Source organism: Cornus florida, unplaced genomic scaffold, assembly GCF_030987335.1.
Source record: "Cornus florida cultivar Cherokee Brave unplaced genomic scaffold, ASM3098733v1 CherokeeBrave_3.0.0_Hap2_Chr09, whole genome shotgun sequence".
NCBI lineage: Eukaryota > Viridiplantae > Streptophyta > Magnoliopsida > Cornales > Cornaceae > Cornus > Cornus florida.
The window spans coordinates 49,215,709-49,287,797 of NW_026775579.1; the positions used below are offsets into that span (position 1 = coordinate 49,215,709).

The following is a 72,089-nucleotide window of genomic DNA, read 5'->3' on the forward strand; positions in this document are numbered from 1 at the left end:
AAATCTCAATGACAAGAAAGGTAGTCACCTGTCATCGAGATACTTGAAACTAAGGAATTTAAATTGAAGATGTCACAAACCAAAGAAAAAGAAGATATGTAAAAACTGCAAGAAGAGTTAACTCTTCCTCTCACCAAGATTCAAAAGTCTTCGCTTTCCAAGCCTCCGTAAAAGGGTTCGTGCGGTCTTTTTTTTTTTTTTTTTTTTTTACAAATTACATTTTCCTTATCCATGTTTGTAAGCATCAAAATTTTTAAGAAAATTTTATTTTTTAAACATCAATATTTTGGGCGGGTCGATCGGGTGTCAAGGGTCAATTTTTTTTTTTTTTTTCAAATATGCAAATTACATTTTCTTTTTCCATGTTTGTAAATATCAAAATTTTTTTTAAAAAATTATTTTTAAAACATTAATATTTCTGCTCTTTCATTCGCTTCACTCTCTCTAAAACGAGTCGATAAATATTGCTGAGTTTGAGATTGTTTTTTTATTTGTTATTAAATAAAATTTTAAAACATTTCGGGAAAAAAATAATTAAAAAATAATAATAATAATTAATGAGTCCACGGGTCATAACGAGTTGACCCTATACATTTTTAACCCGTTCTGAATGAGTCTTGACCCATGTTTGACCCATCCATTTTTAACCCAACCCAAACCCCGGCCAATCTGTGCCATTTGTCACTCCTAATTTTAACACAATAAACTATAAATACTTGAAAAAGGATTTTTCAAGTACAATCATTTTGCTTCCTAATCGTATGTTGCTGTCCTATAATTAAATACGTTAAACATTAGCTAGGATTTGTTGTTATTTTTTGTCTTACATCTTTTCCCGAAACAATAAGATGTCATTATTATTATTTTTTTTTTTTTGTACTTTCCTATTCACATGACAAAATAATTTTTTAAAATTTTATTTTCAAATCATGTATTAATTTCTTTAATGTCATCTTCTTTTATTAATTATAATAAACAAAATGAAGAGGAGTTAGTATTTTGGTTCCCAATCAATCACATAATTAAATATTGTTGGCTAAATGAAGGGAAAAAAATATATAATTTACTTGCTTGTTGTGCTTGATCATCTTCTTCATATCCTTTTTCTTTTCTCTATTTCTCTTTAAATCAACGGCATAAAATTAAACATATCTTAAAAACATACAACATAATTTCAAATTATTAAATAGATCACATCTCAACTTTTTTTTTTTTTTCATCCACAAATCACCACAAACATATGATAGAATCTTTCAATATCACTGCTTTACTTGATTGTATTTAGTGCTTGTTACACTTGATCGAAGTTAAAAGTATATTAGTGCAAAACAACATACAACATAATTTCATATCAAATCGATATTCTAAATTTTTTTCTTTATTTCTCATTAAATCTCTAACTAATAAATTAGACATATATCAACAACAACAAGGAACAACAACATAATTTCATATCAAATCAATCATATCTCAACGTGTTTTTTTCTTCGACAAATCACCACAAACATATGATAAAATCTTTCTTTTATTTGATTGATTTATGTTTGTTTTACCAAAATCATATTTAAAGCTGGTTACATTTGATTGCTAGTACTCCAATGGGGAATGAAATTGAGGTGGTTTTGGAGAAGAAACGGTATATTGATAAACAAGATGTTTCCAAAATAATAATAAAAACGGTTTTGTTGAAAAAATAAAGGATTTCTAAACATTTGTTATTCAATATATAAAATAAATCAATTCCATTAACAGGAGAAAGATAGGATAGAGAATCTATAGAATTATCTGAGGCATCTATATTTTTTTTTAATTATTATAATTTGTTTGATAAGCGAAGAAAAATTAATCCCCTCGTATAAAATTCCCTAATATATTAGTTTGCTCCAATATCTCACATCTTTACTTTTCAAATAAATAAAATTTTTGTAAGCTCTAAATATAATTTCTTACTAGTAGCATACTGATATTTATTTTCATAAGTGATTTAAAATTATTCTGTTTTTTAGAATCTGTAATCACGTGTAATGCATTGACAATGAGCATGCTAATATTGTGATTTTGATTTACAACTAAAACTTGTGTTAAAACTGTGGACTGAAACCGGTCTCAAACACATTCATAACATCTGATTGTCCAACAAAGCTGTAACGTGAGCAATAGAAATAAAATAAGACAACCACATATATAAACTAAAAGATGTTCTCTCGTGCCATATCATTCTAATAAAATAGTCACGAAAAAAATTAATTCAAATTCTTGGCTTGGGTGATATGTCCCCACCTCCCTAGATATGTCCCCACCTCTCCACATGTAGAGTATTAAACTTTCACTGAGACGTGTGTGAGTATTAAGCGGTCCATAAAACCTTTCAAACCATTAATTTAGTCCGTACCAATGGTTTGATTCAATTTGATTAATGGTTTGATTCAATTTGATTATGGCAATATCAATAGTTTCGCTTGAATTCAAAATTAGTTCAACTGTTAAGAATGGTTCAAGTTTAGCGATAAATAAAAAAAATCAATCGAACCGACCGTAATACTTATGTTACACATACATTAAAGGCTAAGCATGCAATGTGAATGAAATTGAATTGATTTTTTAGATTCAAATTAATAATTGGAGGGACAAATATTCATTTTGAAATTTAGCGTATTTTATTTTAAGTATTATATTAGGTAGGATAATTATATTAAATTCATTTTGTATCCAACAAGAAACCAATTTTATTTGTCTATTTTTATATAGTATATCAACACCGAAGTTTGCTACAAAAGTTGTATATATTCCCTGGAAATCAGTGTGTTTTTGGGAGTTTCTTTATACTCTGTTTGGATCTCAAAGATTGGAAAACAAGTCTTTATACTCTGTTTGGATCTCAGAGATTGGAAAACAAGGAGTCAATGAATATTTACGGTGTCCAAGTTACAATGGTATATCTATGAGGTATAATAATTACAAGACTGGGACTGATGTCCCAATTAGTTTTACAACAAGTAAAAAAGCCCAAACGTGCTTAACAAGCTTAAACACTTAAATCCCCCTTCCAAATTAGCCTTGTCAAAAGAGCACCAGGTGTAAGGGGTGGGCGCTTGCCCGTTAATCTAAGAGTTTAAATTATTAAATAGTGTTGCATACCCACTCATTTCACTTTCCATCTGAATTCAATGAGAGACAGATCTTCCCTTGTAACATTCTCTCCCACTCGAACTCGCAATACTCTCGTTGCGGTCGGGCCACCTTACTTACCTAGATGGCTCACCTGAACGCCTTCCAGGCTGGGCGCTTGGCATGGCACCTGATTAAGGATTAGGTCTAACTCTGATACCAACTGTAATGGGTGGACACTTACCCATTTACCGAAAAGTTTAAATTATTAGATAGTATTGCATATCAACCCATTTATATCCATTTCACTTCCCATCCGAATTCTATGTGGAACAAGTTTCCCCTTGTAACAATAGGTATATAGTATTTTGGGATTCCAGGGAAAATAGTACCCGGGGTACTCCACCAATGCTAATTTATCATTTCCTGTTATTTCATAACTGTTATATATGTAGGGTTTGAACACTTCAATTGGTATAAAGTATTTTGAGGTAAAATTTAAAAACAAAACCATTCGGCTCGGATCCAAAACGTACAATATCATACCATGTGATAGAGTGAGTCGTTACAAATGGTATTAGAGCTTAACTCAGCCATAAGTGTGGCCAACGGGGAAATTGGATCCCAAAGGGTGGTAATTGTGACAACCTTGTGGGTAGTATGAGGCACTGACAGGCTACCACACTGACCAATTACAGGTGCACATGTAACGACCCGAACCCGAGGATCCGAATCCCTAACCGGGTCCTTACACGAACCCGAGGTCTTCAAAAGACATTAAAGTTCTATCCAATGTCAATACAATTTATATATATGTCATCCCAGGGTTTATAGTGCACCATACTACTAATATCACAAAAGACTTACAAATGCAGGTGGATAAGGCTGCGTCGGCCACCACTTCTTTTCCGAGTCCTGAAAAATGATAACAATAATAATGTGGAGAGCCAACCGCTCAATAGGAAATGTCTAAGATACGTATCTTAATGACCTCGTGAATCCATACAAGGGATAGAATACAACTAAACGGGATCATGCCATAGGGGATATCACAGCAACAACAACTATAGTAAGTATGTATACAGGTCATCCAACCATAAATTACACAATGTATGCCAATGAAGTGCAACGTCATGCCAATATTGCTCCCCGTTTTCCGAAATAATTCCGTTTTACCCTTCCAAACCGTTAATGCAACCCGACCCATAGCACCTCTATGGCGCCACGAGGGAAGGATTGGCTAGCTATTCCCGACCACATGGCACCTCTATGGCGTCGTTCTGGGCCTAAGTAGCTCAACCACACTAGGGTCTTTCTCTAGTTCCTTCTAGATCACATTAACGCCACGGACAACTAAGCACCTCCTAGGCTTCTGGTTTTCGCAAACACTTTTCAAAACAATTTTTCCAAAATTTATTTCATTTGCTTTTAAAATAATATTTCCCTTTCATTCCCAATGAAATGCATGAATGCTTCATGCCATCCTTAACCATGACAATAAATACAATCTTTCCATAAATTGAAATCAACCACAATAATATATATAGCATGCGTTCAAGAAAGTTCACAAAGAATCATCTCATATATTGACAAAATAGAATCTCAGCATTTATGCACATACAAGGCAAACACAAATTTCAGCTTAACATGCTTCATCTTATTAATCCAATTAACATATATTTTTAACCAACTGATCACATAAAACACATTGATACACAAAACCCTCAATACCATAAGCAAAATAATTAATTTAAGCATACTTAGAAATAATTTAAAGGAAAAAAATTCACTAAAATCAAAGATAATGTGGATTAGAACACCCCTACCTCAATTAGAAGAAAAAGCTCCATTTTACACCCAAAATTCGAAATCCCAAATGGTGGCCAAATTGAACTTTGCTCCGATCAAAACCTAGGCCTTGACGCGCTCAACAACTTTGCCTTTAGTGGCAAAATCAAATTCCCAATAGTAAACCCTAAATCTAGACTTGCAATAGTGAAAAAAAAAAAAAAAAAAAAAAAAAAAAAAAAAAAAAAACAACAACAACAACAACAACAACAACCTTATAAGGATAGAGACATAAAGTGGCGTGAAAAGGAAAGGGAAGGAATGGTCAGAAGATGACCATTGGGTCAATAGGAATGATCATTGGTGGTGGTGGGTCCCATGCAACATAATAATATCTTCCTTTGATATTGAGAATACCATTGACATAGGTATACTTCCTTTTTTTCCCCTGTGAAGGAGCAAAGAAGATTTCGTCTTTTCTGTGTTGGAAATGAAAAAATCTTGTAGAATTAACAGAGTGATTTGATCCACAAAGAATAGGTACACCTTTTTCTGTGCGGAGACATTTTCCTTTCATTCCAACTTTTCACTTATGGATACCATTCCTTGTTGCAAATCATCGATAGATGTCTCTATTTGAGCATTCGATGTTTGGAGGCTACTTTGGAACTTGTTATTCCAATCATTAACCATATCAATTAAAAAGTTTATACTTGCACCGATCTGGTTTAGATTTAGCAATTCTGAAGTTTCAAAGTGTGGAATATGAGTACATAAATTTGGGTTTTTCCCAACTATATTACATATACAACTTACAGACTTTTGTTGTGCCATGAGAAACAATTAATGGTTCTTAAGACCTTTTGATTATGTTTAGGTGCCTAAAACAGGGTTTCTTTTTCAAAGCCTAAACGTCACACAAAGACAGTCGGCAAAATAAGGAAAATATGAGCTTAAAACAGGAATCAAACATATGAGATTTTTAACTTGCATTAGGTCTCTCTGATACCACTTCCAATCTCCTAGTTGCAAAAATAATAATAATTCTATTCGGATAGAATTAAAAATAAAAAAAATAAAGACTAACAATTCTATTCGGATAGAATAACAAAGCTAACAAAATCATCCATCTTTGAATTTTTTCAAAGAGATATTATTTCAATGAGGAATTATTTTGTGGAGGACTAAAGATGATGAGAAAATATATATATATTGAGGAGATGAAAAAATAAGAGATGAAAAGAAGGAAGTGGTGGGGTGAAAAGAAAGAAAAAATAAAGTGGAAGAAAAAATTGTGGAAAATAGATATGGAGGGAGAAAAATGAGAACTGAAAATAAAAGAGAGAAAAAGGAAGGTAAAAAAATGAGGAGGAAGGAAAACCCAGCATTAGGTTGTGAACGAAAGAATGGAAAACCCAAACGTTAGGTTATAAAAGGAAAAGATCAGGAGTCTTCAATTCTAAGAGTTGAGCCCTAGAAATGTTGAAAGGGTGGGCTAAGCCCATAATGGAGTTACCTAGAGAAGTAAGTCATCCTTTGTGATTAGAGAACCCATGAAGAAGGTTGAACGGGTAAAAACAATCCGCATTGCATGAATTCATATACAACACACTCTTTATTTAGGGGGTTTCTCACGAAGATTCTCTCCTACGTGTCCGTATGGCATAGTATTGTTTGATGTGACATTAGGAAAGGCATTGCCCTAAATGAATTCAAGGTAGAGATACTGTCGGGTATAGGTCACATATATCCTTGGAGGATTCACCTAAGCGTCATGGGGCCGCGACTTTGGAAATTAGGTTGTTCCCGAAAACTCTCATGAGAAGCAGGATACTAGTGCAGGCCATCAATAGCGCTAACCCGCATATCAACTCTAAAGTCAATACTATGTGTGTGACATGTTGAAATTTGGCTTAAGGGATCGAGTTCAAGACGTAGTACCTCAAATAAAGACTGTTTACACTAAGTGCAAGTTCAAGTTCAAAAGACTCTTGCACCCATTAGATAGTATTAAAAGTTGCCCAATTATATATGTATGTATATTTTATATGATTTGGTTTTTTTCAAATAGGTGTGGATTGTTACTACTATTTAATAAAAAATCATAAATATTATTAAAGTATTTTTATTATAAATACTAGGCCTGTTGGTTATCATCATTATTATTATATTTATTATCATTATTATTTTATTTATAACAATGTATTGATGGTACAAAAGAGTTACAGGTTGTAAGCCTAAAAAAAGAGCTTTCTACCATACTTAGTGTAGGACACTTTTGGGAGGTATACTTGAGTGTATAATGGTGTATGGCTGTGAGTTTATCGTTTTCTCTTGATACTTAGAGATTTTATAGAGTATTTTATATTGTGTTCTGGGCAATTTTAAAGATAAGACTAGTACAACTTTGTCTCTCTTCTGACATGCTTGGAGAAGACACCGACAAATATGGGTTGTATCTTGGAGCCATATTGGACCGCTATCACCTGCACGTACGAGGCTATATGACTTTAGGACAGTGCTCACGTGTCTCTCATTATCCAGGTCAATTCTTTCTAACTTACTTTATTACTATCAATTTTTTTTTTTTAATTTATATAATTGAATTAATAATATATTGTTGAGTTATTTGTGTTCTTTAAATTCCATGAATTATTGTTATATTCATATCTTATTCAAATTGATGTATTATTTGTTCATATTGTATGACCTGTGTATGAATAAAATGCATTGCAGATCTTCCTTTTTATGTGTTTCTAAAATAATTTGTTCTTTTATCTACGTTTTTCACTAAACTCCCATTTTCTTTTTTCTTTTTTGTCAAAAAAAAACCCCTTAACTATTAGAGGGGGGTGATTTAACTAACTTCCGTTAACTAACTATTAGAAGGGAGTGATTTAATTTTCAAATATATATATATATATAGCAAATAAATTTCAAGAAAAAAAAACCTAGGTTTATTTTGGAAAAAAAAAAAAAATTAGGCATTATTTTGGTAGTGTCCTTTAATAAATCTATATAAAATGAAAATCAATAAAAACCAAATAAATGAATGCACAATATAATTCCCAAATATATATATATATAGCAAATAAATTTCAAGAAAAAAACCCTAGATTTATATTGGAAAAAAAACCATTGCAACAACATGTACTCTTCTTCTTGTTGAACTTCTTTTATTTACCCATCATTATAATATTACATATAATTTGTATCATAATATAATGGTATATATAATATGTATCATTAAATATTATTTAAATATATTTTCATTTCCATCTAGCCTTCTGACCAATATAAGTTTAGGATTTTTTTTTTTTTTTTTAGGAAAAAAATTTAGGTTTTTTTTTCTTGAAATTTATTTGCTATATATATATATATATATATATATATATATATTTGAGAATTATATTGTGCATTCATTTATTTGGTTTTTATTGATTTTCATTTTATATAGATTTATTAAAGGGACACTACCAGAAATAATACCTAATTTTTTTTTCCAATATAAATCTAGGTTTTTCTTTTCTTGAAATTTATTTGCTATATATATATATATATATATATATATATGAGAATTAAATCACCTCCCTCTAATAGTTAGTTAACGGAAATTAGTTAAATCACCCCCTCTAATAGTTGAGAGTAGGGATGGCAACGGGGGCGGGTTTGGGCGGGTATACCTTCCCCCACCCCCGCAACCGTTTAAAAATCATGCCCCCGTCCCCACCCAAAACTACAAAAATCGGGGAACTTTCCACCCCATCCCTGTAACCGTTTAACATTTTTACCCCTGCGGGTACCCGTCCCGCCCCGTTTAAAACCACGACTTATTTATTGTTGAAATAAATTTGCTCGTTTTTTTTCCCCTCATCTTCAATTCTTCACCATTGCAAGTTCCCTTTAATGAAATTCTTTTGTTACTTTAATATTGTTATATAGGGTACTTAAAATATAGTGGGATATATATATATATATATATTGATGAAATAAAAGTACTTAAGTAATTTGCTATCTAAACGGGGTTGGGCGGTGCGGGGCGACCTCCCCTCGCCCCCGCACCAAACCCGGGCAGATTTTTATTACATCAAATCATTTCCGCCCAAATAAGCAAAACGGTCCCCCAAAACTGCCAAAAACGGGGCGGGGTGGGGCGGGTAACCGCGGGAGCGGGTCAAATTGCCATCCCTAGTTGAGAAGAGGTTTTTTGACAAAAAAAAATAGAAAATGAGGGTTTAGTGAAAATTGCAGATAGAAAAGGAAGGTTTAATTTAGTTCACCCTATGATAAATAATGAATGTGTTAATGACAGAGAATTTATCAGATCATTATATTCCCCAATAATCTTGTATATGCTTTTACAAGATTTGTTTGAGTAACTTCTCCGTAAATATGAGCAGTATTTTTTCTTTTATTGTGTTTTATTTGATGAGAGACTTACATATTCACCTTCCATAAACTAAATGTGTAAATTTGAAAAAAAATTCAATTTTACTTAAAGTTTTTGTTTATTTAAATTGAGTGGTTTGTTTATTCTTCTGAACATAATGGGTAGGCTTTAAAAATTCAAATTTAGTTATATTTGGAATATATGTGGTATAGTGCATTGACTTAATTAATTACCATTTTGAATAGCAACGAGCATATATATTCTTGCAACTATAGTAATTCGTTCAATAGTTAGGAAAAATAGTAAAGGAAATTAATTTGTGTAATTAATGGCTTGATTATAGAAATTAATGTTTATATTTATATTATGAATTAAAATATCAATGAGTTATATAAAGTATTAAACAGAAATAAAGATTTTTTTTTTTTTTTGTTGCGACGAAAAGGCAATGAATTTCATTGATAAATCAGGTAAGAGAACAAGAATATTAACCGTAGACGAATACAACTTTAAGTACACAAGGGAATCTCCAAAGTATAAAACTACTTAATTCATACTCTTTGATTATTAAAATGACCCCGCAAGAATATATTAATATATTATAAATAAATCTCAACAACAATCAGATCTCAACAACAATCAGGATTGAAGTGGTTCACAACGTATTAAATATTCCAAGACCATCTAATAATTTCTGCAAAGCACAAGTCTAACCAAAATTATAGCCTTCCAATGAATCATAAAAAATTGATATCAGCGTCTTTTAACTTTTGCAGTTTTTTTTTTTGGGCAACACCAACCCACAAGCAAACAAAAATTACACAAGATCAACTACAGCATCCAACTCCAAAAGCCTAAAGATAGACAAAGGTAAGAGCGAAGCACCTTGGCAAGAGCATTTGCCACTTTGTTTCCTTGCCTTCTAACATGCGAAATAGAACACCCCGAAAGAGATTACATATACCGTCTGGTCTTATTAACCAAAGACGCAAGGGAAGCATCCGCATGAGCAATACCCTCAATAGACTCCACCACGCTCTTACAATCCAATTCAAACCAGACCACCTGAAAATGAAATTGCTGGGCACAAAAAACCGCACGTCTAAAACACAACAATTCTGAATGAAACACAAGGGAAGACTCAGAAGGTTTAAAAATCACCGCTTGAAGAACCACACCGGAAGAGTCTCTGAACCCCGCACCACCACCGCCTCATTGAGCAAGATTCAAAAGCGATGCATCAACATTACATCTAACAACACCAGGCACTGGGTGAATCCAACGTGAGGGGGCTGCTAATCCGTGCGAAGGATGAAATATCAGTTGACATTTCTATTGCACAGAAACAAATTCCCAATAGCAAGTGGAAGCCCAATTTGCCACCAAAACCGGACTCCAATCAAGTTGATCAAAAATTAATTTATTTCTAGCCTTCCAGATTAACCATAAACAAAAAGACGCCATTCCGAGCGTAAAAGATTTATCCACCTTAGACAAAATTGATCCACCCTGAAAATCAATCCACCATTCAAGAAAAGACAAAATAGGACGGGCTAGAAAATCCCAACGGAGGGGGGACAATTTCCACACCTAAAGAGAAAAAGAACAACGGAAGAAAATATGAAGCACATCCTCCACTTCCAACCCGCATCGAGGATAAATCGGATTTACCAAACAACCACGACGAGCAAGAGCATCACCTGTAAGGAGAATCCTATAGCAACATTTCCAAATTAAGAAAATGTTTAATTTTAGAAGGCAATTGAAGGGACCACAAGTTACTCCACCGTGCGCTAGCTAGCAGCTGATTGTCAACCCGGTGTAAGGCATGAGGAGTGGAATTTGTAGAGAGCGTCACAACTAGTCTGTAGGCTGATTTCACACTAAACTTTCCTGAGGGGTCCACCTCCCATATGTGAGTTTCCGGACAAGGTCCTAGTCGTAATCCGCTCCGAAGCAGCGCATGTGAGGACCAAATACTATGCCACGCCCAAGATGGATTTGATCCCAACAGCACCTCAAGAAAAGAGCAGGATGGAAAATATTTAGCTTTAAATAATTGAAACACCACCCCAGTTTGAGAGACCTGGAAATGCCATGCATGCTTCGCTAGCAAGGCAAAATTAAACGCTTCAAGATCACGGAATCCTACACCACCCTCCGGCTTACTCTGACAAAGTAAATTCCAGGAAGCCCAGTCTGTACTCGTGCTAATAGTTTTAATACATTCTTTGTGGTTGCTATGGGTGTTGACACACAAGTGAGTTTTCTCATTCTTGTCGATTCGAGGTCCGGAGGGTTCAAATTCATGTAAGGACAAACGAATGGTGAGTTTCTTGTCAATCAAAATAAATAAAATAATATTTTAATAGGCTGTGGACATTTTTTCTCTCCAAATTATGTCAATTCAAACTTGTTCCTTTTTATGCCTGGTTTTGAAGTAGCAGGATTTTTAGATGACGTAGGATAACTATATATATTTGCTTCTATTTAATGTTATTATTTTTTTTATATATATCATGTTTAATGACCCTCTTTCACACCTATAACAAAAAAAATTATGTTCGAACTCTTATTAACATATCACATTATAAATATTATCAGTAGATTTTAGAAATAAAAAATGCATTGTCAATAATGTAAAGGTTTGTTTATGCCATCATAATTATTAGGGTAAATTGCACTCACACGCCCCAAGTTTGGGTTAAAGACAGGTTGTTACAATTTAAGTAGTTTTTTTTTTGGACAATGATACTTCCACAAATTTGGTAGATTGAACAATTACACCCCCAAATCAAGGTAAAAGTATTTATTACCCTTGACTTATTAATTGATTTATTTAAATTATAAATTTATCATGTTAACATTTTCAAAGCAATTTAATGGACATAATTAACCTATTCATCTCCAAGCCACAAAATCTGAAATCCAAACTCTATTGTCACCACCTCCCACAACCAACAACCCCAATTTTTTATATAGTTGGAGGTCCCAAATTTTGTTCGGTTTTGAACAGTTTTTTATATTGGAGGCATCATAGCGAAGAGTGTCCCTTCTCTTCAACAATATTTGCAAGAATTTCAAAAGATTTCTTAGTAAAACTGTGACACTGATTATTTTAACAGCCCATGGACAATCATATCAATAATCGCTCTTTGCGCTCTACACCTTGCTTTATTATTATTAATTAATTTTGTGTGTGTGTATACATATATACATCTAGTTCTGTTAAAATGTCCAATAATGTGTGGATTACTAAGCCTGTGTTCCTTCCTACCAATCTGCATGTATCTTTAGTCTGGATCAGCATAAAGTATAAAAATCCAGAATGCTGTTTTTAATTAACAGCATCAGGAGTTGTAATAAATTGTATCAATATCCATGATACTCTTTCTAAATAAAAAAGTTGTGAGGTGTTCGAGATTTTAGTTTTGCTCCAATAAATATTTAGACATGATAGACCAATTTGTTCAAAGAAAGAACCTAAATAAAATATTATCAAAGAAAATATCAATGAATGTTGCACTTTTGGAGGAGAATAATGATTTTGTCAGCCAACATTTATTTGAACTCCCTATAACGAAAAGGGGACAATTTATTAGGGCTGCAACTCGGACGGGTCGGGCGGGCTGGAGACTTAATTCGGGCTCAGCCCATGTACGAAAATTTGTGCAACTACAAGGACTCGAACAACATTCCTCCAAGAAAAATCCCAAACACATCACCAACTAAGCTATTATACCATTGTGAAATAACATAGTTTTAAAATAAATATACCCTTTTCGGGCTCGGGCTCGGGCTCGAGCTCGGGCTAGGCTTCGGGCTCAGAATATCTAGCCTAAGCCCAGACCGAATTTAATTCGGACTCAAAATATTTAGCCCAAGCCCAGACCTAGAACAGAAAAACACTGCCCAAGCCCTGAAAATTTCGGGTTGGGCTCGAGTAAATTCGGACTGGCCAGCCCGAGTTGCAGCCCTACTATTTATCAATCAAATTAAAGACAGCGGTGTCCAATCCACGTCAATTTAATCAGCTGCCATTAAATTTTTTCCTACTACTTGTAGCAAACCAGCTACTTACCACCACAAAAAAAATAAAAAAACAAAAAAAAACCACCAGCCAAGTCTTCAACATCAGACGGCTTGGATCTCCACTTGGTTTCATCCTAGACAATCCTGATCATGGATACATCATATAGATACGGAACAATGAGCAGTAACTATTGCCTATAAATACTCACTTCCGTGACAGTTCGACTGTCAAAATTAATGTTTTCTTGTCACAATACCAAAATTATATTTAGTTTGATTTTAGTTCTGCAAAATGCCAGCAAAGCATCAAAATATGAATCGTGCACCAAAGCAAAAAAGGCAACAATATATCTTTAAAGTAAAACATTAGAAAGAATTTTATCTCGTAAAAGTTGTTACAGTATAATATACAAAAAGATTTCAAGTACTACGCTACAAATTACATGTGAGCCTATGAACCTCAAAAGAATAAAAATTTCAAAATTTCTAATCTTTAATACACATAAAAGAATGGATTATATAAACGTTGATCACCTGGGATATCTTGTATCCTAGGGTTTCAAGTAAGTTTGGTCTGTGTTTTGTTCTCATTACTAATTTCTGTTTGTTTACACATACAATCTGGCATGGGATAAGTGTACAGTGAGCCACTGGACTTTTTCAGTTCATTACCCTTTACATCGTTATGATGAAGCATATCTTGTAACTGGCGCTTAAAGTTTTCCCATCTGCAAAACATATGCATGAATTGAGTATGCATCCTTGCATATTATGATGCCACAACTGATACGAAACAACATTATGAAATGGAGGCAAAAGAAGCCTTACGGGAACAGATTTGACACTATGTAGTCAATATAAATTGTTTTTTAACAGATTTACACGATACGGTTAGAAGATTCAATATAAAGACTTGAAAAGGAAGATGCTTGTGTGATTGAGTGAAAAACAAATATTTGAAGTATATTCAAAGAAAAAATCTCAACGAAAATCTATTTTGAACCACAGCAGTGAACTTTTAACGTTATAGTGGTATATGATTAAGCAAGTAGTTGGTTTAGACATATCATGTTAACATTTTTATAAGAATTGTGCTACCACTCTTCGGGTATAGACAGGTCTGTGAGGGCAGAAGTTGAAGTCCCTAAGAATCCTATTGTAAAAGTTGAGAGATAGATGTTAATTGTTTGATGATCCAAGAAGAAATTAGAGGAAACCTTATACATGTAACTAAATTGCCAAATTGTTATATACACACACGTTATAAGTGTGTGGGGTCCACACCCAGTGTGGGGTCCACACCCAAACATTTCCAACCTAACTGACATAAGGAGACCACGTATGTCAAAACATATTTGTGTGGTGGCCAAGGCAAACCTTTGCCTATATATATGAGCATTGGGGCAGCAAATGTGGTGAGCATCGACCTCTTTCGCTGAATATAGTAATAGAAAGCAAACTATCTCCCCTCTATCAGCTTGCTCTTTCTCTCTCTACTTAGTGAGTCTACCATACATATATATTTCTATATATAGAAACTAGTAGCTCTATCAAGTGTGTTTGAAAGAGGCTCTCACTCCCTTTATCTAACTCAGCTCTTCTATATATCTATATTGTGATATTAGTTGTGATAGATTGTTAGGTTTGCTTGCCTTGTTGCAATAATCAATTATTATTCAACACGTTGTCAGCGAGTGCTCTAACCAAGTAAAAAGAAGATCTTATATATCTTTCTTTCTCACATCAAAGGGTAAGAAAATTCAAATTTATTTATATATCCATTTAAATAATTCTAAAATATGTTATTGTCCTATATAGACAATGTCAAACCTTACAAAGCTGGATTTTGTTGTCCTTGGCATTTCGGGCAAGAATTATTTATCGTGGATTCTCGATGCTAAGATTCACCTGAATGCAATGAATCTTGGAGGTACAATTAGAGAAGGAAAAGTAATATGTCTGCAAGATAGGGCAAAGGCAATGATTTTCCTTTGCCGACGTATCAATGAGGAATTGAAAACTGAAAACCTCCCGATTAAAGGCCCACTTGATTTATAGAAAATTTTAAAAGACAGACATGATCACCAATAGACCGTAATCCTCCCAAAAGCTCAATCTAATTGGATCCAACTGCGGTTGCACGATTATAAAACAATAAGCGAATATAATACGCCCGTGTTCAAAATCAACTCTACTTTAAAGTTGCGTGTAGAGAATAATTCTGACGAGGGCATGTTAGAAAAAACATACTCCACTTTCCGCAGGTCAAATGTTCTTTTACAGCAGCAATATCGAGAGCGCAGATTTACAAAATATTCAGAACTAATATCATGCATGCTTGTGGCAGAGCAAAATAATGAACTTTTGTTGAAAAATCACCTATCGCATCCGATCGGATCGGCACCGATCCTTGAAGTGAATGCTGCCTCATTTCGCGGTCGTGGGCGAGGACGTGGTCGTGGGCATGGCCGTGGTAAAAATAGCTACCACCACCGCAGAGGTCATAATAATAATTTCACACCATATCTCCAGAGGTGGGACAAAAATGAGATGAAACAAGTAAAGGGGAAGGATTTGCCTCAGCCTCTCAAGGGACATGAAAATGCTTGTTATCAGTGTGGAACAAAAGAGCATTGGCAAAGTGTTTGTCGTGCGCATTGGCATTTAGCTACTCTTTACCGAGCCTCGTTAAATGAAAAGGGGAAGAAGACATAAATGAATTTGACTGGCACCACTAGTCTTGATGCCTCAGATTTCTTTGAGAATTATGATGACCAACTCGGTCACTTGATTGGTGATGGGGATGTCCACACCAATTAGTTTTACTTTCTTTTTATCATATGACTTCATATATGTTATTTCGAGCATATTTTTATTTTCTCTATGTAAAAGTTTCTTTTAAGGTTATAACATCTAAATATGATTTTTGCATATATGAATAGGCATGAACCTGACCAATGCATTGACTAGTGGTGAGGATATATGCGTTACAGACAGTGGAACGACACACACAATCCTTCGAGATCGAAAATACTTTCCCACTTAACATTGACTGAGGCTAGTGTTAGTACAATACCAGGTCCCACAGATCTTATTGAAGGCTCTGAAAGAGGCAACATTATGTTACCATATGAGACAGAAATGCACATTTAGGAACCTATTGAGCACATACGTCATAATGGGTATCACATTGAGACTACAAGTGAAGGTAATGTAGAATACATTTGCTTTACTTCTATTACCTCATGCAAGAAGCATGTATTGGAGAAACTTCCAATTTTCTCTCCGCGTTGTATTATACGCCCACAAGAACAATTGAATCATATTCTGTGATACACCAAAAACTGTTATTGACTTGTCACCCAAGGTCTACAATGATGCGTTGAATTATTGAAAACACACATGGACACTCACTAAATGATCAAAAGGTTCTTTTACCAAGTGATTATCCATGTACCACTTGCTCACAAAGAAAATTGATTCAAAGGTTATTGTTGAATCCCTAACCTCTTTACAAAGAATTCATGGGGACATATATGGACCAATTGACCCACTATGTGGATTATTTCGTTATTTCATGGTCTTAATTGATGAATCAATACGATAGTCACATGTTTTTTTGTTTTCGACTCGCAATGTTGCATTTGCTAGACTACTTGCCCAAATAATTAAATTACGGGTACAATTTCCTGACTACCCAATTGACCGCCTTAATAATGCCGCTAAATTGTCTTCACAAGCATTATTGCAATAAGTCAAGCAAACCAAACAATCTATCACAGCTAATATCACAATATAAATATATAGAGCTGAGGTAGAGAGAGGGAGTGAAAGCCTTTTTCAAAACCACTTGATAGTGTTACTAGTATGTGTGTGCGTGTGTGTGTATTTATAGCAGACCCACTAAGTAGAGAAAGAGCAAGCAAATAGAGGGAGAGAATTTATTTTCTATTACTATATTCGGTCAAAGAGTCGATGTTCACCACGTGTTACCCATTACAATGTTCATATATATAGGAATTTACCTTGGTCACCACACAAATTTGTTGATATATGTGGCCTTCTTAAGTCCAAGTGTAAGGTGAGAAATGTTTGGGGGTGTACTTATCAAAAATAAATGTTTGGGTGTGGACCCCACACACTTGTATCATGTGTATATAACACTCCCCATTGGGGTCCCCTATACTACACTAAGAATATGCCTTGTTAAAACCTTACTAGGAAAAAACTAGTGGAAAAATCCATAACGAAAGAAAAAGAGTACAATATCCTTGATTGTCTGGAAATGATATTGCGTAAGTTAAAACCGGCTTATTAAAACCTTGTCAGAAAATCCAGTGGGAAAAACCCTAAGGGAAGGAAAAATAGTACAATATATGTCAATACTTTTCCAATCAATTGCTCCCCCTTATAAGCATAGTTGTCATAGTAGATCGTCATGAAAGATCGTCGAGCTGTCACATCCCAATGTTATGTACCAACCTTTTGAATGTCGTAGTTGGCAGTGCTTTAGTGAATAAGTCTACCAAATTCCCACATGAACGTATCTGTTGAACATCAATATCACCATTCTTCTAGACTTTATATGCATAAAAAAACTTTGGTGAGATGTGTTTAATCTTGTCACCTTTGATATAACCCCATTTTGATCTGTGCAATGCATGCAACATTATCTTTCTATAATACGGTTGGGCTATCTTTTATTGAGGAGAGACCACATGTTTCTCAAATATGTTAAATCCTGGATCTTAACCAAATGCACTCCCTACTTGCCTCATTAATTGCCAGTATCTCAAGGTGATTTGAGGAGGTTGCAGTCATTGTATGTTTCATAGATTGCCATGATATAACATTGTTTCCATAAGTGAACACATACCTTGTTTGTGATCGAGAGAGATAGCCAACATCCGCATATCCAATTATATTGGATTTTGATTCCTTTGGATAGAATAATCCTATATCAATTGTTCCACGAAGATAACGTAATATGTGTTTGGTACTATTCCAATGTCTACGGGTTGGTGCAGACTGTATTGCTCTTTTCTATGATGGACAATCATGTTTCCATCGACATTCTGAGGTTCTGGAACCTCATTATTTATATTAAGAGCAACTTAATATGGGAATGCTATGAAGCACGGACACGGACACAGGACACAGGTACGATACGACACGGATACGGCGACACGGCAAATTTCAAAAAAATATGATACGGACAAGACATGGATACGGCAATAAAATAATAATATAATTTTTATTATATATAAAAAATATTTACTTTTACTTAATTTCTTATATATATTAATAAATACAACTCATTTAAATTAGGCCACTCATCTTTTTAAAAAAAAAACATAAAGCCAATAGTAAATATTTAAATATATATATATATATATATATAGAGAGAGAGAGAGAGAGCACTATTTATAAAATAAAATATATGTATATATATGTATATATATATATATATATATATATAAACAACACAATAACACAGCTTACCTACCGCCCTCTTTCTCTCCCCAATCACGTCTCTGCTCCTACCTCTAGCTATCTTCACAATTTGAGATCTCAGATCTGAGATCTATAAACACAAAGGCAATCAATTTTACGCCTTTGTCCTTCCCCTCTTTCTCTCCCCCAATCACTCTTCTCTACTCCTACCTCTAGCTATCTTCACAATTTGAGATCTCAGATCTCAGATCTATAAGCACAAAAGGCAATTAATTTTACGCCTTCGTCCTACCACCATTGTTTCCGATCATTCTCTTATGTCTCTCTATCTTCACAATTTTTACATCTATATAGATAAATCAAACCAATTTCGATTTCAATTTTATATATATATATATATTTGATACCATGTTCTGGCTCCCTTCTCAACTTCTTCCTCTCTGGCTCTCTTCATCCTCTTCCTTACTTCAGGCAAAAGAAGCACGGTGAAATAGCTCAGTCCCGAGATGAGAAGGTCGTGTCCGTTCAGATCAATGCGTGTCCGATCGGTGTCCGGCCATGTCCGATCGGTGTCCAGCTGCATCAAATATATTAAAAAATGCAGGACGCCGTATTGGACACGTGTCGAAGCCTGGGATACGCGTGTCCGTGTCAGACACGTGTCCGACACCGGTACTTCTACCCTTAGAGCCGTGTCGGTGCTTCATAGTGGGAATGTGTTGTCCATGACAACTTCAAAAAAAAAATTTCCATCTCTTTTCATAATTCATTGACATCTCATTATTTTCAGGTACATTTACCTCATCAAGGGCATGTGCCTTAGTAGGGCTACATTATCACTATTCACTGCTAACTGAGCCTCTGTAGAAGCGCCCATTTCATCAAGTGCCCCGATAGGGGCTTCATTATCTTGTTAGCTAACTGGGCCACTGTAGGAGCAACCATTTCATAATGTGCCTCAGTAGGGGCTACATTGTCATTTTTAGGTAATTGGGCCTCTGTAGGAGCGCCTGGGGCCTCGTTAGGTCTCATTGCCACATCAAGGGCATGTGCCTCAGTATGGGCTACATTATCATCTTAATGTAATATAGTGGACCACAAGGGAGAGTGTTATATACACATGGTAAATTTGTGCGGTCCACACCCAACCATTCCACAAGACATGAGGAGGCCACGTATGTCATCTTATTTGTGTGGTGACCAAAGGCATACCTTTGCCTATCTATATGAGTATTGTAATGGGCAGCACATGTGAGCATTGACTCTTTGGCTGAATTTAGTAATAGAAAGCAAACACTATCTCCCTCTATCAGCTTGCTCTTGCAAACACTCTCTACTTAGTGGGTCTGCCATACATATATATATATACACACACACTAGTAGCTGTATCGAGTAGGTTTGAAAAATGCTCTCACTCCCTCTCTCTACCTTATTAGTTGTGATAGATTGTTGGGTTTGCTTGCTTTGTTGCAATAATCAATTATTATACAACACAAATTTTGTGTTTGGGGCTGTTAGTCAATCTATGCATAGCCCAGTGTAACATCATTTTAAAGTTGTTATGTATATTAAGGTACCTCGAGGGTTACCCAGGAAAAAATAAAAAATAAAAAAAGCTACCTCGAGGGACCTCAAGAAAAGGTCTATAGACATCATCTAGTTCTCTTGGTGTTGTGGATAATTTTAATAAAGATTACATCAGAGATCACTAGGAGTTCAGTTTTTGGATATTACACATTTGTTGATGGAAACTTGGTTATGTTGAAGAGTAAGATTCAGAATATGGTGGTAACAAAAGTTGAATAAAGTGTGTGGATATTGGAGATGGGATTGTTGCAACTCACCCATGACACTACTTTTAAACAATCAAGTTTCTATGAATAATGCTTCTAAACCAATATTCTACGGGAGAACCAAACATATTGCAGTTCACTGCCACTTGTGCAAACTATCTCGGTGGCAAACAAGAATGTTCCAACTTATTTAGATCCAAAAATTGGTTAGGTTATATGTTTACTAAAGCTTTAGGGAAACACACTTCTTTTAGAGCTATTTGTCAAGTCCAGGCATGAAAGATATCTGCACCCCAGTTGAAAGGGCAGTATTATAGTAGAGATTTTTAGCACTTTCAGTTTTTTTGTTATATAATAGAGGATCCAACCTCCCAAGGGATAAGCCACCTGATTCTCTCTCTGCTACACATGCAACACAAAACAATTGGATTGTAGAATGACAATAAACATTTATCGTTACGTCCTAGAAGTCCGTAGTTCCATATAGATTGAAAGATGCCACCATACAAGCAGAGGAAAAAAAAGGGGAGAGAGAGAGATTTACAGTGCACATCACCTGATCTTGGGGCTATCAAATAGTAGTGCCAATTTTCTCTTATCTGGTTTAATTGTCTTGGCATGTCCACCATAAAAGTAGCGCCTGTGACCCATTAAGAAGTGGGGAAAATTCCCACCTTGAGTTGTGACAAATACTTCACTGTGAAGGCAAACAGTATAATCAAGAGCAGCCAATCTAGACGAGTGCCCCTACAGCAGAAATTTAGGTATTACAAAGACTTGCTTCCAAGTAAGTGTAGAACGCATATACCAGACAAGCATTATACCATGAACAGAGCAAGTTCTTCTGGAGAAGCTAGCGTATCCTTGGTTTCTAAACGTGGAAAAATCTGTTTAAGTGGGGCAATATATTTCTCTGCTTTATATATTTTTCCAGCCGCAACATAGACTGAGGTGTTGTTATCAAAACCCATGCCCCTAAGCATCATTCCCACCTACAGAAGCAAATTACATTAGTTGAGAATTTCTAAATGGTGGAACCCATGAAATTAATGCAAGTTCACATGCATACAGCCATCTTCAGTTTTAATAAACCAAAACAAGAAACTCAAGAAGTAAAAGAGTTCCATAGTTGAACCAGGAAATAAAAAGGAAATAACAAAAAATGTAAATAGAAAAGAATGATTTATGTACAGGTGTAAAAGAATGGAATGAATATCCTTTTTCTTTTCTTTTCTTTTCTTTTTTTTGATAAATGAAAGCAATGAATATCCAATCGGAAAAATTATCAGCAAACGATCAAGTCTCTTAATTATTTTAAACTATCGTATCAAAAGTTTCTAGTATAAATTTTAGTATAGCAATAATTTAGAGATGATAAGTCTCGGTAAGAAGAATTACCCGTTCATGAAGTCAGTTCTCAATCTCCAAAGAATTTAGACAAGCATTCATGTTTCAAGGCGAATCCGGGATAAAACACAGAAGAAATTTCAAATTTCTGCAATTTTATTTCAGTAATTAAAATTCTGCAATTTCCATTCAATTCTGCTTAAGGAATAAGTTCATGAATTGTAAATTTTATATTTCTAATATTTGGAAGACGATAAATTAATATATCTGTTGAAATATATAAATATTTCTATATAATTGTGGAGCAAAATCCTGCACAATCATGGTGATCCGGTCAATTTCCTTCCAACTATAAATATTTTTATATAACGGTGGAGCAAAATCATCCACCAATCACGGTGCCTCCTTTGACTATAGTACACCTTCCATATTTTCTTATATTTACCGTGTCTAGATATAAGCTCTTTGTATTCAAGCAAAACATATCTAATATCAAAAAGGGAATGATGGTGCGAGGGAAAAAGGTGATTGTTTCAAATGCATACAAGTAATAAAAATGTTGATGACCAATAGTATTATTTTGGCAGTTTTCTGTAATAAAATTTCAAGAAAATAATCCTTTTATTACGATTAAAAGAAATAGTTAAATATTTTCAGAAAATATTAAATCAATACATATGCACACAAAATTAAAAGACATTGCTACATAATATTTGTGAGCAATATTTAGTAATGATTGATGAATTCACAATTCTTTGACATAAATACATTCTATATTCTTTTGAATAAAAAAATTACCTTCTACCTATAAAGCACCACTACTTTTATAAGAAGAAGTAACTCAATTGTATCCTTATTGGATACCAATACTCCTCGGATAATTGCAGATATGTGTTCAGGACTTTCAGAACAGATCCATACTTTAAAGTGATTTTTTTTTTTTTTTTTAAATTTCGAACACATATCTAACACTTGTCATATAATCCGAACCACGTGTCTGAAATGTCCTAAACATTAAAATACACCATTTCTAGTATAATATTCATAGACTAATTTTTAGAAAACGCGTAAGAAGAATTTTGAAAGCCTAAAATATCATGCCCAATTACTTATGTTGCGTTAGGGAGCACCAAATCGGCGGCTTGGATTTGGAATTGGAGAAAATTTAGTTGAAACTTTGAACTAAATTTTCTCCAATTCCAAAACCAAGGCGTCGATTCGGTGCTCACAAACATAGCATTAGTCCAAATCTATTTACATGCAACATCACTCCTACAATTAAAATGTGGCATTTGACATCATACTTATTTGTGAATTTTTTTTTTAAAAGAGAAAATGTTAGTCACGATACAATTATTATTTTAAATTTATACATACATATATATATATATATATATATATATATAATTATACAGATGTACTTATTTTATGCATAGGTACATATAAATTTTAATTTTTATAGCTATGTATGTATGCTTACATATATACATACATATATTGATATACAAATATTGATGTATCCTTGTATTAGTATTTGCTTTTTTCAAGAATTTTACACATAATCGTATACGAAATCTTCTGTATTTGTATCCGTGCTTCATAATTAACTTTTCACAAATGTCAAGTCTAAATTCTTCAATTGAATATTGAAGGCTTTTGTCTCATCACATGTACACATGTAACATGTACACATAATCACATACACAGTAAAAAGTTTGCTACATTAATTTGCAAGTATTACTTGAAAATGTGTGTTCTGTTCTCTATAGTCTATATGGTACATGTTTCCTTCATCGGCAAATGTGACTATTAGATTAAGATTTCAGATGAAAACGTATTATATATTAAATTTCCCTAAGGCAACCATATTCAAGGAACAAAATCTCGTCATCCGAACAAGATATTTGCGGACAGGTCGTGCATGAATGGAAGCTTGACATAGAATTATACATCTCACTAGGTGGGCCTTGTGGAGGGAGAGAAAAAGGAGATCCTTAGATGGGGTGGAGTCTCCTTGTAAATTCTCTGTACTTAGTTCTTTATTTTGGAGATTCTTTTTAGTCTTCTTGAGGATAGCTTGGCAATAGGTTTTTGTCTGTGTAGTTGTTCTGGGCCACGTCCACCTTTTGGGTGCTCTTTAATGAATACTTGATGAAAAGAAAAAGAATTATCCATCTCACTATGAGGTATCATTTCAGAAATTTATCTGGTGATTTATCAAGAAACCTCAATATCTCAACAATATAGCATATCTTAAGGAATTCACACTCCATATTTGCTCACAAGATTGTTGGCAGTATACGTATCGCAATATCATTGCAAAATACGGTAAATACCATACATTTTTGGAGTTCAATTAAAGCATGAAAGCACACACCACTGATACTAAGAATCTTTCATGTTCAACCAAAGACTGGCGTTCCTACTTATATAAATCACAAAATTTATTTACATCCTACACAACAATATACAGAGACATACTATAATATTTTATATTGTATTTTATTAAATTGCATAAGTTAATATGAAATAGCATACAAAAATATATACACTACCATATATATACAAAAACACACTAACGTTACATAATATATATCTATAATAATGATACAGAGACAGAAGGAAAGGTGGCACTAGATAAAAAAAAATTCAAGAGGCACATACCTCCAATGGAGTTAATGGGCATTTGCCATCCATCCGAATTGCGCCTGGCCTTATTATTCGACCTCTTTTGCGGAATTTCCCTCTCCAACTTCTTTCCCGAGCAATATCCATTTCATGTTTTTCTTCCTCACCACCATCATATACACAGCATGAAAATGCAACCATGTCCTTTAATAAGAGAATAATGATGTAAGATTTACTTGCAAACAGAATTCAGGAATTCCAAATTCTTAAAAGTAAAGAAACAAAGAATATAACCTCTTCAAACCGAAGATGCACTGAGATATACTTTCCCCCACTCTTGGAGCTATTCGTAACCATCCGGTCAACCATGTTCTCAGCAAGCACGCGTATCGGTTCTGAAAATCTAAGCGCCTCATAATTGGCCAAGCATCTAAGCCCTTGAATATTTGAAGGAACAGCTTGAGCCAATCTGTTAGAGAAAGGTGCAATGCGTACAGCTCTGCACCGTGAATTTTAACAAATGAAATTATTACACTGTGTTACAAGTCCAAGATTATAAGACAGAAGCAACACAAAGACTGACTATTCTAAAGCATTACAGGAGGTAACATATATAATGTAAGCTTATATAGCAGAACCTTTGGCACAACTCCAAAAGCAGCAAAAGATATGCGTACTGGTATTAGAATAAGACACAACCTTACCCGCAGTGATACCATTTTCTGTAAACTCTCACATGCAATGAGGTATGTCCACTATTATACATCATAAGAAAAGATGACAATGAAATACTGAAAGAAAAACTCTACGCAACTATCAATAGAAGGCTAAAGGTCATTTGTTAACCACACATAAATGTAACTGAAGTTCAAGATGGCAACTAACAAGTAATGCGACTTCCAATCCAGCTTAATGAAACCTCTTTAGTTGTTCTTCTAGATTTCAGCAATTCCCTATTCATATCTTCCTATATTTCCACACTTTAAGATGTCAAGTAGCGATGCAAACGAAACGAGACACACGGAGCTTGAGATTGTCCGGGATTCACCCAGACCATGATGAGCTTGCAAAACTCCGCTCAAGCTCGACTTGCTTCACTTGTTTATGGACTGAATAGGCATTGTTTATTTGCTGGTTTATGGGCTGAATGAGGATGTTTGTTTTCCGGTTCATGGGTTGAATTGAGCTGTTTGGTTGCTTGAATAAGGGACAAATAGGGGGCTGCTTGTTCTTGGCTTATGCACTGAATAGGGGCTATTTGGTTGCTGGCTCATAGGATAAATAGGGGGCTGGCAGTTTGGTTGGCTGGCTTATTTGCTGAATAGACTTTCAAGGGATGTGGAAATGACACATATCAAGAAGTTAGGGTTTAGTAGGCCATATAAATCAGAGTGAGAGCAAATGATGGACCCATGGGATATATAGACAGCTATTCACAAGCCGAACTACAGACTGCTCTCGTGTATACTAAACGAGTTTTTATTTATCTATTTATTTATTTTTTATTTTATTTTATTTTTATAAGTAGAAAACAAGCTTTTAAAAAATGAGCTTGAGGTCATTCTTCCTCTTAATGAGTGAATCTCAATCAGCTTGCAACCAAACTGATCCCCAGCTTCATACGTAATTGGCTAATTTACAGCCTTAATGTTAAGTGTTGGAAGCTAATAGTGGAGATACAAACCTTTGAATAGTAGAGTTAAGCCTCGCATCTTAATTTCAATATGAATGAGTTTGAACTTTATCCTATGAAAAAGTCATGCACATAGAGACTAGATTGTGGCTAGAAAGAGAAAAAAAAAAAAAAAAAAAAAAGAATGCTACGACAAAGCAGCAAACCCAAGAAACACAACAGAAAATAAAAATGCCACATACAAAGAACACAAAGATTTAGCGTGGTTCAGTAAAGCCTACGTCCACAATGAAGATCCAATGGAAGAATTCACTATGCGAAAATCTGGACATTACAAGTTTCAGCTCCCAAACCCTAGCTCTCGCTCGTTCTCTCTTTTTTGCAATTTTCAGTGTCTATCCATATCCCACTCCAAACCCTAAACGCCATAATATATCGGGCTACAATAGAATACTATATAGGCCCATACAAAGCTTAATCAATGTGTCATTGGGTTGGTTGCGACACGCCACCAAAGTTAGGCCACATCACCAAAAAAAAATTAATAATAAAATAAAATAAAAAATAAATAGACAAAAGGAGAAATAAAAATTGTTTATACTCCGTCTATCCGAAAAAAAAATGTCCCTTTTTGGGAATCTAACTTTTTAAGAGAATGACTTTTAGTGTTTTTTTATTGTATTGATAGTGAATGAATTACCAATTTTATCCATAGTGGGTCCCTAGTTATGTGATGGTTTACTTTTTATAAATTCAATGCAATAAGGTTAAAATGGTAATGCTATAAAAAATACTACATTGACTTTTTAAATGGTACACTTATTTTGGGACAGCTAAAAATGGAAAAGTGTACACTTTTTTTTGGGATGGAGGGAGTACCATTTAAATATATTCATACACGTCTTCTAAAGAATTGGGGCTAGGACTATAAATAAAGCAAGCGTTCGACAAACAGATCGAGCTCGACTCGCTAAGAGCTCGGTTCGTATTCGTTTGTTTAATAAATGAACCAAACTCAAACAAAATTCTTAGGCTCGTTTATTAAACAAGCCAATCTCAAGCCTACTTGAAGTCCAAGATATTTGTGGGGAGTGTAATAGCACGACATGAAATCTCAAAGTCTCCCAAAATGGCAATAGGACTGGGCTAGCACCAAAATTGTTTTTCATTTTCAACACTATTATAGCTCGATTCAACAATCTACTCAAAATAAACACTTAGGGTCAGGCCCAAGGGCCGGCTCATAATATAGAAAATGCGTACTTTATCCCAAAATGTTCGCCCAAACGGTGTATACCCCTCTACTCGGCTCGTTTGTTTGTCAACATGCCCACAAACAAGCTCGTTTAAATACTCGTTTTGAGCTTGTAATATTTTATATATATATATATATAATATTTTGTTTTGAGTCCATGTCATATTAGAACAACCCACATAAAAAAAAGGCCCGGACCCACTTATACCATTCAGATACTTATATATAAATCCAACCCCAACACTGTTAGTTTCATCACCTTACAAAAATAAAACCCAGCCCATTATCATTTTAAAGGATCAAGTCCATATGCCCTTAAGGTATACAGAGTAACCCTACTCTTTTTTCATTCTCATTCTCTTCGCGATGCAAAGAACCCTTGCTGTCACAAGCAGTAGCCATAGGTACCAGAGGCGGAGCTCTCCATGCCAATAAGGTTATCTCGATCGGCAAAATCATGATGCAGATCATGCAGTAACTCAACTGCCCAAAGGTCAAGAAGGATAGATCTACCATCTGAATCCAATCTTAGCTTCTCTCAAGATAACAACAGTGATATTTGCATTTTTCTTTTTTAATTTTAGGCATGAAAAAAGTTGAAGATGGTGTTTACCAATTAGATACTTGTGCTGTATATGTATATGCATGTATGTATATATACGCAAATCGCGAGGTAATAGTAAATGAGCTTACTGAACCGAGCTCGAGTTTGCCCAAATAATATCGAGCCGAGTTCAGTCTTGCCTAAGCTAGGCTCGATCAAGTTCGAGCCGAGTTCGAACACTTGTGTGTATATATATATATATATAAACACCTCCAACCTCGGCTTGGCTCATTTACAGCTCTAACTGGGGCATATAGTCATAATTTCAGTAAAAAGTGAGCATATGATTTTGCACGGAATAAGAAACCTTATCACCTAGGATTCCTATTATCCAACATACATGTATATGGAGGGACAGCTTATATATAGAGATTGAACCACAAAGTGATAGAATAGCTAGAGCAAAAGAAGAAGAAAAAATCAAAATCAGAAAAGAGAGAGAAAAGAGGAGGAAATAAGCTTAAGAACATCAAAGGTAGGATTTCACTCTACTAATTTTATACATAAATTATATTTTATTTGGTGTTTTAATGGCATATATGCAATATGTCAAGTAAGCAAATGAATATATTATAAATCTTGGGTCTGAAAGCATGCTCGTATTGAAATTTCAAATTTTACAAAATGTATATGAGTCGAAATTTGAACTTTTGATAAGCACGAACTTTATATCAATCATTATGATTCGAGAGAAGCTACTTTGGTATTCTTTACAAGAGTTCTCTTGGAGAATATTATTATAGAAACCCTTAATTTACTCCTTGACAGTATTGCTGTGAGAATATCATAGGAGTGATTTTAGCCTATGATAGAATATGGGATTGATTGGAGTAATATATGGGATTGATTTTAAGAATCCTCCATCAATGTATTTTCCATATTTATCACTTGTATCCTTTCACCGATAAATAGAGGTGATCATTGTATACAAAGATCAAGAGAAAATATAATAAAAGTGATGTAACCTTTTGGGCTTTGTGTGTCTATCCTTTTGTTCTTCATGTTTAATTTCTCTCTTCAACTTTTATATCTTTCAACAAGTTCCAATTTGGCCTGAAAGGATTTGAATTTCATGCATGGTTATGAATTTATGAAATTGGAATAGGTACACGTAGATGGATTTGAGTAAAATTAAAACTTCTGCATCTGTATGGGATAAGGTCTATGATGGTGGACGTTTAAACTATAGCATAATGATAAAGCTCAATGGCCGAGCACATGTTGTGCAAAATGCACAACCACCACGTAGAATTATTAGGAGGGACGCCTTAGGCAAGGTAAATGGGAGATCGAAGTCACCCATTTCTTAACATTATTAAATGGGAGATCTCCCATTACATTATTAAATTTATGGTTCTTTTTTTAATGGAGAGGTTTAGTGAACTCATTTTTCAATACTAGCTGTTTTGACTTACCAAAGTGTGAAACATATGTGGACTCAATAATATCTTGGTTGACTAGCACTGGACTGAACACAAACACTGAATATAGAATTTCACACTCTTTATGGAGAGCTAGATATCCCTTTGAGTCAATCTCATAAGGTAAATTACTAAAGGCCACGCCGGATTGGCTTTAGTAAAGTGTTTTCTAAAATGAGTTTATATTAGTATGTACAAAATTAATTATTTTGTTAAATTCTATTTACAAAATAAATTTAATTAGTGATCTTAATGTTTAAATTCGAGTTCTCAACGAATATAAAATAATATATAAGTATTTCATGGGAGAGCAAAACTAAATTTTCCAAGGTTTCGCTGGTGGAGGGGGAAAAATTAATATAATCAATGCAATTAAGAAAGCAAAACATATTCCTTTCCTTGATAAAGGAAAAGGTGCAAGAGAGACTCTCTTAAGAAATATTGAATGAGCAGCTAATTGAGGGTCATCATTTTTTCCTAAAATTATACATACTGCAATTTGGTCAGGAAACTGAATTTGGAAAATTATTTTGTCCACTTTCCTCTTTGTTGCCGTGGGCGTGGGGGAAGGTAAAACGGAGATGTTCTAATTAATAAAATAAACAACAACCCAAAAAGGAAAAAGGAAGAAGAAATCATGTAATTAGCAAGACATGCTCTATGCGATTCAAAATTACTAGGAAAGATGTACATATTATATTTTTTAATTACAAAATTAGTGAATCTCCTGTATAACCAAATTGAATTGCAAACTTTGCAGGAAAAATAAATAAATGTAACGCATTTGTAAATCTATTAACCATTGATGAAGGACCGCCACAAACATATAAAGCCAACATGAAAGAATCATATCTCAATCAGGACATTGAACAAATATTAGTGGAAGGGACAACCCTTTTAGGAATAAATCACAAATCTCATTCTTGAATACCATTTAGAATTGCATTTCTCCACATAGTACGATTAAATTTCAAACATCTAAATCTTCCATCCATTGATACAAGAATTACATTTATTTTTTAGCAAGGGAAATTTGAATAAAGTTTCAACAATTTTTATTTTTTTTGGTAAGTAAAAGTTTCAACAAAATATCATGATATGTTGCACAACCTTCGTGGGAACCAAGTTCAAAAATAATTAATTGAGATCATCTTTCAATTGAAGTAGTTGCATCACAAAATTTAGAAGCCAAACCCAAGTAATAAAAGGTGAAAATCACATACCCCATTTCAACAAGCTTCGGAAGGACCTTTTGAAGATAGTAGGTCGGACTTGACCAAGCTTTTACTCTCAAATTCACAATGTTGCTTATATTATTGTCAAATCGCTGGAGTATATCTTCTGGAAGTTCTTTGACTACATTCACATGATTTTTGAGAGCATGTATGAAGAACTCTTCATCAAATATGTCTCCAAACTTGCTGCAACATTTTGAAAAGAAAAGAAATTTTCAGGTAAAATTTTCCCGTACCTTGAAGCTTGGATAATATGTATAAAAACAATACGTTTACAAATTGAAGTGAGCGTTTGGAGTTAAATCCATTAGAAGAACAAAGAAAATAAGCTTAAAAATTCATGGCTAATATGCTCTCCATTGATATAAAGACCACTTGAAAAATAAGGAGACTACATCATTAAACATACAGTAAGACAAACAAAATACTGTTTCAAGTGTCTACTTGCTGTAGGGATCATTTTCTCAAAATTTTCGTGCTAAACTCAACTATTATTGATTATCATTTGTTGAGCTGGTTTGTATAGTGGTCAATTTAAGCAAAACTAGGATGATGCTGAAATTATAGTAGACAATCACAATTGTTCTGAAGTTGAACCTTTTAGCAAGCAAAAGATTATAGTAATATTTGGGTGGGACATGGCCACAAGTTTTGTGACCAGATGTTAACTCGATACATGAGTTATATGCATACTCTGTCTAAGCTGTAGACTTGGGTAACAGAATACAGCTTTGGAATGCATTAATAAGAACGGGTAGGGTAAAGCTACTCACTGTCACCATCCCATATTTCACCTGCTCTTTGCTTCTCCTCCAATTTCTCCTCCTTTTCCCTATCCCAACTCAGAAACAAAAAAACTAACCCCTTCTTCAGTCTTAAGTTTTTCCTTCAAAAAATCCAAAATGAACTAAGACGATCCAAAAAAGGACATTTTTTAAATAATGATAATAATCATTTTTTGAGATTTCCAATAATGAAAACTAGATAAAATATAAATAAATAAATAACGTTTTTAAAAACGATACCAAACTGGCCTGTCTTTTCTGTTTCCGAAAACAAGATACTACTTTCCATAATTTCCAAAAAAAAAAAAGTAGCCCTTCTTTTAAATTTGCAGTTTCTAAGAGGGAGGATGAAGGAGACCTATGAATGTATTGTCTGGTTTTATTTTTTTTTTTTATAAGTAAAAACGTATTTAAAAAGTTCAAAAGGGGAACCCATCCCAAGGAACTACACGAGGCTAAAAAGCCACTAAACCATCAAAGAGTCCAAAAAATCAACAATCTCCCCCATGGATTTACAATTTCTCCCCAAAACCCAACAAAAAAGAGAACAAAGAATAGAGAGCTTAAGCGCTCCAATAGGAGTCACCATGCAATAACAATGTTCCCATAAGGTAGAGAACCAAAAACAAATAATGAATACCATCAATATCTACTAGAGTGGCAACAATAAATACAGAAGTTATGTCAACAAGGAAGGGATCATCAAAACACCAAACCATCTCACTACAGTCTCTCTGTGCTTCTTATCCGATAGCAGAAGCAAGCCCATAGGATTTTTGCTTTCATGTCTCTCTAAAATTGTAGTCAAGGTAAAACTTCGTTTATTTAATCATAAGAGACCACAACACCATATAGATGTGCCAATGGAGAAAGTCTTAAAAAGCAGGACATGGACACAAGGACTGCAAATACACACACAAACAAACACTCTTGCATATATATATATATATATATATATATATATATATATATATATATATATGCAAGAGTGTAAAAAAGAGTTGTTTGTGTGTGTATTTGCAAGTCAAAACATTATATTGTTTGTGCGTATATATACACTCTCAGTTATAGGCATGATAACTCCAAAATTTGTAATGAATTTTATACATTTAATTTGATGCCCCAGTATTAAAAGGAATTTGTATAGAAGTCGCGTGTATGTGTTTGGTAGGTTTCTTTTTTTCTTTTTCTTTTTCTTTTTTTGATAAGTATTATGTGTTTGGTAAATACCGAGAAATCGAAGCTTTCTGAGTATGGCAGAGTTTTACTGAATGTATTGTGTGTAGGCCAACAAACATTGGCTACAGAACTCTGAAACAAAATAAATGAATAATCTGAAATTGTCAGTCTGGCTTTAGCTCCCATACCCAATTGACTTGCAGAGACTTTATCATTCTTGCAGATTGAAAATTGATCTTTATATTGAAGGTCGTACTTCTTTTTATGTTTCTACTAAATTAGTCTAAACACGCTTAACGTCCAGGGATTTATGTATTTGTATAATTCAAGTACAAGTTCAAAAGTTACATTGGGAAGTGAAAGTATTAATTGTGAGGAACACGTACTTGGACAGATACATGTGTAGTTAATTGTTTCCTAACCTATAAATACCCATGTGCTCTAATTATTTGTTTTAAAGAGGAATTAAAGGTTCCCAAAATGTCTATCTCCCTCTCCACATCTTTCCCTAGGCTTCATTTGGTTAGATAGAATCAACTGGAAAAGAAAGGAAATAGAAAATTTTAAAACTTTTTTATAGTTTGGTTAGATAGAAAAAGAAAAGTTCTAGAAAATTAGGATTCTTGTAACCCTTTATTTTCTCCAAAATGTTTCCTTCACAAAACACGGGGAAATTTTATTTTCCCGTGAAAGCATGTCTTTTTATTTAGCATTCCTATTTTACCCAACAACTTCATTGACATTATTTTACCCAACAACTTCATTTTATATTTGGAAACAACAATTTTTTCCTAGGTTTCAAAGAATTGAAGTCCACAAACAACTTTATCATTGATAAATTTTTAATTAACTTGATTTCCATTCCTAGTTATTTTTCATCATATATGAATAATAGTAATTCAAAAGGTCTAAATTAATTGAAAATTTTATCATTTTTTTAATATATTTTATTACTAATTTTTTTATTATTTTATTATTTTATAAAATAAGGGTAATTTAGGTATCCAAACTATAATATGATATTTTCCTACAATTTTCTTGAAGAAATTTTCATCCTAACCAAATACATACTAGAAAATCAATTTTCTTTTCATTCACTTCACTTTTCTTTTCATTTTCCATTTCTTTTCCTTTCTTGCTATTTCCATCTAACCAAACGGAGCCCTAGAGAATATTGTGTAAATCAAGCCCTCTATTTTAAACAAAGTGGTATCACATCCTGGATGATCCACAAGGCCACAACATACTAGAATCACACTGATCCTAGAATGTTCGGCCTGTCAGAAGAGGAAATATCCAATTATTGAAATTTGATTTTTTAAATTACAAAAGATTGAGGCTTGTCATTACATTCTACCTTAGAGCATGCAATTTGTGGGATGTTGTTGGAGAAAATTAAAAGAATGGGATGTCCAAAAGAGTTTGTGAAAAGAAAGAATGCATTTGTAATTTTACAACAGGCAAGACATGAAGAAATTCGGAAGGATGTTGGAGAGTCCAAATCTTCGAGTCATGTTTAAAAGATGCTTGAGGTTGTCACGTCTAATAGTAAAGGTGAGTCATTACCTACAGATTATCAACCACAAAGCTTTGAGGAAGATGACTTTACTAAGGAAGATTATAAAGTCTTGAAGATAACTTTGAGAATGAAAATGAGTACCATGCAAAATGAAAATGAAGAACTTGAAGACTCAAAATTGAAGGACAACTTGAAAAGCTGAATGAAAAGGAAGCGGAAAATAATGTGTTGAAGAGACTAAAAAGTTGAAGAGAATGAAATGAAAAAAGGACTTGTTGAGAAGGTTGAAAATTGAAGAAAAAGAAGTCGAAGAATTGTTAGAAGTGTTCTCTCTCCCGGAAAGTGAAAAGATGGTAATTAACTCGTTGATTCTGAAAGAAGAGAATGACAATTATAACATAGTTAACCAAATAAGTCATAAAGGAAGTTCCAGCGAAATTTAAGAGTGAAGATCATGATAGCAAAGACTTTATAAGTCAAACGAGAAGATCAATAATTTAAATTAATCAGAGTTTCACTAGTCCTCACACTTCCATGAACTCCTGAAAGATGATAAGTTGTAGTAGATTGAGATTGACATGTCCTCACGCTCACAAAAACTAGGCCAAACCAGGTCATCCTTCATTTAGATTTAACCTTATTTTTTTCCCTGGATGGGGCAATTTTATAAAAGAAACTAAAGAGATGAAGTACAAAAGAGCAAGCAGGGGCATACCCCTGCAATTTCATCAAGACTGGAGTGAAAAGAACCACTTACATTAAAGATAAGAAACAAAGAGAATACATAAATTGCAGAAAACAATCATAACAAACTCAATTCTCCAACTGAAATCCCTAACAAGGGTAGCAGATTCCAAGGCAGAATCAACCTCAAGAAGATCAGCACATCTGACAGGACCCCCATGAACTCTAGCATTCCTCTACTTCCAAATATTCCAAAGGATAGTAACAAAAGAGCTTTTGATAAACTTGGATCTAACTGAAGTTCCAGTAACTGAACCAAGAATCCATCCCACCATATCAGACATAGAAGTGAAAGTAGGAAGATTAATACCCACAACTAAGACCACCATGTCCAAACAGCCCTAGCAAACTGACATTGAACAAACAAGTGCTCTATAGTATCTCCAGCATTCCAACATTATGACACACGGGAGAGAGATACCTCTGTATTTCAGGACTAAGTAAGATGGAAGAGCCTTATGAAGAACAAGACATTCAACAATGGCCACTCTAGGCCTACAAACACTCCAAAGTAGCTTATAGACATGAGGTTTGCATGTGCATCAACCACTCTGAAGCATTTCAGGAACAAAACCTTCGATTCTTTAAGTTCAAGCACTAAATCTTGACAAGAAAGAAGAGAATGTTAGCCCTTTTCGCTTGGTTGCTTAATGGACTCACAAGGCCCTCTAGGAATCAATATTTTGGCATCCTTTCTGTTTTCTTTTTCCACCTCCTTTCTATTACTTCCAATGCCTACTATGTGTGTGTGCACGCACGTTTGAGCTGACCTTGAACAGCTATGATTATGTTGAAATCAAGCTTGAGCCAAGATCAAACATGACCTAAATTTGACGAACCGACCTAAGCACTCCAAACTCAAGTGACCATAACTTCTTTCTAGCCAAATGAGAATTACTAAGCCAAAACTCGGCTGATATATGACCATCAATCAGTTAAATTTCATCATTTCATGACTACCTTGTTAATTGAAAAAATAATTTTATTACTCATTAAAAAGAAAAGCAGACCAGTCATAGCAAGAATTTATTGTCTTGGTTAAGTCTACCTCGGAAAAGCAGCAATTAGAACTTGGATGGTCAATGAACATAGGGATAACAAGTAGAATCATACAAAGTTAAGACAGGTTTACAACCCATGATGCTTAGACTAAAATATAAAATGATGCAAAAATTATGTAAGGAAAACTGAAACTCATATAGAGATCACCTTGAATCTCTCCAAACGCTATTTAAATGAAATATTGGAATAACAAGAGTAGCATTCAGTAGTCCTGCCACAGCCACCGCATCACATATCTGTTTCAGGAACAAGAGATCTCTAAGTATCAGAAAAACACACAGAAGTCTTCTTACAACAGTAAGGAAGACTACGGTTACTCCAATCACCGTTGAAGCCTAGGTTTCTGAAGGGAAATCTGGGAAAAGCCTCAAGAGAAGTTGATACTCTGAAAATAACTAAAAACAAGATTGATAAGACTTGGTTACAGCAAATATAGAGGTCTGTCCTTTTTATAATACTACTATTAGTGACACTTGACATTTTCTAGAAAGAATTTTAGAATTCCCACACAGCATTAATAGCATTTTACTACTTTCCTACGTGAACACTTGGTAGTTCCAAAGCTGCTTAATTAATAAGTACCCAAAAACAAGAATGACTCTTTGACTTCTTCCCCCAAGTTACTTCCAAAGCACCATTAATGATTTGCATCAGTATTTTTCCACAATCTATCACATACTTTGGATCATATTTTACAGAATAAACTTGTCAAAAACAAATTCACCCTGCCAGGCCTAGTTATGGATGATCACAAAGAACGCAAAAATTTGCATGGTTCGGCATAAAACTTACGTCCACGGTGAAAATTTGGCCAAAGATTTCACTTACAAAAGTCAGGGGATTACAAGTTTCAGCCCCCAAGCCCTAGCTCTCTCTCTCTCTCTCTCTCTCCCCTTCAGTTTCTAGTGTTCTCCCACATCCCACTCCAAACCCTAAACGCCCTTATATACTGGCCTACAAGAGAGGCCTAAACAGGGTCCAAGACCCGCAAGAGAAAACGGGTCACAACGCAACCCGAGCCAAAACAAAATTCGGGCCACAACATCACAAGACCAACACCATCAATGACTTTACTTTTCTTAAGGAACTGATTCTGAAGGTTTGGAGAGGAAAAGGAAGGTTTGTAGAGGAAAGTGCACGAACTGAAATGCAGGAAGACCTTTAATGACTAATGAGTTGGGAATCCTGACAAGAGGAAGAGGAAGGTTTGTAGAGAAAGGTGCAGTAACTGTAATGCCTTGGGAATTTTGGCGAGGTTCTCAAAAGTATGATTCGATGAAGTCACACTTCTATCTGAATCAAGGTAATGGTAGCAATCGCAAATCGAAGTTTTTATGGAAGTTTATCACATTTAAATGGCTTTGGTCAGTGCTGATGGTAGTTACTGATAAATTTGCAGTAGTGGACAACTTGATCTCCACAAATAGAGTGTCAATGCAACTCTCATCTAAAAAGTAAGCCATATGCTGTTACACCACCAATTCTCTTCAAATATACAAATGAGAGTCTTTATTAGATTTATCATTCTATGAAAAATGCCAAATTCTTTCTTCACTCTTGTGGGTGACAAGACTCATAAGGATGGATCAAAATAAGCAACTACAACTTCTTGTTACTTTATGATTTCTATGGACAAAAGGTACAGAGAATTTTTAGGGTGTTGAAGATAATCGATACCAAAGAGTACAGTTCCCTCGTATTCTTTGGTTAGTCTTTGTTATAGTCCAAAATGAAATCAATCATTATTATGACCATTTCAAAGAAAAATTGAAGTTAAATGTGCCATTGAGTGTAATATTACACAAAGCTGATGATTCAGTATAGACATTGATATAATCATATAATAATTTTTTATCATCCTTCAGAAAGAACAAGGTTAAAGTATACAGCATTATAAACCAGAAAGGAAAAAGTCTGTCAATAGTGTGGACTGAGATTATATTAAACATCTATAAAAATTTAATAATTGGGATGGGATTTTCTATACATCTATAAACATTTAATAGACATTGGGATGGGATTTTCTAAACATTTAATAATACTCTTCACTTAAGAAAATCAAGTAAGCCTGGGCCTGCATTTAAATAGCTTTCGAGGAAGGGCCCTTCTAGTCATTTCTGCAGCTGTACCCCAACAAGAGGTCGCATTTGGGTTGTCATGGGATCCTAACATGTGGAGGGTGCAGTCCATGTTCAGCAGTGACCAGGTTCTTTCTCTTTTTATAAGAGATCCTAAGGTAAAACATGAACATAAATATCTAACTCGGAAATAAATGTAATGTCCAAATATGTAACAAAAAATTAGTAGCTAGTTTAAGTTGGAAAACCAAACTTTGAAGCCCTGTAGCAGGTAAGAGTAACTGACATTTTGGAAAAGATATGTAATTGACATATTACTAAGCTTTGGACAATATATTAGCATGCAACAAAAAATTGCACATAAACTAGTGAGAAGCACAATATTCCTGAAGATTGAATGCCAGAGGACTACAAAGAGGAAAAAACATACTGATAGCCGTTGCTGGTTCAACCCACCATTCGCTTCAATTATAAGGAAGCCATTTGACTTTGGCAGCTCTGAGAACCAACAAAGCACAAATAAATAAGTAAATAAATTGATAAAATAACTGCAATAAAAATCTAAAAATGACTTAGCAGGCAGCGGAGAATAATAATAAACCCGCACATAATTATCAATCTTATTAGATTAAAGGAGAGTAAAAAACAATAAAACCAGCCAGAGTAATACTTCTAGGGGAAAGGCTATTTCCACAACGCAAATGGCTGCATCCATAAGCCTCCCTCTCACATATGTGGGACTCAGGTACGTGATAGGAAGGGCCATGGATACAGATTCAGGCTATGGAAGTAACAACTTGCTACTTATCAATCTTTCTTTTACTGCAGCAAGTTAAACTAACCAAATTTAGAAGTTGATTTCCAAACAAATTGGAATTGAAAATCCCTAAACACAGCCAAGATATCGTAACATGATATTTACATAAAGAGGTGTTTTTAGACCTTAAATTTCCAACAATGAGACTTTTCTGATGAGACACCCTCGCTATAATACGCAACAAGACTTATCTAAGGAAAATGTGTTCTAATCAATGGCCTTATTTGTATGCAATATTCCATTCTCAAAATGCATCTCACGAATCATGTTTTCTAATTATAGTTAAACTTGAACCAAATAATTTGGTTTGCTATGTTTGCAGTAATGTGGTGAGAATTTCATCCTGTTACAAAAATTATACTATGTTGGTATATATAATATTGGAACTACATTTTTGTATACGCATTTGATTTGATTTTTTTTTTTTTTCTATATGAAAATGACAATTATTCTTATGGAAAAAAAATGACAATTATTTTTTGAAAGTGTAAGAATATATTTTAGAATAATTGAACCCCGTCATGGGTTTAGGCTAACCCGTCCCATCGCCATCCCAACTTGAAAGTGAATGCGGAAAAGAGTGTTAGAGGTCCCTGAGATTTCATCCATTGCTGACATTATTTGGTGCGGTGTTGGTTCCTTTCCCATTGCCTTTGGGGGCGCCTTTGTGAAGAGTGGGTGGTTCCTGCGGTGGAAAGGTTTGAGAGGAGGCTGGCAGGGTGGAAGAAGCAATATTTGTCGAAAGGTAGGAGAGTCACTTGATAAAGAGCACGTTGTTGAGTCTTCCTACCTATTTCCTGTCTCTTTCAGATTCCCTCTTCTGTGGCAAGATGGATTGAGCAGCTTCAGCAGAGCTTCCTTTGGGGTGGTATGGGGGAGGAGCTGAAGTACCATTTGGTTTGCTAGAAGCAGGTTTGTAGTCCTACCCAGTTGGAAGGCTTAGGTATCAGGAGACTAGAGTCTTTCAACAAGGCCCTTTTGGGGAAGTGGTTATGGAGGTTTGGTGTGGGGAGAGAGAAACTTTCAAGGAGGGTGATTGCTTGCAAATATGGAGAGGAGAGGGGTGGGCGGTGCTCTAGAGGTGAGGATCCAAGGTGGTGGTGGTGTTTGAAAATTTATCCAGAAGGGGTGGGATGAATTTTCTAAACACGTCAAATTCAGTGTCAGGAAGGTAGAGGAATCCGGTTCTGGGAGGACATCTAGTGTAGGGACTTTTCAGGATTGTTATGGATAGAGACGCCTTGGTGGCTAACTGTTATCAGTTCAATAACGGGAGGATAACCTGGGATGTTCGATTTTCAAGGCATTTTTAAAGTTGGAAGTTGGAGTACGTCTTTGGTTTCTCGGAGGAGTTGTACCGCCAAGAGGTAGAAGAAGTTGCTATTGATTCCCATGCATGGGATCCTTCTACGCAGGGGTGCGTTGTTGTGCTCACTCTCTACAGCTGCCTCACGGATGCTCCTGGGCCTTTGTTTCCACGGAAGGCAGTTTGCTGCTCCAAGGCTCCCCTCAAGGTGGCTTTTTTGGCATGGTCGGCTGCTCTGGGAAAGATTCTAACTCTCGACAACGGGAGAAGGAGAAGACATATAGTTGTTAATTGGTGTTGCATGTGCAAAAGAGATGAGGAGACGATTGATCATCTTCTTTTGCACTACCCTGTGGCCCGGGACAGTTGGGGCTTATTGTTGGGTTTGTTTGGGGTCCAGCGGATAAGGCTTGAAGAGGTTGTACAGCGAGTGCCCAAGGTCATGACTTTTGGAGGATAACGCCTCTGGGGGTTTGGTGGTGTCTATGGAAAGAAAGGAATAGGAGATCCTTTGATGGCGAGGAGACTCCTATTGGGGCGCTGAAGTTCTCTATTCTTTGTTCTCTTTTTTGATGGGTTTTTGGGAGAAATTGTAAATCCATAAGGGAAAAAGTTGAGTTTTTGGACTCCTTGAGAGTTTAGTGGCCTTTTTGACCTTGTGTAGCTTCTTTGGGATGTGTTCCCCTTTTAAACACTTTTTAATACAATTCTATTAATAAAAAATAAAATAAAATAAAAACCTTCATATTAGATCTCTAGCTACCTCTATCATAGGCTTTTCCTAAATCAATAAAACCCATATAAAGATTTTTTTTCCTTCTCTACAGTGACATTTTTTTCTCTAATATTGGAAATTTCTGTCATATATGGTTAAATCAATACTACACGACTGAATATTGTTGAAGCAAAAGATAAATATATTAAATGCATATTACGTCTTTAAAACTGTAGTTCTGGGAGATAACAGCCAGTATCTTAGGTACATAAGTTCAAATCCTCTATCTGCAATCAATTAAAACAAATCAACTTTTGTTTAATTCTAGGTAGAATATTCGAAACTCAAACCTGCTCCAGGAAGACTCTGGTTGACACAAGGCATCCAATTTTGATAAAATTTTGGATTCCACACATTCATTAACTGCACAATTCCCATTTAAGCATTCTGTTAGTAGATTCATATTGATGAATATGTTGACAAAAGATGTAAGCATGCACATTAAAATATAATTCTAGTGTGTGAAAAGATATAAATAAATTCAACTTATGAAAATGAAACATGACAAAAGAAAGCTACTTCAATTACTGATTAGACAGTCTTACTAAAAGAACTAAAGAAATAATACACCACAGATATATACATATATATTATTGGTTTGACGTATTAAATATGATTGTCCCCCAGAAGCAATCCTATTTACACAATTAGAATCATATTCATAAAGCTGCACATTGATTATACAAACTAGTACAGGGCTTTCTATGGAAATATAAACAAGCAAAGAGAAGCCGCTAATGGAAATCACCAATGGCTTTGGGGACAAAAAATGTAGAATCTGTTAGTGATTTCAATCAAGAAACCAGTCAACTGGAAATGGATGAGAAAAAATACCCGAAGCTAAGAAGTATACATGACAGCTAAGAAAGACCACTGATGCCTACAGGTTTCAGTACTTGGATTTTGAGGGGGAATGTCTTCACCTGGAGTAACAACCGAAAGGGAACAGTGTCAGACAAAGACCGGATAGAGTTCCAAATAAAATTGTTCAATGTTTCCAGCAGCAGGGATGAAGCATTCGGCATCCTCTGTTTCACATCATGTACCGATCCTACTGGATACACATGAGAAGAAGATTTAAATCCAAAATGAGAAATTTTTTGGTTCGAGTCTAAGGAAAGCAGAACGAAAATAATGAAGAGGTGATAGTTCAAAAATGGAGAGAAGCTATAAGCCAACAATCTACAAGAGAAGATCGATGCCTGCAGGGTCCACTTATGCAATGGAATCCTGTTTGCTTTTAGAATGTGTATAGACAGCTTAAGGAACAATATTGGCTTTGAAGAACATGTAACCTATGAGACAGGTGGGGAGATAAACAAGGAACTCAGTGGCATATTAATGAGGAGTTGGAGTCTTGGAGAGGAGAGATTTTATGGCATCAAGGATCAATGGCTGCTTGACTTTGCAAAGGTGACAGAAACACTGCTTTTTTCCCATGCTAAGGCAACCAGAGGCCGAAAAGTTAACAGAATGAGGGGATAAAGAATGAGGAGGGAAATGGCAGAATGAGAAAAGGAAACTAGAAGAAGGGGCAATAGATTTTTCCAGTAATATTTTTAGCACCATTGCTGATTTATAAATGGGGATTGGGGAGACCTCTTGAGGTCATTAATAGAAGAGTATCCAATAGTTTGAATGATCAGCTCTTACACGAGCACAAAAAGATGAGGAAGCTATCCGATCTCTGAAATAGATGCCACTAACTAAGTCGCCTGGTCCACATGGTGCGCCATCTGATGTATAAGAGGCGTTGGCACATCATAAGTTCAGGTGTTCTGCAATTAGTGCTTGCTTTTTCTAAATGGAGGCTTCTTTTAGATAATATTGATCATAGTTTCATTAGCTCAATACCAAAGGTTCATAACTCAATTTCGTCCATACAACTCAGTTTAGACCAATAAGCCTTTGCACTGTCTTATCTAAGATAGTTGCAAAAGTATTAACTTAAAGATCGAAGGCTATCCTTATTCCTTGCCATTTATCTCAGAAAATCAGATTGCCTTTGTTCCTTGAAGGTTGATAACTGACCATATCTTGGTGGGGGCTCATGAGCTAATGCATACCTTAAAACATAAGAGGAAAGAAAAGAAGGGATTTACAGCTATGAAACTCGACACAGGTAAAGCTTATGACGAAGTTGAGTGGTCATTCCTAAATGCAATAATAATGAGAATGGAATTTAAAGAAGAATGGATTATTTTTATTATAAGATGTGTCTCCACTGAAGCATAGTGTTCTTCTCAATTGCAAGCCGATGGTCAAATAGTTATTCAAGGGTTCTCAGACAATGAGTTTCATTATCATCATACTTGTTTTACAATGTGACGAAGCTTTTTGAAGTCTGATGAGTGTTGTGGAAACTAAAAGGGAGACCCACAGAATCTCACCAAGCAGAAATGGCCCAAAGGTTACATAATTTTTTGAAGATGAAAAGTCCACTTTTTTAGGGCTATAGTGGAGGCGGCATAGCATACAGATAATGTTGGATACTAAAAATCATATTATTCAAAGGCATAGGCGCAGCAAATAAATTTAAGAATACTACATTATCTTTGAGTAAACATGATCCACAATGACAGTATAAGTGTCAAGAAAATAACCTTCTTTAAGATGTGGCTGACACCGACATTAAAAGACCAAAGTTAGGAGAGCTAATATAAGGAAAGGTTGGGAACTTGAAGAAAAAGTGTCCAGTAGTGAGTAGCTTGAAGGAGAAAATATAGGAAAAGGTTCAAGGGGTAAGAGATAACCTCCTCTTAACAGCAGAACAGGAAAAATTCGAAGTGATATTGGCTATCCAGCTTACAAAGTGAGCTGTTTCAAGCTTCTAATCACATTATACAAAGAACTTTTCAACTTTCATGAGTAGATTTTGGTAGGATCAAGGTACAGAGAATAAGACATAATGACTGAAGTGAGAGGTAGTAAGAGATGGATGTTACCCAAGAAGCTCATTGTTATAAGCAGAGTTGGGTAACTGTTGTTAGACCTCAAGAGGAGTTTGGCAAGCAAAATTAGTTTTGAAATGAGGAACTAGATGAAGAGTAGAAGATGGAAACCAGGTGAGAGAATAGGAGGGCATATTAATCCCATCAACTCAATCTTTAAAAGTTGTTTCTCCAGTTTCAATTTTGCAACCTGGTGAGAAGGTTAGTGAACTCATTGACGAGATATCGTGATGTCAGAAAACCCAATATATAAAGGAGATTTTTCACCGCCAAGAAGCTGATATGTGGAGTTCCTCTTCATTTCTCTAGGACCAGATGACAAGGCGATTTGACACTTTAAGGCGAATAGCAAGTTCTCAGTACTGAGTGCTTATCATTTATTACTAAAGAAAATGGCTGGGAAGGGAGGTCCAACTAGTGGGGGAATGGAGAGCTGCAATGAAAGTTCCATCTTTTCGAATACATAGACGGTGATTGAAAATTTCCAATAGGATCAAAACTTTGGGTGGAGCTCATGTATCGAAAAAAAAAAAAAAAAAGCAAATTTGGTGAATTATGAGTGTCATGAGTGAAGAAAGTTGTGGATTTCGTCAAACTGTTGCAGGAAATGTGGCTCATACTTAGGGAGATTGTAACTGAGGGAGCAAGGGTGTGGTTTGTGAGCTAGTCGTGACTGGGAGTGCAAGTTAATTCAACAGAAAAGATAGGGGCTGGAGTAGGTCGCCAAAAGGCGTACACTATATTAACATTGACACAGCCTTTTCTAAAGTATCTAAATTACAGGTATACATGGTTGAGGTTTGTTATTAGAAATCACGCGAGTGGCCTGGTAAGGGTTTTCGCAAAAACATATGGGGCTTTGTTGGAAGTTGAGACAAGGGAAGCCCGGGCATTTTATAGGACTTGTTTTTCAAAAGGACCGTGTATCCAAGGAGATTTCTTATCAACTTTTAATACGGGACTGCTGAAGAATAAAATCTTAGCCCACATGAACACGTTATTGACAATGTTCAATACATGCTCACAAGGTTGAGATGACATAGATCAATCACATAAATAGAACAGGAAACATAGCATTTTATACACTGTTCAGTTCATGATGAGGGAGGTGATTTGGCAGAGACTGAAGAGCCAAATTCCTTCACAGATTACCTCTAACTTGTCTTCCTGTTACTAGTATGTTACTGTTTCTATATTAAAAATGGAAATGAATTATTACGTCTTGGCATGTAACAAAACAAATCATAATTGCTGGACTCTATGTGCTTGTCCTGTAGTTCCTACCTTCTAATCAACATATATACACACATATATTGTAGAAATTAACTCATTTTCAAATGTAACCAAGCAAGCTTAGCATTCCAATAATAATTTCCACATATATGATAAACAAATGGCAGTAGAGGATAAATACCGCATTAGAGCTTTCATTGTACTCCGCCTCCATGAACGGCCACAGCTTCTCAAAAACCTGAGGACTCCGATACACAGACCCAGGCGGTGCCTTTCCGCCGCCGACACCACCATCCTTGCTAACAACAACCTCTAAACCAAAAGTGCCGAAATACAACAACATTCCCATTATATACAACAGCGGCGCGAATAAAAGCACACCCCGCCGCCTATACATCCCCGATATAAGAACATACACCAACCGCTCCACGAAATTCTGCAGCTTCGGCTCCGAACCGACTCCCCGGAAACCTCCTCCGCCGCCTACAACACAACCGGTCGCGTGCTTGCTGCGGCCATGGCGGAACCGAGGCGAAGACGGTGGTGACGGGGTGGACGACCTCCCGCTGCCGAGACGGCTATAGCCGTGCATGGTGGCGGCTGGCTAGGGTTTATTACGGAAGTAAAACCCTAGAAAATGCTAGGGATCTGATTGATTGCTGCGCTGAGATCTGCAATCTCCACTGCCAGTTAGTGGCATTTCAGTGGTGGTTTTTGAGGAATTTGGTGTTTGTTAGTGAGAAAAAAAAAATGGAGATGAAGAAGTTGAGAGGTGAAACAAAAATGAGTGTTACTCTTATTGTTACTGCAATTGTATATATATACGGAAATAGATCAGATAGGTGTATGTATGGAGAGAGAGAGAGAGAGAGTGAAGTTGGAAGAGGAGGAGGAAGAAGATGGCGTGCGGGTACTAAGATGAGGAAAGTGAGTGAAAGTGTGTCGGTTTTAAGATAGTGTTACGCGTCAGTCACGGACACGGGACATGCCAGCTTTTAAAAGTGGGTGCCTATCAACTGAAGTTATTTCACATGGGTCCAGCATTTACTAGTAGTTGATGTTCCACGAGGCAGCGCAATTGGATAGTAAAGATGGGAAATATATACCATGCTTTGTTTGTAATTATGAACACAAATTTAAAAAATAAAGAATTATAAAAAATTATTTTCTAAAAATAAGTATTTTTATAATTAATTTTATAGAAAATTGAATCAAGTAAAATTTTTGTACAGATTTTTGTTTTTAATTTTTTAAGAATAAAAAATTACTTTCATAATTACAAATCAAGCAAATCTTAATTTATGTAGAGATGGAGCCAATATTTCAATTTAAATCTCTACTTTTCAAATTGTGTACAAAACCCTCTAAATTAAAAGAAAGATATCAAGTTACCTCCATATAATAAAATTGACCATATAATTTAATATAAATTTATTAATTATTATTTTAAAATTATAAAAATACCCTTAAGCAGGTCTTCTTCCTCTTCGCCCTCTCTTTTAGAAAACTTTCACCTTTCTCTCTAAACTTTGAGATCCCTTCCTCCTAGACTTTGATATTGCTTTTAAAGAAAGTAAAGTAACAATGTTAATTTATGGGGGCCAAAAGTGCATCCGATTTGCTTCTTTTAACTTTTTATCAGGGCTAAGCTGATTTAAGGTTAAGGATTGCTCCATTTGCAAGAGAGAAAATGTGCAAGCTAGGCATAAAGTTATTGGTTTTATTGGGTAAAAAATTCTTTTGTCTCACTGAATATATTGATGGTGATATATATATATATATATATATATATATATATATATATCACCATCAATATATTCAGTGAGACAAAAGAATATATATATATATGTGTGTGTAATACCCCGATATTTTAAAAGAATTATTAATTAAAATTAATTACTTTTATTTTATTTTAAATGATTTATTTGATTTAATTTGAATTAATTGTGTTTATTTTATTTTTTTTTATTTTGGTTTGTTTTATTGAGTGCTTAGAGTAATTGTTTTATTTATTTATATTTCGTGAATTATTGGTAGGATGATTGATTGTTTTTGTACTTAATTATTGATTGAATTGTTGGCGTATTGATATGATGTGACTTAGTTGTACATTCTTGTTTGTTTATATGCTTCATGTAATTAGTTATTTTAATTTAAGTGTTTATTTAATTATTTTATTTATTTAAATTAATTGAATTGGGCTTAAGGAAAGTTGGACCAAAGGATATGGTCTTGGGCTTGGATGAAGCCTAGTTGGGTTAATTAATAAAGGCCTATGGTTATATGATTATTTAAAATTATCATTTTTGTATAATTATAAATGTATATATTTAATTATATATAAATATAATTAATTAATAAGTGTTACGGAAGGATTTATAATTATGGATATATATATATATAGGATTTATGATTTAATTAACCGATGGTTAATTATGAGAGATATATATGTATATGTAATATTATATATATTATATATATTATATTATTTAAAAAGTATTATTTTATTTTGTAGTCATACTAGGAATAGGATTTAGGTTTTAATGTGTATAAATATACACATAAGGCTTAGGGTTAAAAAGTTTACACGTTAGAAAAATAAGAAAGACAGAGAGAGAAGAATAAGAGAGAGTTAACAAGGAGGAAGCCAGATTAAAGAAAGAAGACGCTGGAATTGAAAGAGACAATCCAAGATTGAAGCGTCAGTTTTGTTTCGAAACCTTCAGGTAAGTTCTTTTCTAACTCTCCTATTAGGATCCATAAATTTATCACATTGAGTATCAATGTTTAGATTAAATTTATTGTCTAAAATCATAGTTAGATCAGAATAACTAAAATGATAAATTATTATATTTTTATTTTTGGATTAGTAGATTTTAAATTGTATATATATGTGTTACTTATATTTTAAAAATCAAGTTATAGGTTGATCTTTGACTCATTAGGATTAATTAGGGTTTCTAAAGTTTCTAGAATTTTTCGGTAATTTTTAGAATTTTCTAGATATTTTTCTGAATTTATTTTATATTTTTTTGAATTTTGTTATAATTATAAATGTGCATAAATAAAATATTTATACTATTCTATGCATTAGAGGTTGCGGCGCATCAATAAGGTTTATGATCCAGTGTGGTCGTTTGCACGGTAGGTTAGTGCAACCCCTAATCTAAGCCATGGGATTAACTTAATATATAATGGATTGATTCGGTGTTATACGGCACATGATAAGATGATGCACATGGGGATATGGTGGTTTAGATTAATTAATACAAGGGTGAGGGATTAGGTACATCACGGCACATGGAAAGATGGTGCGCCTGTACACCTGTACCGTGGATGTAGAATGGTCAACAATAGATTGATCTAGTGTGGTTGCGTCTTGTAGCTACGGTGCGCCCAACCAATGAGGAGAGGCCAACACACGCAGAGGGAAAATCAAGCGCGTGTACAACGCGTGTAGGCGCGTGAGGACACCTGCCACTATGTACGAGTGCGTGGAAGCGCGTGCGGTGAAACCAGGCGCGTGGGGAGGCACGTGGGGGCGCGTGAGGCACTATTTAGGGTCTCTTTAAGGTCCTGTGAGGTCCGGTGAATTTCCAGAATTGGTTTTAAGCCTGTTAGGGTTGAAAACAACTCCTAGAAGAGGTGTTTTTGGTGTCCGAAAAACCATAGAGTGTTATTACAATGATTAGTATTATTTATTTTGCGTAAATATAATAACTTATTATATTGTTATGGAATGTGGGGTGTGTATATATATATATATATATATATATATATATATATATATATATATAATTATGTATATATGTGTGTACGTGGATTTTATTAAATTGTGATTAGTATGGAAGGAAGGATATATATGTGTGTGTGTGTGTATATATATATATATATATATATATATATGATTTAAATAATCAAAGATTATTAGGGAAAGTTTATACACACATATATTATATAATATATGTGTGTATATATGTCTGTTAATTATGGTTATTAGTATTATTATTTTTTTTTATCTGGTATATATGGATAGACTGGTTGTTAAATTATGAATGTACTTATAGTCTACATGAGATATCTATGCATAAATTAGTTATCATTGAGCATACAATTTGTACATGGATGAGTTGTCATAGGCGTAAATATATTGCCTAAGTATTTGTATGAATAAAATATATACATCGGAAGCATGGATGAGTTGCTAGTTTATTAGTATAAATAAATATACTTAAGGAGGCATGGTTGAGTTGTCAATATATAAATAAATATATTTTTAATGGCATGGTTGATTTGCCAATGTATAAATAAATATATATACATGGAAGAATGGATGAATTGCCAATATATAAACAAATATATTTATAATGGCATGGTTGATTTGCCAAAGTGTAATTATATTGTTGTGTGTTAGATGATTAAAATGTATCATCTATGGTTACTGTTTGTGTAAGTTAGATTAGGATTAGATATTCTTAAAGTAAAATAGTCTAGTACCTACAGGTTGGTGTATTTTTTTATACATATTAATAAAATAATACTGGTAGTGACATGGATGATTTGTCAAAGTCTAGATATTGACTGTGTGAGTTAAATACTTAAGATCATTATTAGTTTTGGAATTTAATATAATGTTCTTTTAATTATATTTTATGGTTTAAATTATTAAATTGCGATTTAGGATGGACTTAAGAGTAAAGGAGTTTCTTTAAAAGAAATTGTAGATTGGACTAGGTATGATTATTAGTTAATCATTGATAATGGTTTTGGAATTAATGAAATTAGTAATAATTGTGATAATTATATTGTATATAATTATGTACATTAAAGATAAAGACTTTATTAGGTTTGGTTTTGATCAGAGATGATCAATTTATTGGTTTTCAGAGGTCTGGTAGAGAGAATTTGCTCATAGGGTTTAACCTGCGATTTATTTTTCAGGTTATTAGAAGTTCAAGTCTCAAGATTGAGGATCCGCAGCTGAAGGACTTATCCATTCTTTCTTCTTATTTCAATGTAGGATATTTTCTAATTGTTAGATACTGGATTTTATTTAGAGATCAATGGATTATTGGTTTATGTTATCAGGGGTCCTTGATTTACGAGATTCCTGAATTGTAACTTTTGGAGAATTATTAATGAAATTTTTATTTAATAGATTTTTCTTCAGCGAATTATTTATTCCTTATTATTCATTTTTGTACTCTGTGTTTGTTTGAAATACTTTAATTGTTTTGATATCTCCTGATTTTGTGCGCGGACTTAATCAACCCGTGTTCCGAAATTAGTGGGATATTACAATATATATGTATGACATGTATGTATTGGGATTTATATGCCCTGGCATAGCAAATTTCCATTTGGATTATAGTGACATACGTTCCTCACGTTTCTGAAATATTTATGCTTTATACAATTAGTGAATTCAATGTATTATGTTTCGATTCATTATAGAATTGATAGTGTCCACTTGATTACAAAGAAATTTATATATATATGTGATGACGATCAATACATGAATATAAATAGTAATCATAAATTATTCATAGTCGGTAATTATGGATGGACTCATAATTAATTAAGACTTGAACTGGATCCGCGTTAGGTTGAGATATATTGCAAGAGCCGTCGTATGCAATTGCTCCCTATCACTGTCATGGCATTTGACTCTTAAGTATGAGAAAAGTATAAACTTTTTTATTAATTAATAATTACTTTGATTTGTTCGGCGGATACTTCGGGATCCTTAGACTGACACTTTGGGTAGTTATGTAATTAATAGTTAGAGGGTTATATTTTCAATATTTGCATAATTGTTACTTGTATTTATTTTGTATTGATTATGGTTGATCACAAAATAAATTCGAAGGCCTTCGTGTGTTTTTAGACAAAATGATTTATTAAATACTTATTTATTTAAATTATTATTTTTGTCAAACAAATGTTTTATTGTGATCGAGTCAGAAATAATCAAAGGTACCAAAATAAATATATTAATTAAGTAGTCGGATTGATGGCTTTACTTATCTGATAACTAATTTTGCATAGAGGGGTCAAAGTGCAACATTGACTTAGAGGTTATTTATTATTTAATTGGAGTTCAATTAATTTCTTTTAGTGGAGTAGAAATTAATTTATGAATTAATTGAATTGGGTCCATGGACCGAGCTAATTATTAATTCATTGAAGCCAATAAAATAATAAGCCCAAGGGATTCTCACTTATAGCCCAACTTGATATTGAAATCCTATTAGATTTGAGACATATGAATTAGAGATTGAGAATGATTTATTGTTTCCTTTTCTTTATCTTTATGTTGCCTATATATATACATGGTCTATGTATATTTTAGGTGTGATTTTTGAAAGAAGGAAAAATGAATATATTTTTCTCTCTCTAGAAAATTAGGGTTAATGTTCTCATCTAATGGAGACTCCCACAAGCCTAGTTTTCCAAGGTCATTTATGGAGGCTTATGAGTGATTCCTAAAAGCAAAACAATTACTAAGAAGATGGATATTCAAGGAGAATGCATCTTATTAAGGGATCTACAATAAGTGAGAACATTCACTTTGGATGAAAGATTTAAAGGTTTACTCAGACCTTTGATATAAGTATTCAATCTATTAATTGAATGATACATCATATTTTATTTTTGCATAAAACTTGTCTCTATGTGATGAATCAAAATCTATAAATCAAAATCTCTCAAAAAGTTTTTGAAAATAGCACGTTTCCCAACAATATATGTGTGCATACTTCATCACTGGTAGTATATATAATGGAATGCCAGCAGATTAGTTAGAAGTCTGGTTTGCATCCATGATCCATATATATCAATATCAAATAAAATAGTATATGTATATGGTTGGGTAGTGGGTATTTTGAGCCTTAATCAATCGGGGAAGAATCTTAAGTTCTCCGGCACTGACCAAAAAGTACTGATTGGAAATTGGGCATGGCATGTAGTTATAATGGTCCACTTTATATGATGCTACTAGACTGTACTAGTAACAATGAGCTTCACGAACCTATGAACAATGACCGGTCTGGGGATTGGGACTTCACCCATCTCTGCAGCCATATGCAAAGATGGGATTTTCCAGTTATACTCCCCGGAATTGGGAGTCGGATTAGAGTCCATTGGTTTGGTTTTAGAGAGAGAGGGGAATAAGAATTTTAGAACCCACTTAAGGGTTTGTAATTTCAAAGTAACAAGTATCATCTTTTAATTTAATATTAAATACTATAAGGTTAATTTTGTAATTTCACAACGGATATAGGTGACTTGATAGTCAGGTTTTTAAATTTTATTAAGGGTTTTATAATTTTAATCCTAATAATAATAATAAAAAAGGAAAGATTAGAGTTTGATTATAGAAGGGAAATTTAATTTTTTTAAGAAATTCAAAGGAATTTAAATAAATAAAAAAAAGAGAGATAATTTAGAAACTTTTAGGTGGCATTATATAGAAATTTATGTATATATGTAAAAAGAAAATAATTTTTTTTTATATATATTGTAGTGGGCGAAGCATGCCAAGGGCATGTGCCCCCATAGCCACACACTGGTTCTGCCTTTGGTGTCCAATGTATCGTGTACCAATCACATCATAACTGTTTATGTATGCATATGCACGCCTCGTACGTGTTGTGTACAGATAGCTGTGATGTGCCCGGTGCACCAAACACACCAAATACCTACTCGTAAGACATATCTTCAATTTATGGACGGACCAACCAATGACAGAGGAAGTTAAGGACTGGGAGGCACGTGCCCCCTGGATTTTCTACCTCTCTTATATTCTGTATATATTTCTTATATATATATATATATATATATATAGAAAGTAGCCCCTGAAATTTCTCTTTCACTGAATATCACTATTTCTTTCTTTGTTGAAATTTTTTTCTGCTTTGTCCCTAAGACCAATACGTGTGGGTTGTGATGTGCTCGGTGCAACGGACACTATGCTCAATTTATGGACAAACATTCGATATTTAAACAAATTGTATCTATTATGCCAAGTGTGGGTTAGAATCTCCTCCGCCTTAGTTTTGTTGTGTTAGTTCGTGGCTTAAACCTCACTTATTTCATTAAAGTTGGTGTAACGAGTGGATGCTTGCCCATTTACCAAACCATAGAGGAAAGCAGTTTTGACATCTAACTGCTCAAGGTGCAAGAACTAAGGGAATGGTACTCAGTTTCACAACCAGGGAAAAAATGTCTATTTAGTCAATGCCTTACTTTTGCTAAAAGCCTTTGACCACCAATCTCGCCTTGTATATCTTGGAACCATCATGTTCCTCTTTCACCTTATACACCCATTTATTGTGAAGAGCTTTGTTTCCCATGGGCAACTTGGCTAGTTCCCATGTTTTGTTAGAGATAAGGGACTTCATCTCATCTTCCATTGCAAGCTCCTACTTGCTAGCATCTTCAACCTGATATGCTTTATCATAGTGTTCAGGCTCGCCACCATCTATAAGCAGCATATAAACCATAAATTTACGATTTGATACATAAGGACGTGTGGATTTTCTGAGTGCAGGCTTATGAGTTGGAATCTGCGGTAAACTATGCTCTGTGAGTTCTGGCCAAGAACCTTCATATGTCTGCTCCACGTCAATACTCTTTGGATCATCATCCAACTCAATAAACTCAGGCTTACTCTATACAGGACTAGTTGACTGTGCTGTATCTCTATCCTTGTACATCACATTCTCGTTGAAAATCACATCTCTACTTCTGATGATTTTCTTGTTCTGATTATCCCAGAGTCGATAACCAAACTCATCTCCGCAATACCCAACGAAGATACATTTTAGTGACTTAGCATGGTCGCTAATATGCGCATATGCAATACAACAAAAAATTTCCAACCATGAAAGATTTACCTCTTTGCCACTCCATATATCTTCTGGTATTCGATGCTCCAAAGGCACCGATAGTCCACGATTAATTAGGTAGGATGCTGTATTGACTGCTTCTGCCCAAAACTATTTGGGTAGACTCGAATGTATGTGCATGCTTCTGGCTCTTTCTGTCAATGTTCGGTTCATTCGTTCTACTACCCCATTTTGCTGTGGGGTTCCTTATACAGTTCTTTCTAGTCTGATCCCATTATCAAAACAGAACTTCTTGAACCCAGTGTCTTCATACTCACCACCATTGTCTAACCTCAACCTCTTGATCTTCAAACCTGTCTCATTCTCCACCATGGCCTTCCACATCTTGAACATATCAAATACCTCAGATTTGTACTTCAAAAAATAAACCCATACCTTCCTCGTGTGATTATCAATGAAAGTCACGAAGTAGAATTTTTTGCCAATGGATAAAATAGTGGCTGGCCCCCAAACATCTGTATGAATTAGCTCAAGTTTCTCTTTTCTGAGATCTCTACCACTCTTCTTGAAACTGACCCTCTTTTGTTTGCTTATCATGCATCTTTCATAGAATTCAATATCAATTGCCCGTATGCCTGGCAGTCTCCCCTTTGAGTGCATAATCTTGAGCCCTCTTTCACTCATGTGACCCAGTCTCTGGTGCCAAAGGTTGTGATCTTCTCTGTTTTCTATAACTACTATAGACCCACAAGAACTAGTAGCTGTGTAGAGAATGCCAGATTTTTTTCCACATGCAATGGTCATAGTGCCTCTCAAACTTTCCACGAGTCTCCATTGAAGGTTGTAACAAAACCTTCATTTGACAATTGTCCCACTGAAATCAGATTCTTCCTCAAGTCAGGGATGTATCTCGCATCCTTCAACTTCCAAGCTGACCTATTCAACTTGATTGGCATTTCACCCTTGCCAATGACGCTGCAAGACTGATCATCACCAAGATACACCTTGCCAAGGTTACCCAGTTCATAGCTATTAAATAGCTCTTTGCTTAAGGTGCCATGAAATGATGCGCTGAATTCTAAAACCCATGACTCCGCATTGCTCTCTAAAGAGCATATCAATGCATCATCTGATTCTTCTGAGATAACATTTGCTTTAGTTTTTCTTTTGGTTCCCTTCTTTAGAAGTTTGCAATCAACATAGTAATGTCCCTTCTATCCACAATTCCAACACTCAACGTCATTGAGATCTGTGGAATTCCTGAAATTTTGAGATTGTGTCCTTCCATTCCTTGACTTGGATCTATCTTTGTTTCTATTACCATTGCCCTTCTTCTTATTTGAACACTTGCCTCTGCTTTTAACATTCAATGCCGAACCACTTGTGGAAACCCTTGCTGTTTGCTTTTTGATTTCTTTAGTCAGAATCATGCTCACAAAATCATCAAACTTCAACTTGGTCTTCCCCGTAGAGCTACTGATCGCTATAACTGTGCCACTCTAACTCTCGGGTAACTGCCCTAGAATTAGCAGTGCTCGGACCTCATCTTTGAAGTCGATATCAACAGACTCTAATTGCCCAACTATCTCATTAAACGCATTTAGATGTTCATTGAACTTACCACCTTCGACCATCTTTATATTGAACAACTTCTTGATCAAGTGCACCTTGTTCGCTGCAGAAGGCTGTTTATACATACTAAAAAGGGCTGCCATGAGAGACATCGTCGTCTTCTCGTTCTTGATGTTAAAAGTGACTAACTTTGACAACGTCAATCTAATGGTGCCAAGAGCCTTCCTATCAAGTAATTCCTAATCTGCATCCTTTGTATCCTCTGGCTTTTCTCCTAAAGGTTGATACAGATTTTCCTAAAACAAGAGGTCTTCTATTTGCATCTTCAAGAAACTGAAGTTTGTGCCATCGAACTTCTTAATCATAGATGTGGATGTCTTATCTTCTGATTCCATTATTCCCACTCGAACGAACAGATCTGATCGAAAGACTTTTGGAATTTCGTCAAACACCTTCTATGCCCTAGGTTCTCAACATGGTTCTGATACCAGTTGTTGGAGTTGCTCTGCACAATCAACTGGTTTTGATACCAATTGTTGTGACAAAAACGCAAAATAATAACGCACACTGTACAGGAAATGATCAAGCAATCATAAAGAAAAATCATAAACAAGAATCACACACAAGAACACATGATATATATGGTTTACCCAAATCTTAGGGCTACGTCCATGGAGCACACCGAACAATTTCACTATGAATAAGATGAAGAATTACAAGGAGACTTTTCTCTATATCTTTCTCAATCGCTCTTTCTTGTGTTGGCAAAAATTTCTCTCACACTTTTCACACCCTAAAAATACTGATTAGGGTTGATATATATAGCCCCATACAATGGAACACAACTTATCCAACAAGAATTTCCTTTTGTAGAATCCAAAACCAACAAGGAAAGTAAATGACATAGGTTTCTAGAAAAGTTGAACTAGTACCAGGAATTGGCTACTGGTTCCCAATGTCTAGAGACGAATCTTCTTTGATTCTGGAATTGGTTCCAGAATTGGCTACCGGTTCCCACTGGACAGTGGCTGATCAATGTTTCCTTGATTTTGGCTATCACTCGATGGAACTGGTACCAAATCTTTGAATCGGTTCCCACATGTCAGTAGCCAAAAAAATATAAGAACCATTTAGTTTCCCAAAAATCTTCACATTATCGCGTGATCAGACTCCACCACAAAAAAACATAACATCAACATCATATTTGAATTGCAATAGCCCTTGAAAATGACATAAACAATATTACATTGAGTTTCTTAAATGTCCTTTTTCAGTATGTCCCTCGCCAGTGTAATGAGAGAACCTTGTTTTACAGATTCGTGATTTTGTGTTTGATGATTACAGGAATGATGTAACCTTGTTTTACAATGACACCCCAAGAAGGTTTGCTATAAGCCTATAATGGCCTTTTTTTTTCTTTCTAACTTGGACCTTTTTTTAATAGTATCATCTATGTCAGAATTTTTTTCCAAACAAACTCTTTGAAGTTAGAAAAGATAGGATTTTCATTTTCATTGTAAAACACTAAAACATTAAAACTTATGAAAAGTAGTAATTTTTTTATTTGTTTTTTTAATTTTATTTTTATGAATACCAACTACCACCACAATGACACTCAAACCAATTGAAATAACAAAAAAGATAGAAATACTATGACGACCCTAGTTTTTCAAGCCAATGCGTCCTGTGATGAACCGAAGGTTGACCCGATAGCGGATCCAGATGCGGAAGTAAGAAACAAGACAACGGTCTCCTAAGGCACAACTTACCTCTAAGACACTTTGATGACCTTCCATGAGGTCATTGAACTTAATGAGAATTGACACGAAAGCAAAAGATATGAAAAATAACAATTAAGCCCCCAGGGGTAAAATAGTCATTTTACATAAAAATGACGTCCCTAGAATGTATATCATCTCCGAGACACATCCGTGACTTCCCATGAAGTCACAAGACTCAAAAGAAAGTAGCAGAAGCGAAAAACAAGAAAAACTGGACAAAAATAACCCCAAGGGCAAAATAATCATTTCTAAAAATATGGATTCGGGTGCCACCGAGCACACTATTGGAAATAAAATGAAAAACTAATTAAGATAGACTCAAGAATCGCATGATTCGGAGTTCGGACGAAAGAGAAATGACATGACAAAGAAAAACGAGCACTTAAGGCTAAAAGGGTAAACTGGTAATTATCCAGAAAGATTTGGGTGCAACCAAGCACGCCGTTGGAACAACAGCGAAAAATTAGTCAAGTTAAAGAAAATGTTCACTCGTTTTGGAGTCCAGATGAAGGAGAATGAGCGAAAACAAAAATCGACGTCACGACGAGGCATCACGAGCATCCCATGAGCATCCTGACATGCTAGGGAAAGAAGAAGATTCAGCTGGAACTGAGAGCCGAAACGAGGTCTGAAACGAATTTTTCTGAAAAAATACGAAGAAGAAACCCCCCATAAAATCGAGTTTCTACCCGATGTGTGGAAGGAAATGAAAAAAAACTCACTGCTAGATCCCCAAAATGCCCCTAGATCAGAAGAGGTCAAGAGGACCAAAAGTTACTACAGTAACTATCCACACCTGAGAGCAAAAACGGGTTATCAAACGAATTTTTCTGAAAAAACACGAAGAAAAAACTCCCCCAAAATCAAATTTTCTACCTGGCTACGCGAGAGAAAATGAAAAAAAACACACTGTGAAATGGCCAAAATGCCCTTAGATCAGTAGAGGCTTAAAAACTCAAAAAATGCAACTTTACACCAAGTATGCATTTGACACTAAATGCATTCCTAGGTTGAAACGAATATGCAAACAAGTGTAATAAATGATTTTAAGCGGGCAGGAATGGTCCGTGGCTCCCGAGAAGCCCCGACTCAAAATCCAATCCCCCGATAGCCAAAAATGATAAAAATGAACTTGGAATCAGAATTTTAAAAACTAAAAATATAAAATAGAGTCAAATTACCGTTTGGCCCTTGGTCACACTTCATACAAGATTAATGAGACCCTATGGAAGAATAAAATTGAAATTCTCACACCCGATGTAACCAGGATGAAACAATGACTTGTGATTTTTCAATATTTTCATAAAATTTCATGAAGTTAAAAGTTATATAGGATGCAATATAAATGTCATTATGTCATTGGCCTCTGGTCTTATACATGTCAAATACATTAAAAAAGATGTACTTATGGACACATTACATATACGGAATCAAAGATATAAGTTTTGACATATAAGGCTACAAAATGACATTTCATGTTAACATTTGCATAAAATGGAAACTTAAAAGTTACAAGTCATCCAAGGAATGATGAGCATCACGAACTAAGTCTTCGTACCTGAAAAATGCCCCGGTAAGTTTGGAGTGAGTAACATAAAGCTACTCGTAGGAGATGAGCATGCATAGACCTAACATTTTACAAATTTATCACCTTAAGGTGAAATATGTTAAAGGGGCTCATGCCACCTAACGTCTATGTTAAAATGAGACACAGGGAGCATCCTAAGCTACCTTAGAGTATTTCTAGCATAAACCACATCATTCATGCAATTTAAACAACATAGGAGCACATAACGTAACGCAACATGACATAGGTATTCAAAGTTTTCAACTTTTAACCTAGAATGCGATAACAACTAAAAAGGTTCATGCCACCTAGAATCTAAGTCAAGATGCTTACATAGGATCATTCCTAAGTCGTATCAACATGAAGTAACATGAATCAAGTTATCTATGAAATTGAATAAGGTTGGGATAATCCAAAGAACACAACAAGTTTATAATTTAGCATGAATCGCATTATCAATGAAATTGAACAAGGTTTGGAATAATCCATACAACACGACAAAAAGGGTACTTGAATACAAGGATCACATTGTCAATGCAATTAACACGATTGGTACATTCCAATTAACATGACAAGAATAATACATGAAATCAAGGATAATACATAATATCTATGTAATTAAACAAGATTGGAACATTCCAATTAACATAACAAGTTTTAAATCTTTAAGGAATAACAACTTGAAATTTAAAGAGTGAAATCAACCAATGTAGATACTCGGATGTTGCCCGGATTAAAACCGTACTCTTGGGATCACTTTAGGGCTACTAACTCATGAGTACCTTCCCCCAGTGTGCACTATAGTGTAGGGAACTCTCTATCTCCCGTACTAGAACCAAGTTCTAGCTATGTCAAATCTTGATTGATATCCCAAGTTCCAAAATGAACAAGTTGTGCAACCAAGAGTGTATCAAGACACAAGTAATGCATTAAACCACATTCCATGCACAACCAAGATTTTAGAACACACAAGTTATGCCCTAAATCCTCAACTATAATGGTATGTGAAATGTCAAGAAATCGTAGTATGCATCTACATAGACTACAAACTAGTACTTATAACACAAGGAATCTATTGATGTAAATATACCACAAGTATAAGATTAATGATTTAATTATTTATTAAGCAATACATGGATAATTAAATCATTCCAAGACAATTGTGCTTGTTCATTAAACACATTAATGAAGTTAAGTTATAAGAAGTCTAGATATAAAATAAAAAGCTAAAGACCCCACTAAATACAAGTTACAACCATGTGAATTAAGTACCATACAAAGAAAATAATTAAATATAAGTTTCAAAACTTATTCGATTATCCTCAATTTGATACACGTGAAGGAACATGTCAAGGAAATCATGAATACCAAGTTAGAAACTTAATCAAGCTCATGGAACAATTAAATAGTTTCTAATTAATTCTTTTAATTAAAATCTTTAGATTTTAAAACTCATCCAAATGCTCTCAAATTAAAGTATGTTATAAAACATGCCAAGACTTGATTTAATAGCATGATACAAGTAATTTCTATGCAAGCTACAACCATGATAATTAAACCTTCATACAAGAAAAATAATAAATAAAAGGTTTCAAAACCTAATCAAATATTCCCGATTTAATATATGTGAAAGTATATGGCATGCACATCAATAATATTAAGTCGAAAATCCAATGGAGTGAATAGTGCACTTAGAATAAATTAATTAATCAAATTAATTAATTATCTCTAGATTTTAAACCACCTTCGATTACTCTCAAATTCACATATCTTGAAGAGTATGCTAAGGCCTAATATAATATGATAACACATATTATTTTCAAGCTAGATAAGGCCACATGAATTAAATTTTCATTCAAGAAAAATATTAAATAAAAACTTCAATACTTGTCCAAATACTCTCAATTTAATATATGTCAATGAACATATTAAGGGGTAATTTAATGTCATGCCACATGTTTAAACCAAGCTATAACCAACCGGAAAAATCAAATCTCACGCAAGAAAAATAAATAATAAAATCTCTAGATTTAATACAAAGACATATAATTGAGTTGTATAAGCATCAATAGCATGCAATACATCAAGAATATAAAATATAACATCCCATATCTCGAATTGAGATGAAAATCTCAATTCCCTACTGAAAGAAAAGTGCTCCGATTTTGACGATACTCCTAGGTTATGTCGGTGATAATTCGGTGATCATAAAACTCTAAAAAAGACATACCAAAATCCTAACTTGGCATCAAACTCGAACTCAAAAAATAGCCAAAACGGATTCTAATAAGGGGAAAAGGTAGAGCACGACGAAGCTTATGATAGACGTTAAGGCGGAAGACTTTTTACAAAAGAAATCAAGTGGAGAAGAAGAAAGAGTGGCGGCAACCCCTTGGGCTCCCATGGCTGCCGGCCAAGAGAAGGAAGAAGGGCTGAAATGTTGTCTTTAAAAAATTAGGGCAACCTATTTATGGAAATCCCAAAAAGTGTCTCGAAAGGGCCCCGCCAGGTCCGAAAAAATGAAATTTGAGCAGACGCACTCAAACGGCAAAACTCTGTGAACAAAAAAGAACCAAAATGAGAAAATATGAATAATGGAAGAAACGATGTCAAAAATTGAGTCCGGAGCAGAGAGATATACCCCGAACAAGTTCAGCGACAACCGAGGTTGAAATCCCTAAAACTGGGGAAAACGTCCGGGAGGAAATTCTAAGAGTACACAACTTGACGGAATGTGAAAATGAATTTTGTACCAGGATCCAGGCTCAAAATGAGGTATTTTGCAATAATTTTCGTTAATTATACAATGGCCCATCTAAAAAAGGTTAACTGCACTAATGATCCAGAATGAAAATATCTTCCAAAAATATTTTCTTAAAAACCCCTGACAAAGTTGTCAATCCAAACAAAAGAGTCTCAGAAACTATTTCCAAGCACTCAATATGACACCCAGTGACGAGAAACAAAGCTCGAAAAAGAAAATTAAATGGAAAAAATTTATCCGTAAAATTTAAAAAAAAGAAAAGGAAGGAAAATGATCGGGTCATTACAAATACACAATCTCTTATCTATGAACGCCCTATACATTGTGATCGTATTCTCTTTTCTTACACCAAAACTTATAAAAAAAGTCATTGTATCATTTTAGTCTAACTGGAATAACTAAAAATACACAATCTGTCCATATATTTTACGACTTTTTCGTTTATATAAAATACGTTTCAATTTGGGAAAAATAAAGGATTATATTTAGATCATTATTGGAGCTTTTTGATAGATTTTTCAAGAAATTTTGATTTTATATTTTTGAGAGTACACTTAAGCACATAAGTGATTTAGAGTGATATTCTAAATCTAGTCGGAGATTCAAAGGTTCCATTTAAAAGCAATGTTTGATCTTCAACTACAAATTCAAATCAAGTTGAAAGAAGGTTTCGATTGTGCTACTAGCAGGAATGAGTCATCATCCTTCATCCTTCAGATATTTGTATCCATCCTAGTATGGGTAAAAGAGATAAGGGAAAACAATTGAGGTTAGGGTAAAGTGCAAAAAACCTCCTTGAACTATGTTTGAATTTGCAAATAACCCCCTTGAAGTATATTTTGTGTATAAAACTCCCTAAACTATCTCATTTTGTTACAACATATCCCAATAACTATACCATATTTCATTAAATAGCCATAATGTGCATTCTTATTGAACTACATTTAATATATTTTTCTTATCTAAATAAAATTATGAAAAAATTCATAATAATTTGATGAGACATTTTTAATTAAATTTGCATAAATTTACTTTTAATTTTTTAAATTAATTATTTAAATAAAAAATTTTAGTAGAAATTTTTGTAAAAATTAATTAATTTTTTATTTTTTAAAGAATATATTAAATGAAAAGAAGGTGTGTTTTTCAAAAGTATTTTATTAATTTTTCATCAATATATTGTATGAAAAAGATGATATTTTTTTACGATTAAAATCTTTAAATTGGTTATATAATGTTTTATTATAAATAATAAAGTTTTAATAATAAGTTAATCAATTTAGAAAATGATAGTTACAAATCTATTTATCTATTTGTTTTTATGATAAATTGATACTAATAATAAAACTAAGGTAAATAGTATAATTAATATTTACATAAGAGAAAAGATAATAAAAATAATTTAATAAGAAATGAAAATTTTAAGGAGAAAGAGTAAAATAGTCTTTTGTGATGGATTTGTTCTTAATTACAACAAATCAATAGTTAAGGGGAGCAATTTTTAGTTCAGGGAGTTATTTGCAAAGGGGTAATAATTTAGGGGGGTTATTTGCACTTAATCCTTGAGGTTATTATAGAAGTTTTAAATTAAATATTTTTTACAATTATACAAGTTTTAAATTACAATATTATAAATTAAAAACAAGGGCTAATTCCATAAAACTCTTATTATTTTCAAATTTTGATCATAAACCCCCAACGTACTTATTTTAGAAAACCACCAACACTTAAAAAAGTGATCGCATTGCCTAATTGTCCATGTCCGATCACATTGCCCAATTAGTTGACGTAATTTAACACAAGCAGTAGATAGATTTTAAATGTCACGTGTAAATTTGCAGCAAATTCAACTTAAGATAACTTAGAGAAGATTTAACTTAGAGGATCCAAGTTCAGGGGGAATACGTGTTACTTAGATACAAATTTGGCAAACAAATGAGGAGGTTAGTGTATATTAACGAATTGACAAGGAAGGTTAGTACAATTATCTATTTTGTTTTTTTGTGTGTCTTCTGATCCAAATAAAAAATTACAAGTCAAATTTGCCAAAAGAAACACAATTACTAGATACATTCATGTAAGGTCTGTTATATATATATATATGTATTTTCTAACTTTTATTTCTATTTTACATTGATTATTAGGTAACATACACACATTTCACAAATTTCTATGGAACTTCTCGTTCGATGGAAGAAGAGGTTATACCATTAAGTTAATGACCCATTAGTATTAATAATTTTTAATTTTAAAAAAAAACAAAAAAACTCTCCAATTATTTTCCATTTAAACTCAATTGGGCCGAAGAATGTCACAATTAAGTTGGTCCCATCGGCAAATCCTTTACCTTCAATGTCTTAATTAATTAACCAATTTTGGTGATGTTACTTTCTCATTTTCATTTTGATATTGACCACAATGCTATGAACTATGTTTTTCACTATGAAGAATTTCACTGTGATTTTTTTTTTTTTTTTGAATAATTTCATACTTGATTTACAGAAATGTGAATCCTATCACCGTTGTCGCGAGGACGTTCACGCCTCAAAAGAGACATCCAACTAATCGTATATGTCAATTATTCTATCATTGTGCTATCTTCACTATATTTGCAAAACTCTTCACTTGAAAGCCATCTCAACCCAACACTTCATAGTGAAGAATTTTGCTTTCCCTTCTTGTTCTTCCTTAAAAAATACAATTAATAGTGAAAGCAAAATTTTTATATCAATAATGTCAGATATCCAATTGATGAATGAATAAGTCATCCCATCCTAATACATCTCATGGATATATAAACAGTTTTCAATGATTGTATTTGGAAATACAGTGTTTTGAATTTAGAATTACAACATATTTAGTTCAAAATTTCTTCCTATTCTAGATTCAAATCATCAATTCAGAGCTCCCAATCACACAGTTAACTTATTAAAAAAATTAAGTCAATTTATTAATTTAATTGAAAAAATTATACGGATTACATCAATACAAAGAAAAAAAAAATAGCAAGAGTTAGTTGCATGAAAAGATATGACATGATATCGACCATTCCTTGGTCCTTACATAGAGAAAATCTTTAATGCTTTAGGAGTATCTAATAAATGATATCATTCACTAATTAAACACCAATTAATATATAGTGATAGAGAGTCTAGTTAAATAAATGTATTATTATTTTTATGAAAAGTTATAATAAGTTGATAATATTGATGATGTAAATGGTGTAACAGATTTGGATAAATATTGGTGTAAACTTGTCGAATCGATCGGTTCATGAAGATGTATAACTGTATAAGACGCTTGAAAAAGAGTTATGAACCGGTCAATATAGTGAATTATGATTTATATGAAAAGAATTTTGGAAAAAAATTAATATGCCAGTATTCCTCATTAATTAACCTACTAGATTCCACCATATTTACTTATATAATAAGATGTTATTAATGACATAATACTCTCGAAAGGTTAATCCCTAATCTTGACCCTTAAAAAGTAGTCATTCTACTCAAATTTGTATTCTCAAACTTTAACAAGTGACATTTTTATACATGTGCATGTATATATATATGTATATATATATATATATATATATATATATATATATATATATATATATTGTGGGTTACCTGTTATCACAACATGCATGTGCCGCATGTGTGTATATATATATATATTAGTGGTTTACCTGTTACCACCACATGCATGTACATGGTTAAATGTGGATCACTCAGACTGTTCGGAATTAAAACAGCTACAGAAAAATAAGAAGCATTCATTTATTTTCTGGCTATCATAACATGCATGGACCATTATGTAAGATTATTTATTTAATTGTGGCCCACATGATTTGGACATGTGACATATTATGTGGTGGCTAAGTAAATAAATATCAATTAATATTATTTATTCTTGGTCAACTTATAATTTCCTATTAGGCAATTACTTATTGGAGAAGTGTTTTTCCTTTTTTGTTCCTTACTTTGATGGAAAGTATAATTAAGTTATTAATAAGGAAAACTGGTCATCTCTCAGTCTTTATAAAAGTGCATATATTCCATCAATTATGTACAATTAATGATACAACACGTAAAAGTTTTATGTGTGCAAAAGGCCAAGAGAGAGAAACCAGTTTTCACCTTTGCCTGTTGATCAGAGTTGCAAATTAGTTCGTGGTTAAAGGATCTACCCATTGGATTTAATCTTAACAAGGTTTGATATCATGAATCGAGGTATGTATATCTAACTATATATATTTATACATTATAAAGATGTGAAATTAATTGAAGTTCTAAGATTTAGGGATTTATGATTATTTGTGATTAAAGTCTAACACAAATTAATTAGAGTTTACATGTGGTATCAGAGCCCGTAGTTATGGAACTCATTATTTTTCCATTATCCTTGCATAAATAATATGTGTAAGTTTAAATTAAAATTAAAATTAAATAATTATATAATTTTAATTTATGGTATATGAACACTGTTTTAGTTCGTGTACCCGTTTTTGAATGAGTGTCAAGAAACTGTTTGTATATATAATGATTAGATTTGTTGTTTTGTTATCTGTTTGTCGAGACAATTGATGTTATATGTTGTACCTTGATTTCCGAACTTATGTGTGTGTGTGTATAAATATATATATCAGAATGAGACAAAAAACAATTTAAAGTTAGAAAAAAAAAAAAGAATCTGGGTGATTATATATATATATATATAACTTATATATATATAAGCATAATGAGACAAAAAAACACAAGTCAAAAAGAGATTGTTTTTGCTATCGGGCTGTAATCCTATTTCGTGCATAATGTCTTTACAGAATGAAAAATTTTATTATTCCGCTGCGCAAAACGAGGTTCCCAAATTGTAATAATGTTTTTTTTTTGTTTTGTACATGATTAAATATATGCTTATTAATATACATTATAGTACATGTATCTATGAAATTTTTGGGCACCTACTAGCAGTTGAATTAATCGACTTTGTAAATTTTTTGTGCATAATGTGGTGGGTAACTTAATGTTGATTTTATCACTAGATAATTAAATATTCATATTATAGAAAGGTTGGTAGCTACTAAAATGGCCTAACCATAATAATTAATGGATATTAATTTTAGTGGTAGACATAATTGCAATATTTCATGAATAATGATGCTTATAATTTTTTGTAAAAGTCACGAATATTGAGTTTTTTTAATTATTAGAAATAATTCCTCAAAGGGAATTAATTTTCAAGTGATTAAATAAACATTAAGGGGTTGTATGTAATTTTTAATTGGGTAGATATAGGATATCCAAAGGTAGCTTATCTATTTAATTAATTAGTGCATCACCAATGAAGTTATATATAGATAAATACATCTAAGTATAATGTTTTTGTATTTTGCGGTTACAACCCAAAGGGGTACCATAGTTATACAATGTATTTATTTATTTTTGTATGTGTTGTTACCTCAAAGTATTAATGTTATGAGTATTTACCTTATTGTGATTATTTTATTGCAGTATCTCTTCCTGTTTCAGTGAATTCGCATGCTTCATCTATTCTAATTCTCAATGGGACTAACTTCTCAGAATGGAATGAGCAAGTTCAGTTCAACTTAGGTGTGTTAGATCTTGATTTAGCATTTCAAATTGAAAAATCTACTGCTATTACTGGTGAAAACAGTGAGGAAGAAAAGATTCTTCATAAAGCTTGGGAGAAATCGAACAGATTGAGTATTATGTTTATGCGAATGACTATTGCAAACAATATCAAAACAACTCTTCCCCAAACTGATAGTGCTAAGGAATATTTAAAAATATTGAAGAACGTTTCTGTACTGCAGATAAGTCTCTTGCAGGGAAATTAATGGCTGACCTCACTACTATGCGTTTTGATGGTACTTGTAGTATGCATGAACATGTTTTTGACATGACTAATCTTATTGCGAAATTGAAAAGTTTAGGGATGAATGTGGATGAGACTTTTCTCATTTAATTTATTCTCAATTCCTTACCTACTCAGTATGGGCCATTTCAAATTCACTACAATACTATTAAGGACAAGTGGAATGTGAATGAATTGGCTAGTATGTTAGTTCAGGAGGAAGGAAGGCTTAAGCAACAAGATAATCATAATGTTCATCTCATGACTCAAGAAGTTAGAAAGAAATTTGGGAAAAAGTTTGAAAAAGGCATTAAGCGAGCAACACCCCAAATAAAGGATTCTGATCAAGCTACTCAAAAGAATGAATACAAGAATGATAAGTGTCATTTTTGTAACAAATCTGGACACTTTCAGAAAGATTGCATGAAATGTAAAGAATGGTTCGAAAAGAAAGGTAAGCCTTTGGCTTTTGTATGTTTTGAATAAAACTTAATTGAAGTTCCTTCTAATACTTGGTGGGTTGATTTAAGCTCTAATGTTCATATTTCTAATATGATGTAGGGATTCCTTTCAATCCAAACAACAAATCTAAATGATGATTTCTTATTCACAAGGAATAGGGAGAAAATTCTAGTTGAAGCCATTGGGACATTTCGTTTAGTTTTAGATAGTGGATTTCATTTAGATTTATTTAAAACTCTTTATGTTCCTTCAGTTTCTCATAATTTGATTTCTATGTCCAAACTTGATGCTGATGGTTTTTCATTTAAATTTGGTAATGGATGTTTTAGTTTGTTTAAAAAATCCCAATTTGTTGGTTCTGGTATTCTTGTTGATGGTTTATACAAGATAATGCTTGATGATTTATTTTCTGAAACACTTTTGACCTTGCATCATAATGTTGGAACCAAACGTAGCTCAATTAATGAAAATTTATCTTTCTTGTGGCACAAAAGATTGGGTGATATATCCAGTGAAAGGTTAAAGATGGAATTATTTGGAATCTAGATTTTACTGATTTTATTATGTGTGTGGATTGTATTAAAGGTAAACAAACCAAATATACAAAGAAAGGAGCCACAAGATGTATAGAGCTTCTTGAAATTATTCATACAAACATTTGTGGACCTTTTTTATGTTCTATCTTTTGGTGGAGAAAAATATTTTATCACCTTTATAGATGATTTTTCACGTTATGGATATATCTATTTGTTGCATGAAAAATCTCAAGCAGTGAATACTCTTGAAGTATACATAAATGAGGTTAAAAGGCAACTAGATAAAAAAGTGAAAATAGTAAGGTCAGATAGAGGTAGTGAATATTATGGAAAGTATGATGAAACGGATCAATACCCTGGACCGTTTGCTAAACTCCTTGAAAAGTGTGGCATTTATGCTCAATACACTATGACAGGAACGCTATAGCAGAATGGTGTAGCTGAAAGGCGTAATCGTACTCTTATGGAAATGGTTAGGAGTATGTTAAGTAATTCCTCGTTACCCATATCATTGTGGATGTACGCACTTAGAACTACTATGTATGTATTAAATAGGGTTCCTAGTAAGACAGTTTCAAAAACTCCATTTGAACTGTGGATAGGAAGGAAACCTAGTTTAAGGCACATGCATGTTTGGGGTTGCCCAGCGGAAGTTAGAATATACAATCCACATGAAAATAAATTGGATTTTAGAATAATTAGTGAATACTTTATTGGTTATCCAGAAAAATTCAAAGGGTACAGATTTTTCTATCCTACATTTAGTACAAGAATTGTTGAAACCGGTAATGCCAGATTCATTGAGGATGGTAAAATCAGTCAGAGTGATAGAAATGAGAATGTGATCATTCAAGAAGTTAGGGTACAAATCCCTTTACCCACAACTTCTAAAGAAATAATTGTTTCTCCAGTTGTTAAACTGCATAACAACGAAGAACAATTAAATGATCAACAACTCCATAATGAAACTATCACCAATGAAGTTATAGAAGAACTACAAAGAATAAGATTAAGACGGTCTCAAAGAGAAAAGAGACCTGCTATTCTGAATGATTATTTGGTATATCTACATGAATCTGATTTTGATATAGGGATATGTAAGGATCCGGTTACATATTCACAAGCCATTAATAGTAATAATTCTACTAATTGGATTATGCCATGCATCAGGAGTTGAAGTCAAGGGAACAAAATAAAGTTTGGGAACTCGTTGAATTGCCTGAAGGATTTAAACAAATCGGATGTAAATGGGTCTTTAAGACCAAACGCGACTCTAATGGCAATATTGAACGATATAAAGCCAGACTTGTAGCTAAGGGCTTCACTCAGATAGGAGGCATTGTGACGGTGGCCGCTTGTATACGCCAAAATAATGTAGTGAATGTGCAGTTCAAGAAAAGCATTTTGGGTCAAGTTTAAATTTATAAAAATCACTACCACCACTACTACTAACGTAGCAAGGGTGAGTAGGGATCGTTCCAAGGGATTAGAGGCAACGTGATAAGGAAACAAAGTTAGATTAGTAGGTCGACTGATCAAAAGTGGATTGTTTAGTTGATTAAACTATAATGCAGTTGGAATTAAAGCAAGTAAAAGTAATAATTTAGAAAGTAGGGAAAAAGTTATAGAGAAGAGGACTTGGGGTGCTAGAGCTCACCACTAAGCTTGACTTCACTAGACACTAGCAATTGTATATTAATAGGGAAATTGAATTGTAATTTGTGAGTGTGTGTGACATTAAGTGAAACTAGGCATGGATGGCAAATAAGTATAGATTGTCTAGCCAATTCAAATTGAAAGCAAAACGTATCAAATGAGACCAAAATCCTTTCAATGAAACCACAATTTATGCACACACAACTATCTAGAAACATACACCCTTTGTATTCATAAGTATGGAACACCAAGGAACAAGAATAGATTGTCCACCTATCTATGAATCTAAAGCAACTACACTACATCTACACTAAAGACATGGAAATTAAACTAAGTAAGCTAAAGGTGTGGCACAATCCATCAAGAAACAAGTGTGAACCATCAAATAAATTACAAGAGTGTTCAATTAAGCTCTATGTTTTGATCATCTCTAAATCAATTTCATCCATACACATAGACATGCATAAATTCCATTAAATCTAAAGAGAAGCACATGAATCATCCATTCTAGCATACATAGACATATGATTAGAAATAGATAATCAATTGAAAGCATTAATCCATACACATCAAGTAGAAACCACAAGATATAAATATAAATCCAAGATCAAAACATTTATTACAAGTAAATTCCCAAAAATATACAAAGCACTAAGTCTAGGAAGCAAACTTAGGGGCTACTCTAGCCCCAAGTAGATGTCTAGCCACTCATTGAAGTAGTCATCCAACCCTCAAGGGCCTTCTCCATGGTAGGAGTGACCTCCTTCTTGATGGAAACCCTAGAAAAATGGAAGAAATCCCAAAGATGTGTAAAGTTCTCTCTAATCTCTAGCCTCCTCTCCAAGATATGAGATGTGATGATATGAATTATATATCTCTAATAATAGTGGCTCTAAATCCTTATATAGGAGGCTCTAGTGTCACACCTAATGGTCTAGATTTGTGCACTAGGGTCCTCTTAATGATTGCACCATGAGCTAACTTTTAATGAGCTGGACTCTGTTTTAATTCGGACTTAAGGAGGTTCGATCGATCGAACTGTGTTGAGATCAATCGAACATTGGTGAGATCCATCAAATGCTGCAGAGATCGATCATCCTTGGCGGCGCCTTTTTGAATAAAGACAAATCTCTGAGATATTTTGGGATATTTTGGGAAAGAGACAAGAGTGATAGGTGGGGTGGTAGGTGTAGATAAGATTGAATAATTTCGATCGATCTGAGAAAGGTTGGATCGATAGAAGATGGTGAGATTTTTTGGATAAGGACAACAACTTGGATCCATTTAAGTGAAGTGAGATCGATTAATGTGAGATCGATAAAATATTCCTGATTGATCGAAGATGCTGTTTTTTTCACATTTTGCTTCCACTTTGCTCATTTCTTCCATCCATCTTGAGATTGCTTCTTTTAAGCTCTTATTTAGCTGAATTAACTTATTTTTGGGATAAGTGCCTGAAAAGGGCAATAACATGAAATTAGTCTAAGACGGTAAAGTAAGATAGATAAAGGTCCAAGAATACTTAAGCTTAAGGGGTTTTAAATGCGCACTTTTCAGCGCTCATCACACCCCCAAATTTAAATATTGCTAGTCCCTAGCAATGAACTACAAGGGAAAGGAATGAAATGAACAACTATACAATTATGAATCTAGAAAGCAATAAATGGACAATGACACTTTCGTAGGGAACATGATTGCATTTAGCACATGTAACAAGCTTTTTAAACCCCTAGGTTGCCCCTAGTGGACGAGTGAAGTCTCGTGAGGGTTTCCAGAAATGATACCCACAAACATTAAGCTCAATCTCACAAAAGAGGCACCAATATTGCAAACAAGTATTGGGAGAAAACTACATCAAGTATGCAATTTTTCAACCATTTCCAAGCAATCTCCC

General features: G+C 34.0%; 1 protein-coding gene across 1 annotated transcript; it reads right to left on the bottom strand.

The window, feature by feature from the left end:
• Positions 1-13,666: 13,666 nt before the first annotated feature.
• Positions 13,667-46,103, bottom strand: LOC132273853 (O-fucosyltransferase 9). The gene is made up of 10 exons (XM_059774938.1): positions 45,319-46,103; positions 41,244-41,316; positions 38,486-38,553; positions 36,125-36,213; positions 30,677-30,874; positions 24,835-25,039; positions 24,577-24,744; positions 21,390-21,557; positions 21,122-21,312; positions 13,667-14,046 (listed from the first exon to the last, which is right to left on the bottom strand). Exons 1-10 carry the CDS (start codon positions 45,727-45,729, stop codon positions 13,878-13,880), a joined length of 1,740 nt encoding a protein of 579 aa, XP_059630921.1. The 5' UTR covers positions 45,730-46,103; the 3' UTR covers positions 13,667-13,877.
• Positions 46,104-72,089: the final 25,986 nt, after the last annotated feature.

Coding starts and splice junctions, on each gene's coding strand:
- LOC132273853 (XM_059774938.1), bottom strand. CDS start 45,729: ATGCACGGCTATAGCCGTCTCGGCAGCGGGAGGTCGTCCACCCCGTCA. Junction 21,558..24,576: donor GCCCATTAACTCCATTGGAG/GTATGTGCCTCT, acceptor TTGCTTCTGTAG/GTGGGAATGATGCTTAGGGG. Junction 14,047..21,121: donor TTTGATAGCCCCAAGATCAG/GTGATGTGCACT, acceptor TATGTTTTGCAG/ATGGGAAAACTTTAAGCGCC.